General features: G+C 48.5%; 1 protein-coding gene and 1 pseudogene across 1 annotated transcript; one reads left to right on the forward strand and one right to left on the reverse strand.

The window, feature by feature from the left end:
* The first annotated feature begins 17,677 nt into the window (after positions 1-17,677).
* LOC147118420 (uncharacterized) lies at positions 17,678-43,636 on the forward strand. Its single transcript, XM_085984416.1, has 2 exons — positions 17,678-17,782; positions 40,293-43,636. The coding sequence occupies exon 2, from the start codon at positions 40,402-40,404 to the stop codon at positions 41,953-41,955; it is 1,554 nt and encodes a 517-aa protein (XP_085840542.1). The 5' UTR covers positions 17,678-17,782; positions 40,293-40,401; the 3' UTR covers positions 41,956-43,636.
* LOC147118421 (uncharacterized) lies at positions 31,976-33,511 on the reverse strand (annotated as a pseudogene).
* Positions 43,637-66,624: the final 22,988 nt, after the last annotated feature.

Below are 66,624 nucleotides of genomic sequence, written 5' to 3' on the forward strand. Positions count from 1 at the left end.
TCTACCCTTGCCTGGTGTTCCCGTTGCACCCCGAAGGCCCGGGCCTCCAGGCACTCTACCCTTGCCTGGTGTTCCCGTTGCACCTCGACGGCCCGGGCCTCCAGGCGCTCTACCCTTGCCTGGTGTTCCCGTTGCACCTCGACGGCCCGGGCCTCCAGGCGCTCTACCCTTGCCTGATGTTCCCGTTGCACCTCGAAGGCCCGGGCTTCCAGGCGCTCTACCCTTGCCTGGTGTTCCCGTTGCACCTCAACGGCCCGGTCCTCCAGGCACTCTACCCTTGCCTGGTGTTCCTGTTGCACCTCGACAGCCCGGGCCTCCAGGCACACTACCCTTGCCTGGTGTTCCCGTTGCACTCCAAGGGCCCGGGCCTCCAGGCGCTCTACCCTTGCCTGGTGTTCCCGTTGCACCTCGAAGGCCCGGGCTTCCAGGCGCTCTACCCTTGCCTGATGTTCCCGTTGCACCTCGAGGGCCTGGGCCTCCAGGTACTCTACCCTTGCCTGGTGTTCCCGTTGCACTCCGAGGGCCCGGGCCTCCAGGCACTCTACACTTGCCTGGTGTTCCCGTTGCACCTCGACGGCCCGGGCCTCCAGGCACTCTACACTTGCCTGGTGTTCCCGTTGCACTCTGAGGGCCTGGGCCTCCAGGCGCTCTACCCTTGCCTGGTGTTCACGTTGCACCTCAACGGCCCGGGCCTCCAGGCACTCTACCCTTGCCTGGTGTTCCCATTGCACCTCGAGGTTCCAGGCCTCCAGGCGCTCTGCCCTTGCCTGGTATTCCCGTTGCACCTTGACGGCCTGGGCCTCCAGGCGCTCTGCCCTTGCCTGGTGTTCCCGTTGCACCTCGACCGCCCAGGTCTCCAGGCACTCTACCCTTGCCTGGTGTTCCCGTTGCACTCCGAGGGCCCGGGCCTCCAGGCACTCTACCCATTCCTGGTGTTCCTGTTGCACTCCGAGGGCCCGGGCCTCCAGGCGCTCTGCCCTTGCCTGGTGTTCCCGTTTCACCTCAACGGCCCGGGCCTCCAGGCACTCTACCCTTGCCTGATGTTCCCGTTGCACTCCGACGGCCCGGGCCTCCAGGCACTCTCCCCTTGCCTGGTGTTCCCGTTACACCTCGACGGCCCGGGCCTCCAGGTGCTCTACCCTTGCCTGGTGTTCCCGTTGCACCTCGATGGCCCGGGCCTCCAGGCGCTCTACCCTTGCCTGGTGTTCCCGTTGCACCTCGACGGCCCGGGCCTCCAGGTGCTCTACCCTTGCCTGGTGTTCCCGTTGCACCTCGACGGCCCGGGCCTCCAGGCGCTCTACCCTTGCCTGGTGTTCCCGTTGCACCTCGACGGCCCGGGCCTCCAGCCACTCTACCCTTGCCTGATGTTCCCATTGCCCCTCGACAGCCTGGGCCTCCAGGCGCTCTACCCTTGCCTGATGTTCCCGTTGCACTCCGAGGGCCTGGGCCTCCAGGCACTCTACCTTTGCCTGGTGTTCCTTAGTCATCTGCTCTCTTTCTTGGCTTAACGCCTGAAGCGCCACTAGCACCTTCTCTTCCGCTAAAACCTTATCCTGCATTTCTAGGGCCAATTTCTTGAGCTTGGCAGCCTGTGCTGCTACAACCCTGTCCAGCACTAGGACCTGTTTCTTATAACACAGTAACCAGACTGCCTTTTCAATTGCCCTCTTATGCTGTTTACTTGCCGTCCACTGGGCGACGGCGTCTATGGGACGCTCGGCCTTTAACAAAGCGCCCTCCCATTTCTTGGCGATATTAACCTTTCTACACACTTAAGTGGACAACCTCTCTTCCATTGTGGTTTCTCCCCCCGCACCACTGTCTGTCATATTGCATACCGTCGCCGATGCTCCTACCTGGCTCGCCATTTCTGTAGGGGGTTTTGCTTTGGGGTTTTTGTCTGTCAGTCAGTCGTGTGCCTGAGCTGCCCCAGCCCCGTGCGGTTCGAATCGCTTCCCCCTTTTTAGTTCTGAGCACCGGACGTATTTACGAGTAGCAGCATAGACAAACGAGACCAGTGGTTCGGTGCAAAGAAAACCAATGTTTATTAAAATAGAGAAATGATTATTATACAGAGAAAATCACTATGGATGCAACACAATTACACTTAGCGGGGGAGGAGAAATGGACACATCGAGGGAAAATGACTAAAATGACACTTTAGCAATTCCCCTTAACTCTCACCCTTTACCCCTATCTAGGTTGTCTTGTGATGGGCCAGAAAATTGATGCTCACCAGTCTAGGGTGTTGAAATGCCTGCTCCGTGCCCTGTTGCCTGTCGATGTTTTTAGGTTTTCACCGCCCCAAAGCAGAGATACCCCAGTAATTCAAACGTAACTGCGGGTGTCCTACTTCCCTGGACGGGCTCTTCGTCGACGATCCTCTTGCTGGGTTGATGATATGGCAGGGCACTGGAGGCGAGGCGAGAGAGAGAGAGTGATGGCTTCCCAAGGGACTAGTTATACCCTTCCTGGTAGCCCTTATCTCTCGCCAGATCAGCTTACTTCTTTGTCTGACCTGGACGTGTTGAAGCTTATACAAAGGAAACCGATCTGGGCCCATCGACCTGGATGGCCGGTTAATCAGTTTTAAACGTCTCATAAGTGTTCCCCTTTGTCCAACTGGTTTCGTGATGGGGCCATTCCGGGCCGTCGAGGTGCAACAGGAACATCAGGCGAGGGTAGAGTGCCTGGAATACCAGACCGCTGAAAGTAAGGCCAGCGCTAGGCGCAAGATGGAACACTTAGAATACCAGGTCAGAGAGGCGAGGGGCAGTGAGATAAAGCTGCAGGACACGATTTGCGACCTCACCCAAAAATTAAAAGAGCAAGAGGAGAAAGTAAGGGAGGTAAAGGCAACATACAAGCTAGCCTGCGAACAGGGGTTTGAGGAAGCAGATCATGGCCCCTGTAGGGGAGAGATAGAAACCTTGAGTATGGCTTTAGCGAGGGCTAAGGGGATGATATGCCTTATCAGCCCAAAGGTGGGCCAGTTGGACTCTACCGGAAACCCAAACAGAACCGTCCCACAGGCAGCACCCAGAACAAAGTTGGCTAGGGAATCAGAGGTCCCACATCCGCCACCCATAGCTCCGACTTTTCAGGAGTGCTGGCATCAAAGGGGGGGGGGGGGGTGGAGGATGAAGTGGTAGGGGAAGCACAGCAGGCCCCGCTAGATAGGCCAGGACCAGGACCGGTGTACCCCCTCCGACAACAGAGGTATGGCCCGCCCGTTGATGACGAGGACCCAGGGGCCATCCAAAATCAGTTTGTGGTGCCGCATCGCACCCAACAGCTCAGGACCATGGTTAATCACATCCCCAAGCTCACCGAAAAGGGAGACCCCTCTCTGCACTTCAGGGAGATAGAACAGGCAGCGTGCATCAATGACTGCAATGACACAGAGCAAGCTAAGATGCTGCTGTTTTCTCTGGGGAGTGATCTCCTCCAGACCCTATCTGAGGAATGTAAAAAGGGGCAGAAAGATTATGAGGATTTGAGAAGTGAGATATTGGAGGCCATGGGACTCAATGACGGTAGACCGTTCGCCCGGGTGGAAAAAACGGTACAGCTCCCACGGGAGTCCCCGCAGGCATTTGCAGACAGGCTGTGGCCAGTCTACCGGAGCGCATGCCCGGGAATGCCAGTGCGGACATTACTGAACCAAGTCCAATTGACCCATTGGCTCCGTTGTCTAATGACAAACTGCCTGCCCCAAATCCGAGCCCAGGCTGCGGCCTGGTTTGGCCCCAGTAGCCCCCAGACCACCGAGGAAATGGTGATCTGCCAGCTCACGATAGCATTTAAAAATACAAGGGGTATCGAGACGCCCCAACCCAAGGGGAAAGTCCATGAGGTTAAACCCGGGGGCCAGAATAAGAAAGAGTGGCACCAGGAGGGGAACCATCCCTCCCAGGCTAAGTTAAATTGTTATGGCTGCAGGAAGGAGTGCTACTGGCGCAAAGATTGTAAGAATCCCTGGAAGGAGAATAAGGGGAAGAATTCATCAGCCCCAGCCCAAAAGGCAGAGTCAGGTATCCCTCCCGTTGCGATCGAGCCACTCTTGGAGTTGATACAATCTCTCCTCCTGACCAGCCAGGGGAAAATAGCAGCCACCACCAGTGCTTTGACCCCATCTGCCCCATCCCACTCCCAGCAATGACTAGAACCAGCGCCACCTGTCGACCTGTGTCCCCGCGAAAATGCTGAGGGGAGCAGGCCCTATGTTAATATGGGGGTGAAGACTGTGCAGGGGGGATATTCGGTGGACACTGGAGCTTCCAGCACGGTCGTCCATTCGGAAGACCTGACCAATTCACCCCAGTTTAACAAGGTCCCATTTAGCTTAATGGGATCCACAGGGAACGAGCAGGCTGGGGAAAGGTCAAAACCTTTGGCCATAGATTTAGGATCCCTCCATACCACGTGGGAGGGTAACCAAAAGACCGATGAGGTGGCCAAGCAGGGGGACAGGGAAGGAAAGTTCTGGGACCCCTGTAGAGCAGGCCTGGTAGCAGCAATCCGGGACAAGGGAGGCACACAGGGGGTAGCTTTGGCCCTGGACCAAAAGCAGGTCCAAGCCCAAGATTCCACCTTTAAGGCCGCCCTGGTAAGGAGAAAGAATTTAGAACAGGGTTACTGGCAGGCTGCTAGTTATATTAAACGATGTAAGTTGTTTAAACCCGAAAAGAAAGAGCAGCCAGTTGGGACAAGGTCTGAGGATAGAGATCCTCAGCCCGCAGTGGGTACAAGCTCATAGGCTGCGCAGGCAGGCACTGTGGCTTGTGTCAGGGGAGGAGCCATTCCGCTCACCATTCAGGACACTCCCCAATCCTCTGGGATTCAGATGGGGAGGAGTCCGAGTGCGAGAATCCCGCCCCCGACCCAGGTTTGGAAACTGGGGGCGGAGACTCACAGCCTGCTGCAACAGGCAGCGAAAGGTTACCTGCCCTCAGCCCAAGTTTGGGAGAGGTGAAACCTGAGGGAGAGGCCCCCCAGCCAGCGGTCGTGGAAAACCCACAGACCGCGCTAGCAAAGGCTGCGGTCCGAGCCAAAGGTCCACCCGCCAAGAAAGCCCCACAGATAGCCCTCCCTAGAAGGTCCCCTCGGACACCCCAGCCCAGAAAGGTATGGTCACCGACTCCCCAGCTTAAAACGACAACCTCCTGAGTTAAAGAGAAGTCGGAAGACAAAGGTCCCCAGCTAGCAGCTACAGACTGCAAGGGATCGGAAGTGCAGGTCAGTGCAGCCACGCCGCAGGGAGCAGCCTGCAGGAGCCCAAACGGGGATTAGGCTGGCCGCCCGGAGATGGGCGGCGGATGTATATAGTTTAGGTAGTATAACTTTTAAGTTTATATAGTGTTAAGTTTAGGGTGCTTAATTTAATTCTAATTAAGGTGATGGTTAGTTTTAAGTAATCTGCTCAGAGTGTGTACATTTGAGTCGAAGTCGCAAGACCCGACCATGCTTCACCCAAGCCAGCGAATCTCGAGGGAACCTGGCTGTGTGCTTCTATATCTGTTACAGGAAAATTTACAGAATGAAGGGGGGCGTAATCCTACTCGCCCTGATAGGACTGAGCTTCGGAAGGAGAGGTGACATGGAGGATTCCCACCTCTATGGGTGCTCTGGAGACACAGCGCTGATAGCGATCGATGGGAGCGGCGAACAGGATGCAGAGGACAATTTTACCAATTATGGGAATAGTAGTCAGAATGCCGGTTATGGGTAGGACAGCCCGACCCGCACCGGTATACAGGGTGGAGAACATTGGAATCATTCAAGGGGGTGCACACATTCGTTTCACAGCGGTCCTGCCCTATGTCATAAAGTGGGAGCACACAATGACAGATACTGACCTCTTGGGGTGCCGTAGCTGGGGAGCACACATCATCCTGTGTCCCCAGCACTTGAATGCCTATTCGAAACCACAATGCGGGTTCAGAGCTGCTGACGCGAAACCTATAAATTGTACCATGGAAGCCATGGCACAAGGCCATGTTCCCCCACAGGTAGCATATATAGGAGGTGGGACATATTGCGTCACCACAGGAGCATCTCACTACCAGCACGGACAGCACAGCTGGTGCGCGGTGAGTGACAGCAGCTTCTGTTTCAAACCCGAGGCAGAAGTTCAAGTGGCACAGACACGAATTGTCCCCATTCCTGAACCATCCACTGTTCACCTCACTGTGGAGAAGAATTTTACCCACCTCCAGAAATATGTCGCCCACTTCAGTTACCCAATTCCCCCTCTCCCAGAGCACCTTACCAAATTATTAAAAGCCGTTCTAGTATCACAAAAGCACTTCTACACTTTGGAACAGAAGACTGTACAGATAGGGGCCGACATTTTAGATATTATGACCCCGCCCTGGTGGGACATTTTTGAGAGTATTGAGGTCCCCTCCTGGATTCGAATGGCGTCCCATATCTTAGTAGTCTGTCAGCTAGGGATCGTCCTCTACCTGGTTTGTGTCCAGTGTAGGAGAAAGGGTCCCGGCATAGAATTTAAAGTAAAAGGGTTGTGGAAGGACCAGTATGCCCGGGTGGAAGAAGAAACACCCGTGTGAGTTTTGTGTCATATCACTGCCGAGTGATGGCAGATCTGTTTGCTATTTTTAATAAAGCTCGATCCTTCCGTTTGCTATTTTTGATAAAGCTCATTTCTTCCGTTTGTTATTTTTAATAAATATGTTTTTTTGGCATGATGTTTATTTTTATTAAAGGTTGTGTGTTGTAATGAAGTTTTATGATGTCCCAAGTAGTGCAGGGGTGTTGGACCCCCTCCGTGCTTGGACTATTGTAACAGATAGTAATTGTTTCTATCGATAGATGCCTGTCGTGCACAGCGGTTTTCTCTAAGTAAGGGGAAAGTATGTGTCGGGGATCGTGAATAGATAAATATAGGGGAAGGTTGTTTGTGGGGGGGTCAGAAATTTGCTCACCTTGATTGGACACTTCAAGCAAGTTTCAGTATCCTAGTGGGTGTAACGATCAATAACATGTCATTCTATAGTGGACACTAGGTGGAGCCGTAGAGCTGTATATAGCTGTATGTATAAGACTACACTACCCAGCTGTATATATATTAAGACTACATTACCCATGAGGCACTAGGCTACCCACAAGGCAACAGTCAAGATGGCAGCCTGCACACAGGAGCACACATGCTGCATCTCTACAGATACTGTACCTAGAGAACGTGTACTGAATAAATGACTAGCTAGAAGCTAGCTGTGTTCATAATAAGAATGTCTATTTATTAATGAACATAACATGGTACCAGGATGGTGAAGATCTGCTGAAAATTGTGAAAAGCGACATGGAGAATTTGAAGCCACCAGAGCATTTGAATCTCACAGAAAAAATCGACTACAACTGGCAGACTTTTAAACAGCAATTCGAACTCTACATTGCAGTCATCAGATTCGGTACGAAGCCAGACGCAAGGAAGATAGCATTGCTGCTTACGGTTGCAGGCCCACAGGCGATAGAGGTATTTAATACATTTGTATTTAATCCAGTGGAGAACAGAGAAAAATTACAAGATGTGCTAAAAAAATTTGATGCACATTGCTCTCCCAAAAAGAATGAGACCTATGAAAGGTACATCTTCTGTTCTTGGACACAGCAGCAAAATGAGACTTTTGATAGCTTTATAACTGAGCTGAAACTGAAAGCACAGACATGTAATTTCTCTGAGCTCAAAGCATCCATGATTCGTGACCAGATTGTGTTTAGTATTCATGATAAAAAAGTCAGGGAACGTCTGTTGAGAGAAACCGAACTAAATTTGGAAAATGCGGTGAAAATATGCCAAGCCAGCGAGCTAGCTCGAAAGCACGCGAAGATTTTCAGTGAAATAAATAATGATGCGATTGTAATGAGTGATAATGCTGCTGTCGGTGCTGTGTCCTATAAGGGGAAGAAACATGGGCAGAACAGAAATGAAAAGCAATCGGAGGATGAAATGTTTAATTGTAAATGCTGTGGTTACAAACACCAGTTAAGACAATGCCTAGCGTTTGGAAAAATGTGCACAAAGTGTAATGGAAAGAATCACTTTGCCAAACAATGCTTTTCAAAAGTACAAACTAAGAAAGGGCAACGAGTTAATGTAATTGAGGACACTGATTTAAGTGAGACATTTTTTGTAGGAATGGTGTCATGTGACAATATCAAAAAGGATACAGAAAATGTGCAGCTCTCAGAAATGGACAATGCTGAACATAAAGTTAATGCAGTAAAAGAGGACAAATGGATGATCCCACTGCAGGTAAATGGAGCATTAGTTACCTTGAAAATAGACACTGGGGCAAAAGCAAACTTAATCAGTATGAGTGACATTAACAATATGAAAGAAAAGCCCAAAATACAGAAAAAGTCAGTACTACTGAAGGACTATAATGGACAGAAAATAGATAGCTTAGGCGTATGGAGGCTTAAAGGGACAGTCAAAGACAAAGTGCATCATCTCATGTTTTCTGTTGTGGCTGAAAGGCTTGATTCACAACTGGGTGACAAAGCTTGTGAGGACTTAGAACTGGTCAAAAGAGTCTACCGTATAAACTGTGCCATAAGCAGACCAGATGACTCGGTGGATTCTGTAGTGAATAATTTCCAGGATGTGTTCAAAGGATTTGGAGTTCTCCCATTCACTTACAAGATCCAGCTAAAGCAGGATGCTCAGCCAGTGGTACATGCTCCATGAAGAGTTCCAGCACCCCTGCGTGACCGGCTCAAGAATGAACTGGACAGAAAGACCACACTAGGAGTCATCAGGAAAGTCGAAGAGCCAACAGACTGGGTTAACTCCATGGTATGTGTAAAGAAAAAGAACAATGATCTAAGAATATGCATGGATCCAAAGGACTTAAATGCAAACATAAAACGTGAACACTACCAGATTCCCAAGCGAGAAGAAATCACCAGTGAAATGTCAGGTGCCAGATATTTTACAAAGCTCGATGCCTCACAAGGATTTTGGCAACTAAAACTGGATGAAGAGAGCAACAAATACTGTACCTTCAACACACCATTTGGCAGGTATTGTTTCCTCAGAATGCCTTTCGGGATAATATCTGCATCTGAAATCTTTCATAGAGCGATGGAACACATAATTGAAGGTCTGGAAGGAGTTCGGGTCTATGTTGATGACATCTTCATCTGGGGCTCCACACTGAAAGAACACAATGAGAGACTGACTAAAGTGCTACAGAGCATATGCCGGAATGGACTGAAGCTCAACCAAGCCAAGTGTCAGTTTGGCGTCCAGGAAGTCACTTTCCTAGGAGATAATCTATCTGGTAAAGGAATAGAGCCAGATATGGAAAAAGTAAACACCATACTCAAAATGCCCTGACCCACTGACTAAAAAGGAGTCCTATGCATCATGGGGATAATAAACTTCATTGGAAAGTTCATTCCTAACTTGTCAGCCAAGACAGCCTGTCTGCGAGACCTGCTACATAAAACAAATGAGTTCGCATGGACAGAAAGACATGAACAAGTGTGAATAAACCTCAAAACAGTGCTGACAACCACACCTGTACTCATCTTCTTTGACCCGACAAAGAGAATCAAAGTGTCAACGGATGCATCAAAAGATGGCCTAGGTGCGGTCTTGCTACAAGCAGAGGGTGAAGATTGGAAGCCTGTTGCCTATGCCTCCAGGTCTATGACTGATACTGAGTGTCGATACGCCCAGATTGAAAAGGAATGTCTAGGCTTGGTAGTTGGACTAGAAAAGTTTCATGGCTACATATATGGACTTCCCACTTTCACAGTTGAGACAGACAACAGCCCTCTGGTTGCCATCATAAAAAAAAACCTGAATGAGATGTCTCCAAGGATTCAACGACTCATGATGAAGCTGCAAAGATATGACTTTGAACTGATCTACACACCAGGCAAATACATAGTGTTAGCAGATGCACTATCCCGAGCACCCACAATGAGTCATGTGAGCTCTACTGAAGAAGATGTGGATGTTCATGTGAGTATGGTCACTGCTGCGCTGCCCGTGTCAGACACAAAATCAAAGCAAATAGCAGAAGAAACAGTAAAAGATACAGTTACAAACAGTAATAGAGAACATTCATCATGGTTGGCCAAAAGGTTCCTGTCCAAAATATTTTCACATAAGGTCAGAATTGAGTGTCGCAAGTGGACTATTACTAAAACAGAACAGAATAGTCATTCCACAGGCTCTACTTCAAGACATGCTCAAAAGGATTCATGAGGGACACCTCGGAATTGAAAAATGCAAAAGGAGAGCAAGAGACACTGTTTATTGGCCTGGCATAAATAAGGACATTGAGAACATGATAGGCAAATGTGAGACATGTCAGAAACACCAAAACAAACAAGCAAAGGAACCAATGATAGTAGCTGACATACCAACAGCAGCATGGCAAAAGGTTGGTATGGACCTTTTTCATTTAAATGGTAAAGACTATCTAATAGTAATTGACTACTATTCTAACTATCCTGAGATGGCATTGCTCTCAAGCACCGCAGCAAGCAGTGTCATAATGCATGTGAAATCCATCTTCGCCAGACATGGAATTCCCAGGATTGCCATTAGCGACAATGGTCCGTGCTTCAACTGTAAGGAGTAGCAACAGTTTGCAGCACATTATGACTTTCAGCACATCACATCCAGTCCTTTGTATGCTCAGTCAAATGGTAAGGCAGAGAAAGGTGTTCAAGTTCTCAAGCAGCTACTGAAGAAAGCAACAGAAAGCAAGTCTGATCCTTATCTCGCACTGCTGAGCTACCGAGCTTCACCTTTAGACTGTGGTTCTTCACCTGCTGAACTACTAATGGGTCACAAGTTGCACACCACGCTACCCTGCTGTGCAAAAGAACAGCAAAGTGAGGAACTGAGACAGAGACTTCAACTGTTAAAGCTGAAACAGAAATCATACTATGACAAGTCATCTAAAACTCTAAAACCATTGACAAGGGATGATGTTGTCAGGATTGAGGATCCAGATGCATGGAACAGGAAAGCTACAGTTCTTGAGGAAGTAGGACCAAGGTCATACACTGTTAGAACTGAGGAAGGACAGATTCTCAGGAGGAACCGCCGTTCCCTCCTAAAAACACAAGCGACTATTCAAGACCAGATTGATGACAATGCCGCAACTGCATCTTGTCATTCACCGCCAGAACAATCTCATGAAGACACATCAGACTTACCCATGTTGAGAAGATCCACACGTGAAGTAAAAGAGCCTGATAGACTTAATCTTTGAGTACAATGTAAAGCATTGAAAATGTGTTGACTGTTTTGAAAATGTTTATGTTTATAGAGCACTAACAAAAGTGTTACTGATATTATCTTTATTGTTTTCTTGAATTTGATTGATATTGATTTTGTTAAACCTCAAAGAAAGGGGGATGTAACGATCAATAACATGTCATTCTATAGTGGACACTAGGTGGAGCCGTAGAGCTGTATATAGCTGTATGTATAAGACTACACTACCCAGCTGTATATATATTAAGACTACATTACCCATGAGGCACTAGGCTACCCACAAGGCAACAGTCAAGATGGCAGCCTGCACACAGGAGCACACATGCTGCATCTCTACAGATACTGTACCTAGAGAATGAGTACTGAATAAATGACTAGCTGGAAGCTAGCTGTGTTCATAATAAGAATGTCTATTTATTAATGAACATAACAGGGGGGACTGAAAGGATTCGCAAATTTCATGTCTCCCCGAAGATTGACTTTTGGCTTATTGGAGAAACCCTGGCTGGACTGAGTTTAAATTCCAGGGCTCCAGGGCTCAACAAGATGGCTACGGTCAACCTCATGGCCAAGGCCTGTAAGTTTAAGTTTGGGCTGACAAAGAAGGAACTTTCCAGAAATTAGAAGGCAGACAAACCTTCTGCATTTATGCATGAGAAGCAAACCAGTGGCATTCGGGCCTCTGATTAAAACCCATCAAGGCCGTTTGCACAGTCAATCAATATGTAATAGCTGCGTTCAGACCTTTGTTAGAGGACATCAGCACTGCTTGCAAACGATCAACGGGGCATTCAAGCTGGAATGGCCCCATCACGAAACCAGTGGGACAAAGGGAAACACTTATGAGACGTTCAAAAACCGATTAACCGGCCATCCAGGTCGATGGGCCCAGATCGGATTCCTTTGTATAAGCTTCAACACGTCCAGGTCAGACAAAGGAACAAGCTGATCTGGCGGGAGATAAGGACTCCCAGGAGGGGTATAACTAGTCCCTCGGGAAGCCATCTCTCTCTCTCCTCACCTCCAGTGCCCTGCCGTATCATCAACCCAGCGAGGGGATCGTCGACAAAGAGCCTGTCCAGGGAAGTAGGACACCCGCAGTTACATTTGAATTACTGGGGTATCTCTGCTTTGGGGCGGTGAAAACCTAAAAACATCGACAGGCAACAGGGCACGTAGCAGGTGTTTCAACATCCTAGACTGGTGAGCATCAATGTTCTGGCCCATCACAAGATAACCTAGATAGGTGTAAAGGGTGGGAGTTAAGGGGATTGTTAAATTGTCATTTTAGTCATTTTCCCTCGATGTGTCCGTTTCTCCTCCCCCGCAAAGTGTAATTGTGTTGCATCCATAGCGATTTTCTCTGTATAGTAATTATTTCTCTATTTTAATAAACATTGGTTTTCTTTGCACCAAACCACTGGTCTCGTTTGTCTATGTTGCTACTCGTAAATAAGTCTGGTGCTCAGAACTAAAAAGTGGGAAGCGGTTCGAACCGCACGGGGCTGGGGCAGCTCAGGCACACGATTGACTGACCAGACAAAAAAACCCAAACCAAAACCCCCTACAAATTACACAAACTAGGGTTGAATTCCCTGGAATTTAGAAGGCTAAGGGGTGATCTGATCGAAGTTTTCAGGATATTAAGGGGAACAGATAGGGTAGATAGAGAGAAACTATTTCCGCTGGTTGGGGATTCTAGGACTGGGGGGCATAGTCTAAAAATTAGAGCCAGACCTTTCAGGAGTGAAATTAGGAAACACTTCTACACACAAAGGGTGGTAGAAGTTTGGAACTCTATTCCACAAACGGCAATTGATGCGAGATCAATTGTTAATTATAAATCTGAGATTGATAGGTTTTTGTTACCCAAAGGTATTAAGGGATATGGGCCAAAGGCGGCTGTATGGAGTTAGGTCACAGATCAGCCATGATCTCGTTGAAAGGCGGAACAGGCTCGAGGGGCTGAATGGCCTCCTCCTGTCCTATGTTCCTAACTAGTGATTTGTAAAGGTTTAGTGTAACTTCCTTGTTTTTGTATTCAATGGCCCTATTTACAAAGCCAGGTATCCCATACGCTTTCTGAACTGCCTCACCAACTTGCCGTGGCACTTTAAAAGATTTGTGAATATGGACCCCCAGGTCCCTCTGCTCTTGCACCCCCTCAAAATAGTCCCATTTAGATTATACGGCCTCTCCCTGTTGTTTCTCCCAAACTGCATCGCTTCTCACTTATCCTTATTTGATTTCATCTGCCTTGTGTCTGCTCATTTCACAGTCTGTCTCTGTCCTTCTGAAGTATGCTACTGCTGTGCTTACTATTTACTACGTTGCCAAGTTTTGTATCATCCGTAAACTTTGAAATTGTAAAACAATACCCAAGTCCAGGTCAGTTATATATAACAAGAAAAGCAATGGTCCTAATCCCGACCCCTGGGGGAACGCAGTGCATACTTCCCTCCAGTTAGAAAAACATTCCTCAGCACTACTCACTGTCTCCTCTCCCTTAGCCTATTATATACCCAAATTACCATCAGCCCTTTAATTCCCTGTGCTTCTATTTTCTGAGTAAGTCTCTTATGTGGCATTTTATCAAATGCCTTTTGAAAGTCGATATATACAACATCTACTGCACTACCTTCATCAACCCTCTGTTACTTCATCAAAGAACTCTATCAGTTTAGTCAGACACGATTTACCTTTAACAAACCCATACTGACTGTCCCTTATTAACCCATGCTTCTTCAAGTGAGAATTAATTTTGTCCTTAACAATGGTCTCTAGCCGTTCACCCACCACTGACATTAGACTGATTGACCTGTAGTTACCAGATTTATCTCTCCCCTTTTTTAAACAGGGTGTAACTTTTGCAATCCTCCAGTTCTCTGGCACCCCTCCCATATAGAAACATAGAAACATAGAAGATAGGAGCAGGAGTAGGCCATTCAGCCCCTCGAGCCTGCCCCGCCATTCGACGAGATCATGGCTGATCATCCAAACTCAGTACCCCGTACCTGCCTTCTCCCCATATCCCTTGATACCTTTAGCTCTAAGAAATATATCTAACTCCTTCTTGAATATATTTAAAGACTTGGCCTCAACTGCCTTCTGTGGTAGAGAATTCCACAGGTTCACCACTCTCTGGGTGAAGAAATTCTTCCTCATCTCTGTCCTAAATGGCTTACCCCATATCCTTAGACTATGACCCCTGGTTCTGGACTCTCCGGCCATCGGGAACATTCTACCTGCATCTAGTTTGTCCAGACCTGTCAGAATTTTATAAGTTTCGATGAGATCCCCTCTCATTCTTCTAAACTCCAGTGAGTATAAGCCCAATCGACCCAATCTCTCCTCATACATCATTCCTGCCATCCCAGGGATCAGCCTTGTGAATCTTCGCTGAACTCCTTCCATGGCAAGAACATCCTTCCTCAGATAAGGCGACCAAAACTGCACACAGTACTCAAGGTGTGGTCTCACCAAGGCCCTGTACAACTGCAGCAGGACATCCTTGCTCCTGTACTCAAACCCTTTTGCTATGAAGGCCAACATACCATTTGCCTTCTTCACCGCCTGCTGCACCTGCATGCTTACCTTCAGCGGCTGGTGCACAAGGACACCCAGGTCTCGTTGCACTTCCCCTTCTCCCAATCTATTGCCATTCAGATAATAATCTGCCTTCCTGTTTTTACCACCAAAGTGGATAACCTCACATTTATCCACATTACATTGCATCTGCCATATTTCTGCCCAATCACCCAACCTGTCCAAATCATCCTGGAGTTTCTCTGTATCCTCCTCACAGCACACACGCCCACCCAGCTTTGTGTCATCTGCAAACTTGGAGATATTACATCTAGTTCCCTTATCTGGATCATTAATGTATATTGTGAATAGCTGGGGTCCAAGGACCAATCCCTGCGGTACCCCACTAGTCACTGCCTACCACTCAGAAAAAGACCCGTTAATTCCTACTCTCTGCTTTCTGTCCGCCAACCAGTTCTCTATCCAAGTCAATACCTTGCCCCCAATCCCATGTGCCTTAACTTTACACACTAATCTCTTATGCGGGACCTTATCGAAAGCCTTTTGAAAGTCCAAATACACCACATCTACTGGTTCTCCCTTATCTATTTTCCCAGTTACATCCTCAAAAAATTCCAGTAGATTAGTCAAACACGATTTACCTTTTGTAAATCCATGTTGACTTTGTCCGATCCTGTCACTGTTTTCCAAGTGCTCAGCTATTACATCCTTTATAATGGACTCTAGCATTTTCCCCACTACCGATGTCAGGCTCACCAGTCTGTAATTCCCCGCTTTCTCTCTACCACCCTTTTTGAATAGTGGGGTAACATTAGCTACCCTCCAATCCATGGTTACAGTTCCAGATTCCAGCGAATTTTGGAAGATGATCAGCAATGCATCTACTATTTCTGGGCCACTTCCTTAAGTACCCTAGACCCTCCTATATCTGAGGGAGATTGAAAGATTGTGGTCGGAGCTTCTGCTATCTCCACCCTAGCTTCCCTCAGCAATCTAGGATGCATCGCATCTGGACCGGATGACATGTTAACTTTGAGTGATGACAACCTATTTAGCACCTCCTTTCTATCCATTTTTATCCAATTTCTCTACTCCCCCCCTCCTCTACTGCGACATTAACTTCATCCTCTTCTTTTGTGAAGACAGATGCTAAGTACTCATTCAGTACCTCAGCCACATCCTCTGCCTCCATATGATGTGCTCCTATTTGGTCCCTAATCAGCCCCACCATTCCTTTAACTATCCTTTTACTTTTCGTATGTTCATAGAAGATTTTTGGGTTCTCTTTTATGTTACCTGCTAATCTTTTCTCATATTGTCTCTTTGCCCTTATATCCTGTTTCATTTCCCCCCGCACTCTCTGTATTCTCCTGGTTTTTGACTGTATTCAATACCTGACATTTGTCGTAAACCTCCTTTCTCTGTTTTATTCTAACCTCGATATCCTTTCTCATCCAGGGAGCTCTAGCTTTGGATGCCCCATCTTTCCTCTTTATGGGAATATGCTTGGTTTGTACCCAAACTATCTCAGCCTTGAAGGCCTGCCATTGGTCATTCACTGTTTTCCTGGACAATCTTTGTTTCCAGTCCACCTGTGCTCGATCCCTTCTCACATCACTGAAATTGGCTCTCTTCCAGCTGGGTATTTTCACCGTTGATTTTTCTTTGTCCCTTTCCATAACTACTTTAAACCTACTGATATTGTGATCACTGTTAACCAGATCCCTCCTGCCCCAGAACCGATGAGAGACCCTTTAAATGTTCTGACTGTGCAAAGAGGTTTCAGAGTTCATCCAACCTGCTGAGTCACCAGGGAGTTCACACAGATCTTCAAAGAAAGGAAGATGTTTTAGAAAGGCTGGCAGCACTAAAAGTTTGCAGCCATCTCAGAGTAGTGATCCTTTAATTACAATCTCGCAGAACAAGGAGAATCACTGTCCCTTTAACTACCACAAATCCCTGTGTGGAGGAGAGGGGGAGATACAGACTGTCGCAGAACAGAATTAGTGACCCTGTCCCATAAGGGCTTGACCCTCCCCCACTCCCTGCTTTTCCTCAAGTGTCTCATCCTTAAAATCTCATTCTTGTTTTCAAATCCCTCCGTGGCCTCGCCCCTCTCTATCCCTGTAATTTCTTTCAGCCCCTACAACCTTCCGAGATATTAGCGCCTCTATAATTCTGGCCTCTTTAGCATCCCCGATTTTAATTGCTCCAGCATTGGCGGCCGTGCCTTCAGTTGCCTTGGCCCGAAGCTCTGGAATTCCTTCCCTAAACCTCTCCATCTCTTAAGATGCTCCTTAAAACCTACTTCTTTGACCAAGCTTTTGGTCATCTGCCCGAATATCTTACGTGGATTGGTGTCAAATTTTGTTTTCTAACACTCCTGTGAAGAGCCTTGGGACGTTTCACTACATTAAAGGCGCTTTATAAAAACAAGTGGTTATTGTTGTTTCCTGAAACTAATAATAAATTCCCCAGAGGGAAAAAAACTTGTCCCTTTACTCCCAAATATTAAAAAGGTTGTTCCACAGAAGCACGAGGTTTATTTGCTCTTATTGATGAATTTCAAAAGTCTGTATTAAAACCTGAGCCAGTGTGTTGTGAGACAAAGAGCCTTGTGTCCAATAAGGGGAACAAAGGCCCACAGCCTCCCCTGGCCCCGGGCCCTGAACAGGGGACTGGAGAAACTCGCTGCCCTGCGGATCAGACAATCAGCCGGCGCTAGTCCCGCCCCTCTGGCTCACCGATTGGTTGGAGGACCCGCCGCCGGCTCGCTGCTCCAGCCCAGCCCCGCTCGTTTGCTATTGGTCAGAAGCTTCCGTCAATCAGGCCGTGGGCCCGGGGCACGTGTCCCTGATGCGATGACGTCACAGAGGCCGCGGGCCTTGGTCACGTGTCGCTGAGGAAGTCTGGCCTGCTCCGCGAGGCTGAATCCGCTCTGTTCGCTTCCTTTGATCCTCGGGCTCCCAGGTTTGTGTTTACCGTCATTTCTTTCCCCGTCTGTCTCCGCTCGTCCGTCCAGCTGAGAAAACTCGCTTTCCGCCGGTAATTCCGATTCTTCAACCGTTAACGACCGTTACCCAGTGTCGCCCTGAGCATGCGCACTAGCAGCTGGTTCTGCGACTCTGTCCCTGAGCATGCCCACTAGCAGCTGCTCCTGGGACTCTGCCCTTGAGCATGCCCACTTGCAGCTGGTCCTGGGTCTCCGCTGCCCTGAGCATGCGTACTAGCAGCTGGTCCTGGGACTCTGCCAATGAGCATGCGCACTAGCAGCTGGTCCTGGGACTCTGCTGCGCCTGAACATGCGCACTAGCATCTGGTCCTGGGACTCTGCCCCCGAGCATGTGCACTAGCAGCTGGTTCTGGGACTCTGCTGCCCCTGAGCATGCTCACTAGCAGCTGGTCCTGGGACTCTGCCCCCGAGCATGCGCACTAGCAGCTGGTTCTGGGACTCTGCTGCCCCCAAGCATGCGCACTAGCAGCTGGTTCTGGGACTCTGCTGCCCCTGAGCATGCGCACTAGCAGCTGGTCCTGGGACTCTGGGCCCCTGAGCATGCCCACTAGCAGCTGGTCCTGGGACTCTGCTGCCCCTGAGCATGCCCACTAGCAGCTGGTCCTGGGACTCTGCTTTCCCTGAGCATGCCCTCTAGCAGCTGGTCCTGGGACTCTGCTGCCCCTGAGCATGCCCACTAGCAGCTGGTCCTGGGACTCTGGGCCCCTGAGCATGCCCACTAGCAGCTGGTTCTGGGACTCTGGGCCCCTGAGCATGCCCACTAGCAGCTGGTCCTGGGACTCTGCTGCCCCTGAGCATAAGAACATAAGAAATAGGAGCAGGAGTAGGCCAATCGGCCCCTCGAGCCTGCTCCGCCATTCAATAAGATCGTGGCTGATCTGATCCTAACCTGAAATCTACTTTCACTCTCCATCCCACCCGAACCCATGTGATCTCCCGGGAGAGGCGAGAAACCAAATTAAAAAAAAAACAATGGCCAATTTGGGAGAAAAAATCTGGAAATTCCTCTCCGACCCATCTAGGCGATCGAAACTCGTCCAGGAGATCACTCTGTCCCTGTATTTCCTGCAGTACTTACCTTCTGTAAAAGGTGATCTCCACCCCAGCCAGGAACAGGCCCAATTTACTCTTGAAGGACTCCTAGCTGGCAGCCTGTTCCTGAGGTCTCCACTATCCCTGTGACTAGAACCATCTCCTGAAATCTAACACAGAATTAGAACACAAGAAGTAGGAGGAGGACCAGGCTACCTGGGCCCGCTCCGCCACCCACAGGGCCATGACCGACCCGAACCTAGACTCATGTCCAATTTCCTGCCCGCTCCCCGTAACCCCTAATTCCCTTTACTTCTAGGAAACTGTCTATTTCTGTTTTAAATTTATTTAATGATGTAGCTTCCACAGCTTTCTGGGGTAGCAAATTCCACAGACCTACTACCCTCTAAGTGAAGAAGTTTCTCCTCATCTCAGTTTTGAAAGAGCAGCCCCTTATTCTAAGATTATGCCCCCTAGTTCTAGTTTCACCCATCATTGGGAACATCCTCACCGCATCCACCCGATCAAGCCCCTTCACAATCTTACATGTTTCAATAAGATCGCCTCTCATTCTTCTGAACTCCAATGAGTAGAGTCCCAATCTACTCAACCTCTCCTCATATGACCACCCCCTCATCCCCGGGATTAACTGAGTGAAACTTCTGTTTACTGCCTCGAGAGCAAGTATGTCTTTTCTTAAGTATGGACACCAAAACTGTATGCAGTATTCCAGGTGCGGTCTCACCAATACCTTGTATAACTGCAGCAATACCTCCCTGTTTTTATATTCCATCCTCCTAGCAATAAAAGCCAACATTCCATTGGCCTTCTTGATCACCTGCTGCACCTGCATACTAACTTTTTGAGTTTTGTGCACCAGGACCCCCAGATCCCTTTGTACTGCAGTACTTTCCAGTTTCTTGCCATTAAGATAATACCTTGCTCTATGATTTTTCCTGCCAAAGTGCATAACCGCACACTTTCCAGTATTGTATTGCATCTGCCAAATCTCTGCCCACTTACTTAGCCTGTCTATGTCCCTTTGCAGGTTTTTTATGTCCTCCTCACTCACTACTTTCCCTCCCATCTTTGTATCATCTGCAAACTTTGATATGTTACACTCGGTCCCCTCCTCCAAATCGTTAATATAGATTGTAAAGAGTTGGGGACCCAGCACTGACCCCTGCGGAACACCACTAGTTACTGATTGCCAGTCTGACAATGAACCATTTATCCCAACTCTCTGCTTTCTGTTAGATAACTAATCCTCCACCCATGCCAGAATATTACCCCCAATCCTGTGATTTTTTATCTTGAGCAATAATCTTTTGTGTGGCACCTTGTCAAATGCCTTTTGGAAGTCTAAATACACTACGTCCACTGGTTCCCCTTTATCCACCCTGTATGTTACGTCCTCAAAGAACTCAAGCAAATTTATCAAACATAAATTCCCCTTCATAAAACCATGCTGACTTTGTCCTATTAAATTATGTTTATCCAAATGTCCTGTTACTGTCTCCTTAATAATGGACTCTAACATTTTACCTACCACAGATGTTAGGCTAACCGGTCTATACTTTCCAGCCTTCTGCCTACTACCCTTTTTAAATAAGGGTGTTACATTAGCAGTTTTCCAATCTGCCAGGACCTTTGCTGAGTCCAGGGAGTTTTGGAAAATTATTACCAATGCATCCACAATCCCTATCGCCACTTCCCTCAAGACCCTAGGATGTAAGCCATCAGGTCCAGGGGATTTATCCGCCTTGAGTCCCATTATTTTACCGAGTACCACCTCCTTAGTGATTTTAATCGTGTTTAGCTCCTCCCCCCCCCCCCCCCCCCGAGCCCCCTGTTTGTCCAGTGTTGGGATATTCTTAGTGTCCTCTACCGTAAAGACTGAAACAGAATATTTGTTCAGCGTTTTTGCCATCTCCATGTTTCCCACCATTAATTTCCCGGTCTCATCCTCTAAGGGACCAACATTTACTTTAGCCACCCTTTTTCTTTTTATATAACTATAGAAACTCTTGCTATCTGTTTTTATAGTTTTTGCTAATTTACTTTCATAATCTATCTTCCCTTTCTTAATCAATCTTTCAGTTATTTTTTGCTGTCTTTTGAAGACTTCCCAATCTTCTATCCTCCCACTAGATTTGGCTACCTTATATGCCCTTGTTTTTAGTCAGATACTATCCTTAATCACTTTACTTAGCCACGGATGGCTGTCATTTCTTTTACACCCTTTTTTCCTCAGTGGAATATATATTTTTTTGAAAGTTGTAAAATAACTCCTTAAATGTACACCACTGCTCATGTACCGTCTTACCCTTTAATCTATTTTCCCAGTCCACTCTAATCAATTCCGCTCTCATACCTTCATAGTCTCCTTTATTCAAGCTCAGTACGCTTGTTTGAGATCCAACCTTCTCACCCTCTAATTGAATATGGAATTCAACCATGTTATGGTCACTCATTCCAAGGGGATCCTTTACTAGGACATTTTTAATTAATCCTGACTCATTACACAGGACCAAATCTAAGGTTGCTTGCCCCCTGGTCGGTTCAGTTACATACTGCTCAAGAAACCCATCCCTAATACACTCAATGAACTCATCCTCAAGGCTGCATGCCCAATTTGATTTGTCCCGTTAATATGATAGTTAAAATCCTCCATAATTATAGCTGTTCCTTTATTACAAGCCCCAACTATTTCCTGATTAATACTCCGTCTAACAGAGTTGCAACTGTTAGGAGGCCTGTAGACTACGCCCACTAGTGTTTTTTTCCCCTTATTATTCCTTATCTCCACCCAAACTGTTTCGCTATCCTGATCCTTTGACCCAATATCATTTCTGTGTATTACAGTGATTCCTTCCTTTATTAACATAGCCACCCCACCTCCCCTTCCTTCCTGCTTGTCCTTCCTGATTGTTAAATACCCTGGTATGTTTAATTCCCAGTCATGGTCACCCTGCAGCCATGTTTCTGTAATGGCCACAAGATCATACCCATATGTAGTTATTTGTGCCGTTAACTCGTCCATTTTGTTACGAATGCTACGTGTATTCAGATAGAGAACTTTCAAATATGTTTTGTGACACTTAGTTCCTGCTTTTTCCCCTTTTACTACTTTACCTTTTACTCCATACCTTCTGTCCCTTCCTGACACGCTGTGGTTTTTAATTCCCCTACTGCCACCTAGGTCTATGACCTCAGTTGTAATTTTTATTATTTGCTCTCTAGAAACCGCCCCCCCACTAATTAGTTTAAAGCCCTCTCTACAGCCCTAGTTATTCGATTCGCCAGGATTCTAGTCCCAGCACTGGCCAAGTGAAGTCCGTCCCAACAGAACAGCTCTCTCCTGTCCCAGTACTGATGCCAGTATCCCTAGAAGCAAAACCCATGTCTCCCACACCAGTCTTTGAGCCACGCATTTAACTCTTCAATTTTATTTATCCTAGCCAAATTTGCTTGTGGCTCAGGTAGTAATCCAGAGATTATTACCCTTGTGGTTCTGCTTTTTAATTTGACCCCTAGCTGCTCATACTCCTTTAACAGAACCTTCTTCCTTGTCCTATCTACGTCGTTTGTACCAACATGGACCACGACAACTGGATCCTCCCCCTCCAAGTTTCTTTCCAGCCCAGAAGAGATGTCATTAACCCTGGCACCGGGCAGGCAACACAGCCTTCGGGACTCCCGCTCTCGATTGCAGAGAACCCTATCTATCCCCCTAATGATACTATCCCCTACCACTACAACATTTCTTTGAACTCCCCCCTCTTGAATGGCCCCCCGTTCCACGGTGCTGTGGCCAGGTTGCTCATCCCCCCTGCAGTCTCCGCTCCCGTCCCCACAGGGAGTAAGAGCCTCGAACCTGTTTGACAAGAGCAAGGGCTGCGGCTCCTCCAACACTACCTCCTGGATCCCTGTACCTGCCTCACTCATAGTCACACCGTCCTGTCCCTGACCACGGACAACATCTGAATTAATTAATTTCATAGGTGTGACTACCTTCTGAAACAGAGTCCAGGTACTTCTCCCCCACCATTCACACCTTTGATCGCTCTGATTATCTCTCTGCCGAGGTGTGATAAATGGCAGTTAGAAAGATTACCTGTAATCATCTGGCATTATTCTCTGACTATATAAGCTGTGTCTTTATGCATCTCTCCACTTGACTCAGAGACTAGGGTCCTCAATTTAAATAAAGGAAACTATGATGGTCTGAGGAGCGAGTTGGGTAGGATTGATTGGGGAGTGGCACTCAAAGGGTTGACGGTGGATAGGCAATGGCAAACATTCAAAGACTGCATGGATGAGCTACAGAATTTGTTCATCCCAGTTTGGCATAAAAATAAAACAAAAAAGGTGACTCAACCGTGGCTAACAAGGGAAATTAGGGATAGCATAAGATCTAAGGAGACGACATATAAATTGGCCAGAAAAAGCAATAATCCTGAGGATTGGGAGCAGTTCAGGATTCAACAAAGGAGGACAAAGGGATTAATTAAGAAAGGGAAAATAGAATATGAGAGTAAGCTAGCAGGGAACATAAAAACTGACTGTAAAAGCTTTTATAGATATGTGAAGAGAAAAAGATTGGTGAAGTCAAGCGTAGGTCCCTTACAGTCAGAATCAGGGGAATTTATAATGGGAAACAAAGAAATGGCAGACCAACTAAATTCATACTTTGGTTCTGTCTTCACAAAGGAGGACACAAATAACCTCCCAGAGATGCCGGGGAACATAGGGCCTGATGAAAGGGTGGAACTGAAAGAAATCAGTATTTGTAGGGAAATGGTGTTAGGAAAATTGATGGGACTGAAGGCCGATTAATCCCCAGGGCCTGATAATCTACATCCCAGGGTACCTAAGGAAGTGGCCCTAGAAATAGTAGATGCCTTGCTGGTCACCTTCCAGAACTCGATAGACTCTGGAACAGTACCCATGGATTGGAGGGTAGCTAATGTTACCCCACTATTCAAAAAAGGTGGTAGAGAAAAAGTGGGGAATTATAGACCGGTAAGCCTGACATCGGTAGTGGGGAAAATGCTAGAATCTATTATAAAAGATGTAATAGCAGAGCACTTGCTAAGCAGTGACAGGATCGGACAAAGTCAACATGGATTTACAAAAGGTAAATCATGCTTGACTAATCTACTGGAATTTTTTGAGGATGTAACTGGTAAAATAGATAAGGGAGAACCAGTGGATGTGGTGTATTTGGACTTTGAGAAGGCTTTCGATAAGGTCCCACATAAGAGATTAGCGTGCAAAATTAAGGCACATGGGATTGGGGGCAAGGTATTGACTTGGATAGAGAACTGGTTGACGGACAGATAGCAAAGAGTTGGAATAAACGGGTCGTTTTCTGAGTGGCAGGCAGTGACTAGTGGGGTACCGCAAGGATCGGTCCTAGGACGCCAGCTGTTCACAATATATATTAATGATCTGGACGAGGGAATTGGATGCAATATCTCCAAATTTGCAGACGACACAAAGCTGGGTGGGAGGGTAAGCTGTGAGGAGGATGTCGTGAAACTCCAGTACAATTTGGACAGATTGGGTGATTGGGCAGAAACATGGCAAATGCACTATAATGTGGATAAATGTGAGGTTATCCACTTTGGTGGCAAAAACAGGAAGGCAGATTATTATTTGAATGGCAATAGATTGGGAGAAGGGGAAGTGCAAAGAGACCTGGGTGGTGTTGTGCACCAGTCGCTGAAGGTAAGCATGCAGGTGCAGCAGGCGGTTAAGAAGGCAAATGGTATGTTGGCCTTCGTAGCAAGAGGGTTCGAGTACAGGAACAAGGATGTCTTGCTACAGTTGTCCAGGGCCTTGGTGAGACCGCACCTTGAGTATTGTGTGCAGTTTTGGTCGCCTTACCTGAGGAAGGACGTTCTTGCCATGGAAGGAGTGCAGCGAAGATTCACCAGGCTGATACCTGGGATGGCAGGAATGACGTATGAGGAGAGATTGTGTCGATTGGGCTTATACTCACTGGAGTTTAGAAGATTGAGAGGGGATCTCATCGAAACCTATAAAATTCTGTCAGGCCTGGGCAGACTAGATGCAGGAAGGATGTTTATGATGGCTGGGGAGTCCAGAACCAGGGGTCATAGTCTAAGGATAAGGGGTAAGCTATTTGGGACTGAAATGAGGAGGAATTTCTTCACTCAGAGAGTGGTGAACCTGTGGAATTCTCTGCCACAGAGGGCGGTGGAGGCCAGTTCATTAAATATATTCAAAAAGGAGTTGGATATATTTCTTAAGGCTAAAGGGATCAAGGGATATGGGGAGAAGGCAGGGACAGGGTACTGAACTTGGATGATCAGCCATGATCACTTTGGTGTTGTGTGACTTCTTACACTTGTCCACCCCAGTCCAACTCCGGCATCCCCACACCATTTAGGACAGAGATGAGGAGGAATTTCTTCACCCAGAGAGTGGTGAACCTCTGGAATTCTCTACCACAGAAGGCAGTAGAGGCCAATTCATTAAATATATTCAAGAAGGAGTTAGATATATTCCTTAAGGCTAAAGGGATCAAGGGAAATGGGGAGAAGGCAGGGACAGGGTACTGAATTTGGATGATCAGCCATGATCTCATTTGAATGGCGAAGCAGGCTCAAGGGGCTGAATGGCCTACGCCTGCTCCTATCTTCTATGTTTCTATGGCCTACTCTTATTTCTTATGTTCTTCTCTGCTGGGCTTTGGCAGGAATTGAGGAAGAAACAGTTCGAAATTCCCTGATCTGTAATTTACAAGGACGCTTTCCCTGGTGCATAAGAACATAAGAAATAGGAGCTGGCATCGGCCATTCAGCCCCTTGAGCCTGCTCCACCATTCGATAAGATCATGGCTGATCATCGACCTCAACTCCACTTTCTCACCCGATCTCCATATCCCTTGATTCCCCTGTTTTTCAAAAATCTTGTCAACTCCTTGACTATATTCAATGACTCCGCCTCCACAGCTCTCTGGGGTAGAGAATTCCAAAGATTCACGACCCTCAGAGAAGGAATTCCTCCTCATCTCCGTTTTAAATGGGCGACCCCTTATTTTGAAACTATGCCCCCTAGTTCTAGATTCCCCCCACGAGTGGAAACATCCTCTCTGTATCTACCCTGTCGAGCCCCCTCAGAATCTTATATGTTTCAAATGCGGAAACATAAGCCTGACATTGGTAGTGGGGAAAATGCTAGAGTCCATTATAAAAGATGTAATAGCAGAGCACTTGGAAAACAGTGACCGGATCGGACAAAGTCAGCATGGATTTACAAAAGGTAAATCATGCTTGACTAATCTGGAATTTTTTGAGGATGTAACTGGTAAAATAGACAAGGGAGAACCAGTGGATGTGGTGTATTTGGACTTTTAAAAGGCTTTCGATAAAGTCCCGCATAAGAGATTAGCGTGTAAAGTTAAGGCACATGGGCTTGGGGGCAAGGTATTGACTTGGATAGAGAACTGGTTGGCAGACAGGAAGCAAAGAGTTGGAATAAACGGGTCTTTTTCCGAGTCGCAGGCAGTGACTAGTGGGGTACTGCAGGGATCGGTCCTTGGACCCCAGCTATTCACAACATATATTAATGATCTAGACGAGGGAACTAGATGTAATATCTCCAAGTTTGCAGACGACACAAAGCTGGGTGGGCGTGTGTGCTGTGAGGAGGATGCCGAGAAACTCCAGTATGATTTGGACAGGTTGGGTGATTGGGCAGAAGCATGGCAGATGCAATATAATGTGGATAAATGCGAGGTTATCCACTTTGGTGTCAAAAACAGGAAGGCAGATTATTATCTGAACGGCAATAGATTGGGAGAAGGGGAAGTGCAACGAGACCTGGGTGTTCTTGTGCACCAGTCGCTGAAGGTAAGCATGCAGGTGCAGCAGGCGGTTAAGAAGGCAAATGGTATGTTGGCCTTCGTAGCAAGAGGGTTCGAGTACAGGAACAAGGATGTCTTGCTACAGTTGTCCAGGGCCTTGGTGAGACCGCACCTTGAGTATTGTGTGCAGTTTTGGTCCCCTTATCTGAGGAAGGGTGTTCTTGCCATGGAGGGAGTGCAGCGAAGATTAACCAGACTGATACCTGGGATGGCAGGAATGACGTATGAGGAGAGATTGGGTCGATTGGGCTTATACTCGCTGGAGTTTAGAAGAATGAGAGGGGATCTCATTGAAACTTATAAAATTCTAACAAGACTAGACAGACTAGATGCAGGAAGGATGTTCCCGATGGTCGGGGAGTTCAGAACCAGGGCTCATAGTCTAAGGATAAGGGGTAAGCCATTTAGGACTGAGATGAGGAGGAATTTCTTCACCCAGAGAGTGGTGAACCTGTGGAATTCTCTACCACAGAAGGAAGTAGAGGCCAATTCATTAAATATATTCAAGAAGGAGTTGGATATATTTCTTAAGGCGAAAGGGATCAAGGGATATGGAGAGAAGGCAGGAACGGGGTACTGAATTTGGATGATCAGCCATGATCTCATTGAATGGCGGAGCAGGCTCGAGGGGCCGAATGGCCTACTCCTGCTCCTATCTTCTATGTTTAAGACCAGCTCTCATACTTCTAAACTCCAATGAGTATCGGCCCAACCTTTTCTCATAAGACAACCCCTTCGTCCCAGGAATCAACCCAGTGAAGCATCTCTGAACTGCATCCAATGCAAGTATATCGTTCCTTAAATAAGCAGAGCAAAACTGTACGCAGTACTCCAGCTGTGGTCTCACCACGCCCTGTACAGTTCTTCCCAGCAGTTACTTTTCTTCAGTAATGTTCTCATTATCACTGAACTACCTTGCCTGCTGTTAATTATGTTATTTCTTATAGTTTCACAGTCATAGGTATAAACATCACACATTATAATATAATCTATTACTCACTCTGCTTTAAGCTTATATTGTGGTTAATAACAGACAAACTGTTCTTTCCGCTGATCTGATTACAGATTCCAACCAGTCGATTCAGTGAATGGAATGTCTTATCAGTGTTGCCATGGCGACCTGTCTGCAGTGAAATGCCTGTTTGAGTTTCTAACTCAGACTAAACTTCTCTTTCCCATAATGCACGTTATATCAGACATATTTGGTGTCAATGTATTTTAGCCATGTTATCTTTTAAATCTACAGGGAGATCAGATACACAAATCTTTAAAAGTTGGAGGGCAAGTTTATAAAGTGGTTTAAAAATAACCGAGGTTTTTTATAAACGGGGCGTAGAAAACAAAATCATCGGTTCGGCTGCAGTTAGAATAAGTTTTGGGCATCTTACAGCAGGAAGGACGTCGGGGCCACAGAGAGGCTGCAGAATAAATTCACTGAGGTTATACCACGGATGAGAGGCTTTAGTTATCAGAGAATCCTAGAATGAAACAGCACAAAAGGTGGCCATTCGGCCCATCATGCTTGTGCCAGCTCTTTGGGAGAGCTATCCAATTAGTCCCACTCCCTTGCTCTTTCCCCATATCCCGGTAAATGTTTTCCCTTCAAATATTTATCCAATTCCCTTTTGAAAGTTACTCTTGAATCTGCTTCCTCCACCCTTTCAGGCAGTGCATTTCAGATCATAATAACTCGCTGGGTAAAGAAATGTTTCCTCATGATGGCCTGTCTGCAGTGAAGTGCCTGTTTGAGTTTCTAACTGAGGTGAACTTCTCTTTCCCAGGAGGAGAGACGAGAGAAACTGGGGCACTTCTCATTAGGACAAAGCAGGGTGAGAGGAGATGTGAGCGAGGTGTTTAAACTTGATCAACGACACCGACCAAAATATCAGAGAGACTCCCTGTCCCTCAGGACCTGTGTCCAGGGGAGAAGCTGATGGGTTTATCAGATCATCTTTGGGTTAAATGTTGTGCTCGTGGAGCTGAGCCCCTAGTGTCAGCATCAAACACTCTCCAGTCGGGTACAGCACGGGTTAGATACAGAGTAAACCTATCAGCCGCTCCCCGACACAGATACCGAGGGACAGGGAGTGTCCGGGACAATGACATTTCTCACTCAAGGTATAAATTGATCCTGTACCTCTCCCCATTAATCCTGGGCTCCACACGGGGCGAATCCTGCTCCTGTTTCCCTCCCTGTAACAGAACTGAGCTAAACCCAGCCCATAATGAGCAGGGCTCAGGGAGGTTGGTTGCTAGGCACTGCAGTGATGTCATAAAGCAGGGCCATTCATCCCAGCTGGTCGTCTCCTTGTCCCTTTAAAGGTGGAGAGCCGGGACACCCTGTCTCCAAACACATCCCACCTGTTCATACTGAGAATCCCCGGGGAAGGCCCAAGGCCCAGAGTGTGGAACACAACCAAGGGGGAAAGAGGAGGAGAGAAGGGGAGGTAAATCAAGGAGTCGGGACTGAGGGACACCAAGCTTCAGTTGTAGAGCCTGTAGACTTCAGGAGGGGAAGAGTGAGTTCAGTAGTTTTAGGATCCAGGGAGAGAACAAGGAGCAGATGGGGAGACTGGTGTGGATTCCAGCACAGTGAGGATGTAGGGGGAGGGAGATTGTGTCAGGCCGTGTGTTAGGGGTGTAGGAGGGACAAGAGAGGAAAGGTCAGAGGAGCAATTACTGCAGCAGTGCCCATAAATAGTGAGAGAGAGAGAAGGTGGGGGTTCGAGTGGACCAGGGACAGTCTTGCTGTGACCAGTTTTCCTTCGGTTAAAAATGGCCTCCTGTAGCCCAGTGACACAAACAGCCCATTAAACTCCACCAATGGCCTTTGATCTGGTGAGGTCTCCCTTTGTGAAACATCGGCTGTTGTTAAAGCTTTTCATTCTGACACGCTCACACTGAGAAATGAGCTGCAGAACTGCCGACACCGTCAGCTTTAAGGAGACGTTTCCCTTTGGAGATCGGATTGTCCATTGAGTTTGATTAAATTGATGTTAAAGTAACAAGGCTGCTTTGCCCCGTGACAGTAACAAATTATCAGAATATTTCCCATAGGTTAAAATCCAATATTACAGGGGCTCACTGCCCTGGATGGTTGAAGTGGACCCTGTGATATAATAGAATTTTCTGTCCTGTCAGACTTGGACATCTTGTAGATCCATCTTTTAACAAGTTGTGGCAACTCAGTTCTCAGATGGATTCCACTCAGTTTGTAACAAGTCCTCAATCAGCTCGTCTTATCGTTGAGATATCAAGGACTCGACACACTGCGTGTGTGTGAAACAAAGCTCATTTATTTGACATTGATACAGATTAAACTCCAGCCAGTTATAGGGGTTACTAACTGTTGTGTTGGTACCTTTCTACCTAGACACAATTTAGGACTCAGAACTCAGATTCAAACATGAAGTGCTTTATTGGAAGGAAAGGAAGTTCTGGCAAGTTCCGAACAAAGAGAGCTAAACTTAACAAAGAACACCCAACCATTTATCTCCTGTGACAGCGCCACCACAGGTGGGAGGAGAACACACAATAGAACACACAATACATAACACTAACATCAGCTGAAGCAAACCCCAACTGTCAGAATGAACATGGTTCAGTCCTGGATGTGATTAACAGCAGCAATAACAACAGAATCCAAACCCTGCAGCCACATGTGAACTCGCTGGTGTCTCAGCAGGTTGGATGATAGACTGAATCCCTTCCCACACACGAAGCAGGTGAACGGTCTCTCCCCAGTGTGTGTGTGTTGGTGTGTCAGCAGGTTGGATGATAGACTGAATCCCTTCCCGCACACTGAGCAGGTGAACGGCCTCTCCCCAGTGTGAGTGTGTTGGTGTGTCAGCAGGTTGGATGATAGACTGAATCCCTTCACACACATGGAGCAGGTGAATGGCCTCTCCCCAGTGTGAGTGTGTTGGTCTGTCAGCAGATACTTTGCGCTTCCAAGTAGTCAAACAGGCGCTTCACTGCAGACAGGTCGCCATGGCAACACTGATAGAACATTCCACTGAATCGACTGGTTGGAAACTGTAATCAGATCGGGAGAAACAACAGAGTTTGCCGTTATTAACCACAATGTAAGCTTAAACCAGAGTGAGTAATACATTAGATTATAATGTGTGATGAAAGGTTCTGACGGAAGGTCAGTGACCTGAACCGTTAACTCTGTTTCTCTCTCCACAGACGCTGCCTGACCTGCTGAGGATTTCCAGCATTTTCTCTCTTTATTTCAGATTTCCAGTATCCGCAGTATTTTGCTTTTGTAATTGGATGGATCTTTCAGAGAGCCACATAGGCACGATGGGCCGAATGGCCTCCTGTGTAGTATCATTCTAGGATTCTGTGAAGTGTTGGTTAATGCAATTTAAGAAGCATCAACGGGTTTGTGTCAGAATTTAACTGAGTATCGAGCCAACATGTCCAGGTTATGTAAACTGGGCCTGTTCACACTGGAAGGAGAAGGTCGAGAGGGAAGGTCGAGAGGTGATAGGATTGCTGTTTTTAGGATTCTAAAGGGACTGGATAATGTAGAGTACGACAAGTTATTTTACCCTGTCCAGAACAGTAGAACCAGAGGACACGGCCTGCGCTTGAAGGGGGTAAATTCCAAATCCAATCTGTGGAAACAATATTTCAGTGAGTGAGTGAGTGGTCAATCGATGGGACAGGCTCCCTCGGGAGATGGTGAAAGCAGTTAGTGTTGATTCATTCAAATGTAAATTGGACCGATTTCATTCATAGAGTAAGATTTTGGGACACAGTGTGTGAGTAATTTGAGACATGACGTGGTCAGTGTAGAATGCTCGGGAGGAAGAGGTGACTGGTCCGATGGCTCCTAAAGCTCTCCACCACTGAGGTTTTCCTCACCTCATGTCTGGGTCTGTTGTAGACTCATTGATAGAGATTGATCGCTGTGATTAGTCAACAACTCCATTATCGTTGTATCATGGGACTCCCAGGATGGTAGAAGGCCAATTAGATCAGAACCGAAATAATCCAGAGTAAGAAAGGAGAAACGGCCCAAAAATGGAGCAGTCAGCAACAGGACATCAATTAGTCTCCTCTTATCATGGAGTCAGCACAGACTCAACACAAAGTGTGTTTGAAACAAAGCTGATTTATTTGACATTTATACAGAATATTAATCTCCAGCCCAGTTATAGGGTTATAAACATCAGCAGAAACAAACCCCAACTGATAGAATGAACATGGTTCAGTCCTGGATGTGATTAACAGCAGCAATAACAGCAGAATCCAACCTCTGCAGTCGGTTGTGAACTCGCTGGTGTCTCAGTAAGGAGGATGACTGAGTGAATCCCTTCCCACACACAGAGCAGGTGAACGGTCTCTCCCCGGTGTGAACTCGCTGGTGTGTCAGCAGGTTGGATGAATCAGTGAATCCCTTCCCACACATGGAGCAGGTGAATGGCCACTCCCCAGTGTGAACAGGTTGGTGTGCCAGCAGGTTGTAGGAATCCGTGAATCCCTTCCCACACGTGGAGCAGGTGAACGAACTTTCTCCAGTGTGAACTCGCTGGTGTGTCAGCAGGTAGAATGAATCAGTAAATCTTTTCCCACATACAGAGCAGGTGAACGGCCTCTCCCCAGTGTGAGTGCGTTGGTGTTTCAGCAGACCACTTGCGCTTTTAAAGCTCTTCTCACAGTCAGAACATTCAAAAGGTCTCATCAGTGTGAACATGTCGGTGTTCGGTGAGGTGGGATGACTGAGTGAATCCCTTCCCACACACACAGCAGATGAACGGTCTCTCCCCGGTGTGAACTCGCTGGTGTGTCAGAAGGTCGGATAAATCAGTGAATCCCTTCCCACACTCAGTGCACATGAATGGCCTCTCCCCAGTGTGAAATCGCTGGTGTCTCAACAGGTGGGATGATCGGGTGAATCCCTTCCCACACACGGAGCAGATGAACGGCCTCTCCCCAGTGTGAGTGTGTTGGTGTTTCAGCAGGTGCTGTTTGCTTTTAAAGCTCTTCTCACAGTCAGAACATTGAAACGGTCTCTTATCAGAGTGAACAAGTTGGTGTGTCAGAAGGTGGGATGAACAAGTGAATCCCTTCCCACACACGGAGCAAGTGAACGGCCTCTCCCCAGTGTGGGTGCGTCGGTGTATCAATAAATCCTTTTTACTTTTAAAGCACTTCTCACAGTCAGAACAATTAAAAGGTTTGTTATCAGTGAACAAGTTGATGTCAGAGGTGGGATGACTGAGTGAATCCCTTCCCACACATGGAGCAGGTGAACGGCCTCTCCCCAGTGTGAACTCGTTGGTGTGTCAACAGATCCTTTGTGCTTTTAAAGCTCTTCTCACAGTCAACATTTAAAAGGTCTCTTATCAGTGTGACCTCGCTGGTGTGTCAGGAGAGTTGATAAAGCAGTAAATCCCTTCCCACATTCAATGCAGGTGAACGGTCGCTCTCCAGTATGAACTCGGTGTGTATAGAGGCTGGATGACTGAGTGAATCCCTTCCCACACACGGTGCAGGTAAACGGCCTCTCCCCAGTGTGAGTGCGTCAATGAGTTTCCAGCTTAGATGGGTAATTGAATCCCTTCCCACAGTCCGCACATTTCCACGGTTTCTCCATGGTGCGGGTGTCCTTGTGTCTCTCCAGGTCGGATGATCAGTTGAAGCCTCGTCCACACACACAACACGTGTACAGTTTCTCCCCGCTGTGAATGGGGTGATATTTTTCAGGCTGTGTAACTGGTTAAAGCTCTTTCCACAGTCAGTGCACTGGTACACTCTCACTCGGGTGTGTGTGTCTCGGTGCCTTTCCAGTCACGCTGATGTTTGAGATCTTTTCCCACAGACAAACATTTCTCCTTCCACATTGAGGCCGATGATATTCGGGTCCTGATGAATGGAGTGACTCTGTCAGATCTCGATGTGATGTTTGGTTTGAGTTTGCGGAGTGTAAATGCTGCCCTTCTCACAGCCTGTAAAAGGAGATTACAAAAGCCATCACTGTGAGTCCAGGATAGAAATTGACAAGATTCTCTCCTCCTGGTTCCTGGCCAAGGGGGCCGCGCATTCGCCCTGCTGCCCCCCTGAGGCTCTCAAAATGGCGGCCGTTACCCCGGGCCTGTCACCGGGAGAAAGCCCCGCAGCTGCCGCCCCGTTCGGGGCAAACGCCCGGCCCGGAGGCTCTTGTTCGGGGCCTGAGGCCCACCCCGGGTGTTTATAAAGTCTCCCCGCCGGTTCTATTGCTCCCCTGCACTCCGCCGCCTCCTCCCCGCTCCAGAATCTTCTCTCCACCTTCCGCCACCATCACCCGACTGGCGGCACTGTGCACGCGTGGGACCCGCCCCGCACTGAGCCCTCCCCCTGCCTGCGCACACCGGGCCCTGCAGCATTGATGGGGCCTATTCTGGCGCGCGGAGTGTTCTGGGCAACATCCGCTGCCATTTTAGTCAAAGAATGTGGAGGAAAAGTGAGTGGTATAGCTGAGGTCAGAGATACCTTTGGAGTAGGGAACAGGAGGAGGATGAGCGGTGTGGCACAGAGCTCGAGAATCTACTTAACGGAGTGGCTTGCTAAACAGAGTGGTAAGGGGAATTTGGTGAGGATGGGAATTGGATGCTGAGGGGGAAGGAGGTGCTCAGTAATTTAAACCAAGGAGCAACAGTAAATAATAAATAATCGCACCGGAGGACACAGAAAAAAGTGACGTTATAATGAACACACAGCAGAGCAAATTAACATAAGTATATCGGTAAGAATATCGATATCCCTTTGTGTGTTTAGTCTCTTTAGTGTTTAGTGTTATGCTTGACTTAGTAAGAATTTATTAGTGCAAGTAACTAAGTCAAAGGAAAACGAGGTAATTGATTAAATTCTAACTGCTTTTAAAGATGCTCATAACTGATAAATAGCGAAGTAATTAATCACAGTTCAAGAAGTAAACTACAGATAACAAAAAATAAATTCATTCATTCATTAATAAAGACCAGGCAGTGTGTGGGGATTGCAGTATGTGGGAGTTTGTGAACAACGAGACTGTCCCAGACTGCCACATCTGCAGCAAATGTCTCTGCCTCATGACATTTCAGCTCAGAGTCAGTGAGCTGGAGTCCGAGCTAGAGACACTCTGACATATAAGGGAGGAGCAGGAATTACTGGATAATTTACTCGAGTACAGTCACACACCAGAAGAAAGCACAGGTGCAGGAAGGGGCGAGTGTGACTGTCAGTCAGCCGGGTAAGGGGAATGTAGGAGAAGTAGTGAAGGAAGTCCAGCAGACACTGCTCCTGTCCAACAGGTACAAAGTACGCAATACCTGTGAGGATAAGGAGAAAGACTGGGAAGGACAGCTAGAATGCTGCCCAAGGCACCATGGAACAGGAGGCTGTCCAAGGGGTGGAGGAGCAGAGTGGAAACATTGTCGTATAGGGGATTCTATAATTAGAAGGATAGATAGTAGTCTTTACAGTCAGGATCGAGAGTCCCGGAGGGTGTGTTGTCTTTCTGTTGTCAGGGTAAGGGACATCTCAAAATGGCTGGAAATGAATCTGGACACCCAATCCAGGGACCACTTACATTGTGACACCAAATCCAGGGACCACTTACATTGTGACACCAAATCCAGGGACCACTTACATTGTGACACTAAATCCAGGGACCACTTACATTGTGACACCAAATCGAGGGACCACTTTCACTGAGATTACAAATGGAAATCAGAGAGCCTCAGTATGGAGAATGGTCATGGTGGTGAAAACTGCTCTAGTGAGGGCGAAAGGCGGGTAATGGATGAAGATATGACGGTGGAATCAGATGGTGACAGGTTATTTTCAGAAGCCCTTTTCAGGCAGGCTGATGATTGGATGTAACCAGCCCAACACCTGGATCTGCCTGTTCTTGTCCCCAAATCCCAAAGTGTATGTATTTTTCTGTGAGAACAGTAGAGGTGTGAAAGAAGGGAAAAAATCAGGCTCCAGCCAGAAAGAATGTTCCTTGAATGAACAATTCATGAGGCTGTTTTGTGACTCGTCTGTGTGAGGTTAAAAAACATGAAATGAAAAAAGATGCATCCAGTGACACCTGTGTTGTTAATAATGGTTTCTAACCCTAATCACTAACTCCTAAGTCTAACCTCCAATTCATTACCCCCAACCACTAACCCCAATCCTAACCAATAACCACGAGCCCCAACCACTAGTCCCAATCCTAACCAATAACTACTAGCCCCAACCACTAACCCCAATCCTAACCACTAACCAATAACCACTGGCCCCAACCACTAACCCCAATCCTAACCAATAACCACTAGCCCCAACCACTAACCCCAATCCTAACCAATAACCACTGGCCCCAACCACTAACCCCAATCCTAACCAATAACCACTAGCCCCAACCACTAACCCCAATCCTAACCAATAACCACTGGCCCAACCACTAACCCCAATCCTAACCAATAACCACTGGCCCAACCACTAACCCCAATCCTAACCAATAACCACTGGCCCCAACCACTAACCCCAATCCTAACCAATAACCACTGGCCCCAACCACTAACCCCAATCCTAACCAATAACCACTGGCCCCAACCACTAACAACAATCCTAACCAATAACCACTGGCCCCAACCACTAACCCCTAAGCCCACACCCTAACCCCAGCCCCTAACAAAGGATCATTGACAGGGATCAATGGAGCAGCTAAAGACCTGATAAAGGAAGTATTTGAAACAATTATCTCGGTTAAAGAAATAGTGCAAGGTATTTTAGTAACAAGAAATTAAATCAACTAGACCATCAAGCTCAGAAATTACTACCTGTATTACAAAGATTAGAACATTTCAAAGGTTATCACTTGCAGTACATGTGGAGGAGTTTTACTAACTCAAATCCACAAAGGGTAATACAGATAATAACAGATTTCAAAACTTATGCAAGATATTTCTATAAAGCTGTGGTTCAAAGGAATTGCAGCTGAGTGTACTCTTCAGTGCTAACAAATAAACTGTCGCTTAACTTAAAACATTAAAGGAAACTTAATTAAATTAACATTTCATTACCTGTGGTGATAAGCACTCCAGTCCCTGCGGTGTGCAGATGAGTGTACTCTTTTGTAGGGACCATAAACAAATAAACTGTAACTTAAAAAACCATTAAATGAAACTTAAGAAATTAAATTAAAATTGTGTTGGCTGGGGTGATGATGCACTCTGGTCCCCGCAGCGCCCACCGGTCACGGAAGGCCTCAAGCCTGCCGGCGGACTCCGCGTGCTCCATCTCCAGGGCCACCAGGAGAGAGGCAGGCAGTCGGGCCGAACGACCCCCTCGACCGCCCGCTGCCTGGACCAGTTGATGGCAGATGAGTGTAAGTGAGACACTACAGTTCATTCTATGACACCCACAAGTTGTGTACTCAAACGGAGCAAGCTTGGGGTTTGATGTGGTGGAAGGCGAACGAGATGAGAACGGAAATAATCTAGAGTAAGAAAAGGACCAAAAATTAAACAGTCTGGAACAGAACATCAATTCGTCTTCTCTTATCATGGAGTAATCAAATATTTGACACACTGTGTGTTTGAAATATACTGATTTATTCACTGAAATAACAACAGAAAATGCTGGAAATACTCAGCAGGCCAGGCAGCATCCATGGAGAGAGAAACAGAATTAACGTTTCAGGTCTGGGACCCTACATCAGAACAGGAAAAAGCTGGAGATGTAACAGATATTACTAAGGTAAGAGGCAGGAAAGTTATCCTGGGTGGATCTGAAACACGAAGTGTGGATAAGTCGGAACCGGAGACAGTTGCTGAGGAAAGAGATGTGACTGTGAAACCGAGTCTTGGAAAATGTTGCAAATGGGGATGGCAAAATCATACAGCATGAAAAATGGGAGCAGAGGTTAAAGTTTGAAATTGTTGAACTCAATGTTGAGTCTAGAAGGCTGTAAAGTGCCTATTCGAAAGATGAAGTGCTGTTCCTGGAGCTTTATTTATTCACTATTTATACAGAATATTAATCTCCAGCACAGGTACAGGGGTTATTAAGATCAGCAGAAACAAAGCATAACTACTAGAATGAACATGGTTCAGTCCTCAACCTGATCACAGTAAATCATGTTCCATTCACTAATCTGGTCTTTCAATGGGGGCTTTTACCCAGCATTCCCCGCGGTGGAGCACGTGCCATACCCAGACTACAAGAGCCCAGCGCACAGGTGCGGGAGGGTCCGGTATATTGAGCATGCGCAGTGCGTTACTGGAGCTGGATGGAGTGGAACAGAAGCCGGGAGGGCGATGGTGTAGCGGGTAAGAATCGCGATGGAGGGGAGTAATGGACCGGTAGGTGGGTGGGGAGACTTGATAAACAACTCGTGCAGGAGGCAAGCCACGAATAATAACCTGAAGATCCCGTGTTTGCAGTTGCAGGGATTTCTTCCCCTTACAGGCCCAGGATAACGGCAGCCATCTTTGTAAAGGAGGGCGGAAAGTTTCAGTATGACGTCACCCTATGCGTGAGACAAAGAGCCTTGTGTCCAATAAGGGGAATAAAGGCCCACAGCCTCCACTGGCCCCGGGCCTTGAACAAGGGACTGGAGAAACTCGCTGCCCTGCGGATCAGACAATCAGCCGGTGCTAGTCCCGCCCCTCGGGCTCCCCGATTGGTTGGAGGACGCGCCGCCGGCTCGCTCCGCCAGCCCCACCCTGCTCGCTCCCTATTGGTCAGAAGCTCCCGTCAATCAGGTTGTGGGCCTGGGTCACGTGTCCCCGAGGAGCTCACGTGCTCTGTCCAACTGACTCCGCTCGGTCCGGGGCCTCGTGGACTCTCAGGTTTTTCTATTTCACTTTATTCTCTCCCGATCCACCCCTACCCCGCGCGATTCTCCACCCAATCGGGAGTGGAGAAAACTCACTTTGCGTCACCGATCGCGACTCCGAGTGCGCAGGCGCAGCTCCGAGTGGGGGAGGGGGGGGTTGGTGTCCTCTGGGCATGCGCGGTTATTACCCTTGGTGACTGGGAGGGGTCGCTGTGCCGGACTCGGCCCAAACTGCCGCTCCGTGTGCGCATGTGCGGACTATCGTCTGTCAATCAACCAACCGCCAGAAGAGGTCGCTGGTGAGACCAGTGAAGAAAGCAAGACTTGCATTTATATAGCGCCTTTCACCACCACCAGACGTCCCAAACCGCTTTACAGTCAATGAAGTGTCGTCGCTGTTATAATGTAAACATAGAAGATAGGAGTAGGCCATTCGGCCCCTCGAGCCTGTGCCGCCATTCAATGAGATCATGGCTGATCATCCAAATTCAGTACCCTGTCCCTGCTTTCTCCCCATATCCCTTGATCCCTTTAGCCTTAAGAAATATATCCAACTCCTTCTTGAATATATTTAATGAATTGGCCTCTACAGCCTTCTGTGGTAGAGAATTCCACAGGTTCACCACTCTATGGGTGAAGAAATTCCTCCTCATTTCTGTCCTAAATGGCTTACCCCTTATCCTTAGACTGTGACCCCTGGTGCTGGTGTAGGAACCGCGGAAGTCAATAAGCGCACAGCAAGCTCCCACAAACAGCAATGTGATAATGACCAGATAATCTATCTTTTTGTTATGTTAATTGAGGGATAAACATTGACTAGGACTCCAGGGATAATTCCCCTGCTCTTTCCCACATTACAACAGTGACTAACTCCAAAAGTACCTCATTGGCTGTAAAGCACTTCAAGACATCTGCTGGTCATGAAAGGCACGATATAAATGCAAGCCTGTCTTTCTCGAAATAGTGCCATGGGATCTTTTATATGCACCTGAGAGAGCAGACAGGGCCTCAGTTTAACGTCTCATCCAAAAAACGACACTTCCGACAGTGCAGCACTCCCTCAGCACTGCACTGGAGTGTCAGCCTGGATTTTTGTGCTCAGGTCTCTGGAGTGGGACTATGAACCCACAATCTTATGCCTCAGAGGCGAGAGTGCTACCCACTGAGCCACAGCTGACACTAAAGAACAAGCAGTTCTGATGAAAGGTCATCGACCTGAAACATTAACTCTGTTTCTCTCTCCACAGCTGCTGCCTGACCTGCTGAGTATTTCCAGCAGTTTCTGTTTTTATTAAAGAAACGAGGGAGTGATTGCTGACAGGAAGAATGTTGGGTCGTCCTGCGCATGCGCACCTCCCTCCGGCTGAGGCGAAACACTGACTCGCCCCCACCTGAGCAGCGCACGCGTACCAGATGTTGCGGCTCCGCATGCGTGTCCGGTGTTCCAACCGCGGGGTTTTGTGTGCTGAGCATGCGCATTGTGGACTGATCGGGATGGGTGATTGTGGAGCAGGAGGGAGGGCGCGGGGGCCATGAGCACATGCGCGGGACTCAGAGTCAACAGAGCGCTCTCTGGAGCGCTGGGGCTTGTGGGTATTACAGCCGCCATTATTGCTGATCCTTTCAACCAACCTGTGCAGCAGCTGGGGCCGAAAATCAGCTTCACTGCCCCTAGGGTCGGAAAGGGGAAAATTAAACAACAGTTTGCCTTTGATCCTTTTCTGAACTCAATTTACAGGGTTATAGAAGTGGAGCAGTTACAGGCAGGAAGCTCAGACCAAACATCACGTCAAGATCTGACAGAGTCGCTCGATTCATCCGGACCTGAATATCATCGGCCTTTGCACATGGAAGGAGAAAGCAGCGATCGCAGTGACGACAAACCGCACACGTGTTCGGTGTGTGGACGCGGATTCAGCCGATCGCCTGACCTGGTGAGACACGTGCACCGTCACACCGGGGAGAAACCGGGTAAAGGTGGGGACGGCAGGAAGGGATTCAGTTCCCCGTCTGCATTGGAAGTTCAACAGCGCAGTCACACCAGGGACAGTCTGTTCACCTGCTCTGTGTGTGGAAAGGGATTTGTTCGTTCATCCCACCTGCAAACACACCAGCGAGTTCACACTGATGAGAGATCATTTCAATGTTCTGACTGTGGGAAGAGCTTTAAAAGCCCCAGGGAGCTGAAGGTACACCAGCTTGTGCACACTGATGAAAGACCATTTCAGTGTTCTGACTGTGGGCAGAGCTTTAAAAGCCCCGGGGAACTGAAGAAACACCAGCGAGTTCACACTGATGTGAGACCCTTTAACTGTCCTGACTGTGGGAAGAGCTTTAAAAGCACCCAGTATCTGAAGAAACACCAGCGAGCGCACACTGATGAGAGACCATTCACCTGCTCCATGTGTGGGAAGGGATTTGCTCGGCCCTCCAACCTGCTGGCACACCAGCGAGCTCACACTGACGAGAGACCATTTCAGTGTTCTGACTGTGGGAAGAGCTTTAAAAGCCCCCAGGAGCTGAAGGGACACTGGCTCCTCCACACCGGGGAGAGACCGTTCACCTGCTCCGTGTGTGGGAAGGGATTCGCTCAGTCCTCCAACCTGCTGAAACACCAGCGAGTTCACACTGATGAGAGACCATTCACCTGCTCCATGTGTGGGAAAGGATTCAGTGAGTCATCCCACTTGCTGGCACATCAGCGAGCTCACACTGATGAGAGGCCATTCCCCTGCTCCGTGTGTGGGAAGGGATTCGCTCGGCCCTCCAACCTGCTGGCACACCAGCGAGTTCACACTGATGAGAGACCATTTCAGTGTTCTGACTGTGGGAAGAGCTTTAAAAGCCCCCAGGAGCTGAAGGGACACTGGCTCCTACACACTGGGGAGAGACCGTTCACCTGCTCCGTGTGTGGGAAGGGATTCGCTCAGTCCTCCAACCTGCTGAAACACCAGCGAGTTCACACTGATGAGAGACCATTTAACTGTTCTGACTGTGGGAAGAGCTTTAAAAGCCCCCAGGAGCTGAAGGGACACTGGCTCCTACACACTGGGGAGACACCGTTCACCTGCTCCGTGTGTGGGAAGGGATTTGCTCAGTCCTCCAACCTGCTGAAACACAAGCGAGTTCACACTGATGAGAGACCATTTAACTGTTCTGACTGTGGGAAGAGCTTTAAAAGCCCCAGGGAGCTGAAGAGACACCAGCGAGTTCACACTGGGGAGAAGGCGTTCACCTGCTCTGAATGTGGGAAGGGATTCACTCAGTCATCCACCCTCCTGTCACACCAGCTTGTTCACACTGACGAGAGACCCTTTAAATGTTCTGACTGTGGGAAGAGCTTTAAAAGCTCTAAGAGCCTTAAGGGACACCAGCGTCTTCACACTGATCATCAAATCTAACAGCACAGAAGGAGGTGATTCGGCCCATCGTGTCTGTGCCGGCTCTTTGAAAGCTGTCCAATTTAGTCCCAAACCCCAGCTTTATCCCCAGAACCCTGCAAACTAGTCCTCTTCAAGTACATGTCCAATTACCGTTTGAAAGTTCCTGTGGAACCTGATTCCAGCATCCTTTCAGATGGTGCGTTCCAGATCTTAACAACCCTCTGTGTGAAAACAATTCTCCTCATTCCCCTCTAGTTCTTTTAGCAACTATTTTAAATCTGTGACCTTTGGTTACGGACCCACTTGCCAGAGTGAACAGTTTCTCCCTACTTGCTTGATCAAAACTCCCTCATCATTTTGAACACCTCTATTAGGTCTCCTCTTAACCTTCTCTGCTCTAAGGGGAACAATCCCAGCTTCTCTAATCTCTCCACATAACTGAAGTCCCTCATCCCTGGTACCATCCTGGTCAACCTCCTCTGTACCCTCTCCAAGGCCTTGACATCCTTCCTAAAGTGTGGTGCCCAGAACTGTACACAAGACTCCAGCTGAGGCCAAAACCCTGCAGCTGAACAAAACCCTGGTTTGACCACACCTGGAGTACTGTGAGCAGTTCTGGGCATCACACTGTAGGAAGGTTATATTGGCCTTGGAGGGAGTGCAGCGTAGGTTTATCAGAATGATACCCGGACTTCAAGGGTTAAGTTACGAGGAGAGATTTGAAAGGATTCGCAAATTTCATGTCTTCCCCGAAGATTTACTTTTGGCTTATTGGAGAAACCCTGGCTGGACTGAGTTTAAAATCCAGGGCTCAACAAGATGGCTACGGTCAACCTCATGGCCAAGGCCTGTAAGTTTCAGTTTGGGCTGACGAAGAAGGAACTTTCTAGAAATTAGTAGGCAGACAAACCTTCTGCATTTATGCATGAGAAGCAAACCAGTGGCATTCGGGCCTCTGATTAAAACCCATCAAGGCTGTTTGCACAGTCAATCAATATGTAATAGCTGCGTTCAGACCTTTGTTAGAGGACATCAGCACTGCTTGCAAATGATCAACGGGGCATTCAAGCTGGAATGGCCCCATCACGAAACCAGTGGGTCAAAGGGAAACACTTATGAGACGTTCAAAAACCGATTAACCGGCCATCCAGGTCGATGGGCCCAGATCGGATTCCTTTGTATAAGCTTCAACACGTCCAGGTCAGACAAAGGAACAAGCTGATCTGGCGGGAGATAAGGACTCCCAGGAGGGGTATAACGAGTCCCTCGGGAAGCCATCTCTCTCTCTCTCTCTCGCCTCGCCTCCAGTGCCCTGCCGTATCATCAACCCAGCGAGGGGATCGCCGACGAAGAGCCCATCCAGGGAATTAGGACACCCGCAGTTATGTTTGAATTACTGGGGTATCTCTGCTTTGGGGTGGTGAAAACCTAAAAACATCGACAGGCAACAGGGCACGGAGCAGGCGTTTCAACATCCTAGACTGGTGAGCATAAGTTTTCTGGCCCATCACAAGATAACCTAGATAGGTGTGAAGGGTGGGAGTTAAGGGGATTGCTAAAATTGTCATTTTCGTAATTTTCCCTCGATGTGTCCGTTTCTCCTCCCCCGCTAAGTGTAATTGTGTTGCATCCATAGTGATTTTCTCTGTATAGTAATTATTTCTCTATTTTAATAAACATTGGTTTTCTTTGCACCAAACCACTGGTCTCGTTTGTCTATATCGCTGCTCGTAAATAAGTCCGGTGCTCAGAACTAAAAAGGGGGAAGCGGTTCGAACCGCAAGGGGTTGGGGCAGCTCAGGCACACGACTGACTGACCAGACAAAAAACCCCAAACCAAAACCCCCGACAGATTACACAAACTAGGGTTGAATTCACTGGAATTTAGAAGGTTAAGGGGTGATCTGATCGAAGTTTTCAGGATATTAAGGGGAACAGATAGGGTAGATAGAGAGAAACTATTTCCGCTGGTTGGGGATTCTAGGACTGGGGGCATAGTCTAAAAATTAGAGCCAGACCTTTCAGGAGTGAAATTAGGAAACACTTCTACACACAAAGGGTAGTAGAAGTTTGGAACTCTCTTCCGCAAACGGCAATTGATGCGAGATCAATTGTTAATTTTAAATCCGAGATTGATAGGTTTTTGTTAACCAAAGGTATTAAGGGATATGGGCCAAAGGCGGGTGTATGGAGTTCGATCACAGATCAGCCATGATCTCAATCTCGTTGAAAGGCGGAACAGGCTCGAGGGGCTGAATGGCCTCCTCCTGTCCTATGTTCCTAGTGATTTGTAAAGGTTTAGTGTAACTTCCTTGTTTTTGTATTCAATGGCCCTATTTACAAAGCCAAGTATCCCATACGCTTTCTGAACTGCCTCATCTACTTGCCGTGGCACTTTCAAAGATTTGTGAATATGGACCCCCAGGTCCCTCTGCTCTTGCACCCCCTCAAAATAGTCCCATTTAGATTATACGGCCTCTCCCTGTTGTTTCTCCCAAACTGCATCACTTCACACTTATCCTCATTTAATTTCATCTGCTCATTTCACAGTCTGTCTCTGTCCTTCTGAAGTCTGCTACTACTATGCTCACTATTTACTACGTTGCCAAGTTTTGTATCATCCGTAAACTTTGAAATTGTCCACCTATACCCAAGTCCAGGTCAGTTATATATAACAAGAAAAGCAATGGTCCTAATACTGACCCCTGGGGGAATCCACTGCATACTTCCCTCCAGTCAGAAAAACATCTCTCAGCACTACTCACTGTCTCCTCTCCCTTTGCCAATTATATACCCAAATTATCATCATCCCTTTAATTCCCTGTGCTTATGTTTTCCGAGTAAGTCTCTTATGTGGTATTTTATCAAATGCCTTTTGAAAGTCCATGTATACAACATCTACTGCACTACCTTCATCAACCCTCTGTTACTTCATCAAAGAACTCAATCAGGTTAGTCAGACACGATTTACCTTTAACAAATCCATACTGGCTGCCCCTTATTAACCCATGCTTCTCCAAGTGAGAATTAATTTTGTCCTTGACAATGGCCTCTAGTCGTTCACCCACACTGACATTAGACTGATTGGCCTGTAGTTACCAGGTTTATCTCTCCCCTTTTTTAAACAGGGTGTAACATTTGCAATCCTCCAGTCCTCTGGCACCCCTCCCATATATCTGAGGGAGATTGAAAGATTGTGGTCGGAGCTTCTGCTATCTCCACCCTAGCTTCCCTCAGCAATCTAGGATGCATCGCATCTGGACCGGATGACATGTTAACTTTGAGTGATGACAACCTATTTAGCACCTCTTTTCTATCCATTTTTATCTAATTTCTCTACTCCCCGCCTCCTCTACTGCGACATTAACTTCATCCTCTTGTGAAGACAGATGCTACGTACTCCTTCAGTACCTCAGCCACACCCTCTGCCTCTGTATGATGAGTTCCTATTTGGTCCCTAATCAGCCCCACCATTCCTTTAACTATCATTTTACTTTTCATATGTTTATAGAAGATTTTTGGGTTCTCTTTTATGTTACCTGCTAATCTTTTCTCATATTGTCTCTGCCCTTATATCCTGTTTCATTTTCCCCCGCACTCTCTGTATTCTCCTGGTTTTTGACTGTATTCTGTATCTGACATTTGTCGTAAACCTCCTTTCTCTGTTTTATCCTAACCTCGATATCCTTTCTCATCCAGGGAGCTCTAGCTTTGGATGCCCCATCTTTCCTCCTTATGGGAATATGCTTGGTTTGTCCCCGAACTATCTCAGCCTTTAAGGTCTGCCATTGGTCATTCACTGTTTTCCTGGACAATCTTTGCTTCCAGTCCACCTGTGCTCGATCCCTTCGCAAATCACTGAAATTGGCTCTCTTCCAGCTGGGTATTTTCACCGTTGATTTTTCTTTGTCCCTTTCCATAACTACTTTAAACCTACTGATATTGTGATCACTGTTAACCAGATCCCTCCTGCCCCAGAACCGATGAGAGACCCTTTAAATGTTCTGACTGTGTAAAGAGGTTTCAGAGTTCATCCAACCTGCTGAGTCACCAGCGAGTTCACACAGATCTTCAAAAAAAGGAAGATGTTTTAGAGAGGCTGGCCGCACTAAAAGTTTGCAGCCATCTCAGAGTAGTGACCCTTTAATTACAATCTCACAGAACAAGGAGAATCACTGTCCCTTTAACTACCACAAATCCCTGTGTGGAGGAGAGGGGGAGATACAGACTGTCGCAGAACAGAATTAGTGACCCTGTCCCATAAGGGCTTGACCCTCCCCCACTCCCTGCTTTTCCTCAACTGTCTCATCCTTAAAATTCTCATCCTTGTTTTCAAATCCCTCCGTGGCCTCGCCCCTCCCTATCCCTGTAATTTCTTTCAGCCCCTACAACCTTCCGAGATATTAGTGCTTCTCTAATTCTGGCCTCTTGAGCATCCCCGATTTTAATCGCTCCACCATTGGTGGCCGTGCCTTCAGTTGCCTGGGCCCTAAGGTCTGGAATTCCTTCCCTAAACCTCTCCATCTCTCTACCTCTCTCTCCTTCTTCAAGATGCTCCTTAAAACCTACCTCTTTGTCATGTGCCCGAATATCTTCTTACGTGGCTTGGTGTCAATTTTTCGTTTTCTAACGATCCTGTGAAGAGCCTTGGGACGTTTTACTATATTAAAGGCGCTTTATAAATACAAGTGTCTGCTGTTTCCTGAAACTAATAACAAATTCCCCAGAGGGAAAAAAACTTGTCCCTTTACTCCCAAATATTAAAAAGTTTGTTCCACAGAAGCACGGGGTTTATCTGCTTTTATTGATGAATTTAAAAAGTCTCTATTAAAACATGCGCCAGTGTGTTGTGAGACAAAGAGCCTTGTGTCCAATAAGGGGAATAAAGGCCCACAGCCTCCCCTGGCCCTGAACAAGGGACTGGAGAAACTCGCTGCCCTGCGGATCAGACAATCAGCCGGCGCTAGTCCCGCCCCTCGGGCTCCCCGATTGGTTGGAGGACCCGCCGCCGGCTCGCTGCTCCAGCCCCACCCCGCTCGCTCCTTATTGGCCGGAAGCTCCCGTCAATCAGACCGTGGGCCTGGGCCACGTGTCCATGAGGCGATGACATCACTGAGGCCCCGGTCACGTGTTGCTGAGGAAGTCTGAATCAGGTCCGTTCGCTTCCCGGGACCTCGCACTCCCAGGTTTGTGTTTACCGTCATTTATTTCCCTGTCTCTCTCCGCTCGTCCGTCTAGCTGAGCAAACTCGCTTTCCGCCAGTAATTGCGACTCTTCAACCGTTAAGGACCGTTACCCAGTGTGTCGCCCCTAAGCATGCCCACTAGCAGCTGGTCCTGGGACTCCGCCCCTAAGTATGCGCACTTGCAGCTGGTCCTGGGATTCCGCCGCCCCTGAGCATGCCCACTCGCAGCTGGTCCTGGGATTCCGCCGCCCCTGAGCATGCCCACTCGCAGCTGGTCCTGGGACTCTGCTGCCCCTGAGCATGCCCACTAGCAGCTGGTCCTGGGACTCCACTGCCCCTGAGCATGCCCACTAGCAGCTGGTCCTGGGACTCCGCTGCCCCCTGAGCATGCCCAATAGCAGCTGGTTCTGGGACTCTGGGCCCCTGAGCATGCACACTAGCAGCTGGTCCTGGGACTCTGCTTCCCCTGAGAATGCCCACTAGCAGCTGGTCCTGGGACTTTGGGCCCCTGAGCATGCCCACTAGCAGCTGGTCCTGGGACTCTGCTTCCCCTGAGCATGCCCACTAGCAGCTGGTCCTGGGACTCTGGGCCCCTGAGCATGCCCACCAGCAGCTGGTGCTGGGACTCTGCCCCTGAGCATGCGCGTTCTAAACCCCAACAAGAGCAACGCATGTGGACGTTGAGGTGCCTGGAGAGGAATCTGTCATTTGCTTTTGATCAATAACACTTATGGTCTTGAGGACCTCCATCAGGCTGGCCCTCATCCTTCGCTGCTTCAGTGCAAAAAAAAAAAAAAAGCCCCAAACTTCTCCAATCTCTGTTACTAACTGCTCTTTGGAACAGAGGAGACTGAGGGAGACTTGATTGAGGTGTATAAAATTATGAGGGTCCTGGATAGAGCGGGTAGGAAGGACCTATTTTCCTTAGCAGCGAGGTCAATAACCAGGGACCATATATTTAAAGTAATTGGTAGAAGGATTACAGGGGAGGGGAGGAGAACTTTTTTCACTCGGAGGGTGGTCGGGGTCTGGAACTTTCTGCCTGAAAGGGTGGTAGAGGCAGAAACCCTCCTCCCAGTTGAAAAGTACTTGGATATGCAGATGAAGTGCGGTAACCTGCAGGGCTATGGACCAAGAGCTGGAAAGTGAGATTAGGCTGGAAAGCTGTTTTTCGGACGGCTCAGGCACGATGGGCCGAATGGCCTCCTTCTGTGTCCTAAATTTCTGTGATTCTATGATAACCCCTCCATTGCGAGACAGTCTGGGTCAAAATGGAGTGAAAAAGAGAAACAAAGAACTTAAAGAAAGACTTGCATTTATATAGCGCCTTTCACGACCATCGCACGTCCCAAAGCACTTTACAGCCAATGAAGTGGAGTCACTGCTGTAATGTAGGAAAACCGGCAGCCAATTTGTGCTCAGCAAGCTCCCACAAACAGCAATTCCAAAATTCTATAGATTATGGAACAGTTCCTGCAGATTGGAGGGTGGCAAATGTAACCCCGCTATTAGCCTAACATCAGTAGTAGGGAAAATGCTAGACTCGATTATAAAGAATGTGATAACAGGATACAAATCGTGTTTGACAAACCTACTGGAGTTTTTTGAGGATGTAACTGGTAGAATAGATAAGGAAGAACCAGTGGATGTGGTGTATTTGGATTTTCAGAAGGCCTTTGATTAAAGTCCCACATAAGAGGTTAGTGTGCAAAATTAAAGCACATGGGATTGGGGGTAATATACTGGTATGGATTAAAAATTGGTTAACACAGGAAACAGAGAGTAGGAATAAATGGTTCTTTTTCGGGGTGGCAGGCGGTGACTAGCGGGATACCGCAGGGATCAGTGCTTGGGCCCCAGCTATTCACAATATATATCAATGATTTGGATGAGGGAACCAAATGTAATATTTCCAAGTTTGCTGACGACACGAAACTAGGTGGGATTGTGAGTTGTGAGGAGGATGCAAAGAGGCTTCAAGACAATTTAGACAAGTTGTGAGTGGGCAAATACATGACAGATGCAGTATAACGTGGATAAATGAGAAGTTATCCATTTCGATAGAAAAAACAGAAAGGCAGAGTATTATTTAAATGGTGATAGATTGGGAAATGTTGATGTACAAAGGGACCTGGGTGTACTTGAACACCAGTCACTGAAAGCAAACATGCAGGTGCAGCAAGCAGTTAGTAAGGCAAATGGTATGTTGGCCTTCATTGCAAGAGGATTTGAGTACAGGAGCAAGGATGTCTTACTACAGTTATACAGGGCCTTGGTGAGACCACACCTGGAGTACTGTGTGCAGTTTTGGTCTCCTTACCTAAGAAAGGATGTACTTGCCATAGAGGGAGTGCAGCAAAGGTTCACCAGACTGATTCCTGGGATGGCAGGACTGTCGTATGAGGAGAGATTGGGTCGACTAGGTCTGTATTCACGAGAGTTTAGAAGAATGAGAGGGGATCTCATTGAAACGTATAAAATTCTGACAGGGCTAGACAGACTGGAGGATGTTTCCCCTGGCTGGGGGTCTAGAATGAGGGGTCACAGTCTCAGGATATTTAGGACATTTAGGACTGAGATGAGGAGAAATTTCTTCACTCAGAGGGTGGTGAACCTGTGGAATTCTCTACCACAGAAAGAGATAGACAGATTTCTTGACACAAAAGGCATCAAGGGGTATGGGGAGAGAGCGGGAATATGGTATTGAGATAGAGGATCAGCCATGATCATATTGAATGGCGGAGCAGGCTCAAAGGGCTGAATGGCCTACTCCTGCTCCTATTTTTCTATGTTTTCTATGTTTCTATGCAATGTGATGATGACTAGATAATCTGTTTTTTTTAGTGATGTTGATTGAGGGATAGATATTGGTTAGGACACCGGGGATAATTCCCCTAATCATCTTCGAAATAGTGCCCTGGGATCATTTTTTTATTCATTGATGGGATGTGGGCGGCGCTGGCTGGCTAGGCCTGCATTCATCCCTAATTGCCCTCGAGAAGATGGTGGTGAGCCGCCGCCTTGAACTGCTGCAGTCCATATGGTGTAGGTACACCCACAATGCTGTTAGGAAGGGAGTTCCAGGATTTTGGCCCAGCGACAGTGAAGGAACGGCGATACAGGTCCAAGTCAGGGTGGTGTGTGGCTTGGAGGGGAACTTGTAGGTGGTGATGTTCCCATGCGTCTGCTGCCCTTGTCCTTCTAAGTGGTAGAGGTCGCGGGTTTGGAAGGTGCTGTTGAAGGAGCTTTGGCGAGTTGCTGCAGTGCATCTTGTAGATGGTACACACTGCAGCCACAGTGCGCCGGTGGTGGAGGGAGTGAATGTTGAAGGTGGTGGATGGAGTGCCAATCAAGCGGGCTGCTTTATCCTGAATAGTGTCGAGCTTCTTGAGTGTTGTTGGAGCTGCACTCATCCAGGCAAGTGGAGAGTATTCCATCACACTCCTGACTTGTGCCTTGTAGATGGTGGAAAGGCTTTGGGGAGTCAGGAGGTGAGAGACTCGCCGCAGAATTCCCAGCCTCTGGCCTGCTCTTGTAGCCACAGTATTTATATGGCTGGTCCAGTTCAGTTTCTGATCAATGGTAACCCCCAGGATGTTGATAGTGGGGGATTCAGCGATGGTAATGCCATTGAATGTCAAGGGGAGATGGTTAGAGTCTTGCTTGTTGGAGATGGTCATTGCCTGGCACTTGTGTGGTGCGAATGTTACTTGCCACTTGTCAGCCCAAGTCTGAATGTTGTCCAGGTCTTGCTGCATATGGACACGGACTGCGTCAGTATCTGACGAGTCTCGAATGGTGCTGAACAGTGTGCAATCATCAGCGAACATCCCCACTTCTGACCTTATGATGGAGGGAAGGTAATTGATGAAACAGCTGAAGATGGTTGGGCCTAGGACACTGCCCTGAGGAACTCCTGCAGTGATGTCATGTAATTGAGATGCATGACCTCCAACAACCACAGCCAACTTCCTTTGTGCTAGGTATGATTCCAACCAATGGAGAGTTTTCCCCTTGATTCCCATTGACTTCAGTTTTGCTAGGGCTCCTTGATGCCACACTCGATCAAATGCTGCCTTGATGTCAAGGGCAGTCACTCTCACCTCACCTCTTGAGTTCAGCTCTTTTGTCCATGTTTGGACCAAGGCTGTAATGAGGTCAGGAGCTGAGTGGCCCTGGCGGAACCCAAACTGGGCGTCAGTTAGCAGGTTATTGCTGAGTAAGTGCCGCTTGATAGCACTCTCGACGTCACCTTCCATCACTTTGCTGATGATTGAGAGTAGACTGATGGGACGGTAATTGGCCGGGTAGGATTTGTCCTGCTTTTTGTAGACAGGACATACTTGGGCAATTTTCCACATTGCCGGGTAGATGCCAGTGTTGTAGCTGTGCTGGTGAGGCGGTGGCGTCGTGGTTATGTCACTAGACCAGTAAGCCAGAGGCTCAGTCAAATACTCTGAGGATATGGGTTCAAATCCCACCACGGCAGCTGGTGGAATTTAAATTCAATTCAATTTAATTCTGGAATTAAATGTTAGTCTTAGTAATGGCGACCATGATACCATTGTCGATTGTTGCAAAAACCCATCTGGTTCACTAATGTCCTTTAGGGAAGGAAATCTGCCGTCCTTACCTGGCCTGGCCTACATGTGACTCCAGACCCACAGCAATGTGGTTGACTCTTAATGCCCCCTGAAATGGCCTAGCAAGCTACTCAGTTGTAAACAACCGCTACGAAAAACAATAAGAATAAAACCGGACCGACCACCCGGCATCGACCTCGGCACCAGAAACGACAACGACAAAGGCAAACCCAGCCCTGTCGACCCTGCAATGTCCTCCTTACCAACATCTGGGGGCTTGTGCCAAAATACATCCACCCGAGAGAGCAGACGAGGCGTCGGTTTAACGTCTCATCTGAAAGACGGCACCTCCGACAGTGCAGCACTCCTTCAGCACTGCACTGGAGCGTCAGCCTGGATTTCTGCTCTCATGTCTCTGGAGTGGGACTTGAACCCACAACCTCTGACTCAGAAGCGAGAGTACATTTATTCGCCGCCCTTCACGACCCCAGGATGCCCAAAGGGCTTCACAGCCAATTCATTGATTTTGAATTGCTGTCGCTGTTGTAATGTAGGGAAAGGTGCCAGCCAATTTATACTCGGGGACCCTTTTGTTTGTTCCACATTTACTGTGTACTGTTTACTGTTTAAAATCTAAATTTCCCAGCTTTAAGCAGGGTTAAAAAGGGATAAACAAGTCCTACAACTCAAAGCAGCTGAAGGCAGTTAACAAGGGAAACTGGAGTAATCTGGTTAACCTGGTTCTCCTGTAGCTGGGCTCAGCTCAGCAAGTCTTTGTTTCAGGGCCTATAAAAACAGGCTTTGAAGTGCGATTTTCAACAGAGTGCTGAGAGTTGGGTGAGTCAGGGAGCTAGGTGAGGCAAGGCCTCAGAGCTTCGGCGGGTGCTTCAGCGGCAGAGCGGGCCTACAAAGGGCTCCAGAGACCAGGTAAGGCTTACTTTACTGGTGGTATTGAACTAAGTTAATTTAAATTGATTAAAGGGGTAGGTCATGCCAGGAGAGCCCAGCCCCGTGATGTGCTCCTCTTGCTCTATGTGGGAATTCAGGGACGCTGCCAGTGTCCCTGACCAACACGTGTGCCAGAAATGCATCCAGCTGCAGCTACTAACGGGCCGTCTTGCGGCGCTGGAGCTGTGGGTGGATGGGTTGTGGAGCATTCACGATGCTGAGAGGGTCGCGAATTACTCGTACAGTGAGTTGGTCACACCGCAGGGTAGGGCTGCACAGGCAGAAGGGAAATGGGTGACCACCAGGCGGAACAATAGAAGCAGGCAGGTAGTGCAGGAGACCCCTGTGGCCATCCCCCTTTCAACCAGGTATACCGCTTTGGATACTGTTGAGGGGGATGACTTACCAGAGGAAGGCAGCAGCAGCCAACTTCCTGGCACTGGGGGTGCTCCTGCTGCCCAGGAAGGGAGGAAAAAGAGTGGGAGAGCAATAGTGGTAGGGGATTCTATAGTAAGGGGAACAGATACGTTTCTGTGGCCGTAGACGTGAATCCATGATGGTTTGTTGCCTCCCTGGTGCCAGGGTCAAGGATGTCACTGAGCGGCTGCAGGGCATTCTGGAGGGGGAGGGCGAACAGCCAGAGGTCGTGGTCCACATTGGTACCAACGACCTAGGTAAAAAGAGGGATGAGGTCCTGCAGCAAGAATTTAGGGAGCTAGGTGGAAGATTAAAGAGCAGGACCTCAAAGGTTGTAATCTCTGGATTACTCCCGGTGCCACGTGCCAGTGAGTATAGGAATAGGAAGATAGAACAGATGAATGTGTGGCTAAAGAGTTGGTGCAGGAGGGAGGGCTTTAGTTTCCTGGATCACTGGGTCTGCTTCTGGGAAAGGTGGGACTTGTACAAGTCGGGCGGTTTACACCTGAACCAGAGGGGGACCAATATCCTTGCGGGGAGGTTTGCTAGCACTGTTGGGGGGGGTTTAAACTAACTTGGCAGGGGGATGGGATACAGAGTGGAGCTATAGCAGGGGGTGAATTACAGCCAAATACGGAGGAAAAAACAAGTCAGCTGGGAAGGCAGAGCAAATATGTGAAGGCAAAAGGGAATATGGCAAGGCTGGAAGGCATTTATTTTAATGCAAGGAGTCTTGCAAATAAGATGGATGAACTGAAGTTGTTGTTGAACACATGGGAGTACGATATTGTTGCTATCACGGAGACATGGTTGAGGGAGGGTCAGGACTGGCAGCTCAATATTCCGGGGTATAGAATCTTCAGGCGAGACAGAGGGGGGTGTAAAAGGGGAGGGGGTGTTGCAATATTAATTAAGGAGTCAATTACTGCTGTAAGGAGGGATGATATATTAGCGGGTTCCTCTAATGAGGCCATATGGGTAGAACTTAAAAACAAAAAGGGGGCAAGCACTTTGCTGGGAGTGTACTATAGGCCCCCAAACAGTCAGGGGGAGATAGAGGAACAGATATGTAGGCAAATCTCAGAAGTGCGAAAATAATAGGGTAATAATAGTGGGGGATTTCAACTTCCCCAATATTAATTGGGATAGTCAGAGTGTGAAAGGCTTAGAGGGTGCAGAATTCTTAAAGTGCATCCAGGAGAGCTTTTTGAGCCAGCGTGTAGAAAGTCCTACAAGAGAGGGGGCGGTACTGGACCTAATTCTAGGGAATGTAGCCGGGCAAGTGGTGGAAGTGTCAGTAGAAGAGCATTTTGGCGACAGTGACCATAATTCGGTGAGATTTAAGGTGGTCATGGAAAAAGACAAAGACGGCCCGGAAATAAGGGTTCTAAATTGGGGGAAGGCCGATTTTAATATGATAAGGCAGGATCTGGCCAAAGTGGACTGGGAGCAGCTACTTATAGGAAAATCCACATCAAAGCAGTGGGAGACTTTCAGAAGGGAAATAGAGAGAGTACAACGCCAACATGTTCCCGTAAAGGTCAAGGGTGGTACCAACAAGCAAAGGGAACCTTGGATGACAAGGGATATACAAAAATGCATTAGGAAAAAAAGGGGGGCTTTTGGCAGTTACAAAAGACTAAAGACGGAGGAAGCCCGAGAGGAGTATAAAAAGTGCAGGGGCATACTTAAAAAAGAAATTAGGAGAGCGAGGAGGGGCCATGAAATAACACTGGCGAGCAAAATAAAGGAAAATCCTAAGATGTTTTATAAGTATATTAAGGGCAAGAGGATAACCAGGGAAAGGGTAGGGCCCATTAGGGACCAAAGTGGCAATCTGTGTGTAGAGCCAGATGATGTAGGCGGGGTTTTAAATGAATTTTTTGCATCTGTGTTCACTATGGAGGAAGACGATGTAGACATAGAAATCGGGCAAGGGGACTGTGACATACTTGAACATATTAGCATCGAGAGGGAGGAGGTACTAGCGGTTTTAGCAGGCCAAAAAGTGGATAAATCCCCAGGCCCGGATGAGATGTATCCCAGGCTGCTGTGTGAGGCAAAGGAGGAGATTGCAGGGGCTCTGACACAAATTTTCAGAAGCTCTCTGGCCACAGGGGATGTACCAGAGGACTGGAGAACAGCTAACGTAGTACCATTATTCAAGAAGGGTAGCAGGGATAAACCAGGGAATTACAGGCCAGTGAGCCTAATATCTGTGGTAGGGAAATTATTGGAAAAAATTCTGAGGGACAAAATTAGTCTCCACTTAGAGAGGCAAGGATTAATCGGGGATAGTCAGCATGGCTTTGTCAAGGGTAAATTATGTCTGACCAATCTGATTGAATTTTTCGAGGGGGTGACAAGGTGTGTGGATGAGGGAAATGCTGTGGATGTGGTATACATGGACTTCAGTAAGGCTTTTGACAAAGTCCCGCATAGGAGACTGGTCAAGAAGGTAAGAGCCCATGGGATCCAGGGTGCCTTGGCACGTTGGATCCTAAACTGGCTGAGTGGCAGGAGGCAGAGGGTGATGATCGAAGGTTGCTTTTGTGACTGGAAGCCTGTGTCCAGTGGGGTACCTCTGGGATCGGTGCTGGGTCCCTTGCTGTTTGTGATCTACATAAATGATTTGGATGAGAATGTAAAAGGTATGATCAGTAAGTTCGCAGATGACACGAAAATTGGTGGGGTGGTAAATTGCGAGGAGGAAAGCCTCAGGCTACAAGACGATATAAATGGGTTGGTCAGATGGGCGGAAAAGTGGCAAATGGAATTTAACCCTGAAAAGTGCGAGGTGATGCATTTTGGACGGACAAATAAGGCAAGGGAATACACAATGAGTGGAAGGACCCTAGGAAGGACAGAGGGTCAGAGGGACCTTGGTGTACATGTACATAGTGTGGTAAACCACTGTTTGTATTCCTGTTTGTCCTGTTTGTATTCCACTGTGTACATGCCTGGACATGCCTCGGCTGACTCCTCCCACAGGTCCTAGTATAAAGGTGATTGCTCCCCAGCCCTTTGTATCCTGGACCGGTCGACCACTCGAGGCAGACCTCCATTCTTTTGTTAATAAAAGCCTTTAGTTACTCTTCTAACTCTCAGTCTTTTATGAGTAATTGATAGCGCATCAATTTTATTAACAAAATTTTTATAATGGAGAAGATCCTCACACCAGCATGCCTGGACTTAGATCATCGGGAGGCGGACTCATCCACCAAGTTTACTCACTGGCTTAAGTGTTTCGAAAAATTCCTGACCGCCTCCGAAGCAATCAAATCGGAAGAGGACAAACTGGCTGTCCTGACCTCCAAAGTGAACCACCGAGTGTACTCGGTCATCCAAGACGCGACCTCGTATGCGGATGCTATCAAGCTCCTCAAGGACCAGTATACGCGCCCAGTGAACGAAGTGTACGCCAGGCACCTTCTGGGGAGTCGTAAACAACAACCTGGGGAATCGACCGTGGAATACCTTCAGGCACTGTCTGTGCTTGGCCGGGCCTGTGGGTGTAAGGATGTAAAGGCCGCCGTGTACACAGAGGAACTTATCCGGGACGCTTTTGTAGCAGGCCACAGATCCAATTACACCCGACAGCGACTGTTGGAGCAGAGTAACCTCGACCTCAACAAGGCCTCTGAACTCGCACTATCGTTGGATGCAGCCTACCAGGGCATGGATGCCTACTCCTCTGCACCGTGGACGCCGCGGGGAATGAAAGCCTGGGACACGGTAGGACCGCCTCATAGCGCCGTGCCACCCCAGCCACACCCCAACAACGGCCCAACTACCGCAGCAGTGTCCCAAGGCCAGACAGCAGTGCCCCAAGGCCAGAAATGCTACTTCTGTGGCCAGGCAAAACACCCCAGAGCGCGCTGCCCGGCGAAAAACGCGATCTGCTCGGGCTGCGGGAAGAAGGGACACTACGCTAGCGTCTGCAGGGCCAAAGCCACCCCGAACCCCAGCAGCGCCGCGTGTGGGCCATGCGGGCTGCCATCTTGGACCTCCCCGGCCATGTGCGAATCACCGGTACAGCAGCCATTTTGGACGCCTCCAGCCACATGGGGATCATGGACGCCGCCACCTTGGACGACAGCCGGGACGCAGAAGGCCCCCGACACCGCCTCATCTGATACCCGCAGCGACACACCGACCCCTACGCTGGCATCCGTTACACTGGACCAAGCGAGACCGCACCAACTGGCCAGTTCCACAATGGACATTAAGGTAAATGGTCACAATACAATCTGCCTTTTTGACTCTGGGAGCACGGAGAGCTTCATCCACCCCGACACGGTGCGGCGTTGCTCTCTCCCAGTCCTGCCTGCGCAACAGCGGATTTCTATGGCCTCCGAGTCCCAGTCGGCGGACATCGGCGGCTACTGCGTGGTGACACTCGTAGTAGACGGGACCGTGTACGATCATTTTAAACTTCTGGTCCTGCCTGACCTCTGCGCTGCCGTCCTGCTGGGGTTAGATTTTCAGTGCCACCTTAAAAGTGTTACGATGGCGTACGGTGGACCCCTACCCCCACTCACAGTCCGCAGCCAGCAGCTTCCAAATTGCCCGCCGCGCACCAGGTGCAACCTCTCCACACTCAGAGTCACCCCCCCACCACTGTTTGCTAACCTCACCCCCGACTGTAAGCCCATCGCCACAAAGAGCAGGCGATACAGTGCCGGGGACAGGGTTTTCATTAAAACCGAAGTGGAGCGGCTCCTGAAGGAGGGGATTATTGAGGGCAGCACCAGCCCCTGGCGAGCCCAGGTTGTGGTCGTTAAGACCGGCGAGAAGCAGCGCCTGGTCATCGACTACAGCCAGACAATAAATCGCTACACCCTGCTGGACGCCTACCCACTCCCCCATATAGCTGATATGGTCAACCAGATCGCGCAGTACCGCGTCTTCTCGACCATTGACCTGAAATCAGCGTACCACCAGCTCCCCATCCGCCCTGAGGACCGCCAGTACACTGCCTTTGAGGCAAACGGCCGCCTCTACCACTTCCTTAGGGTTCCCTTTGGCGTCACCAACGGGGTCTCCGTCTTCCAAAGGGAGATGGACCGGATGGTAGATCGAAATGCGTTGCAGGCCACTTTCCCATATCTGGACAATGTGACCATCTGCGGCCGTGACTTGCAGGACCATGACTCAAACCTCGAAAAATTCCTCCGCACCGCCCAACTCCTAAACCTGACATATAACAAGGAGAAGTGCATATTCCGCACAAACCGCCTCGCCATCCTTGGCTGTGTTGTGGAACACGGAGTCATCGGCCCCGGCCCCGACCCCGACCGGATGCGTCCCCTTATGGAACTCCCACTGCCCCACTGCCTCAAGGCCCTGAAGAGGTGCCTAGGGTTTTTCTCCTATTACGCCCAGTGGGTCCCCTACTATGCGGACAAGGCCCGTCCGCTGATCAAGTCCACCTCTTTTCCCTTGAAGGCAGAGGCCCGCTTAGCCTTCCACCGTATCAAGGAGGACATTGCCAAAGCCACCATGCACGCAGTGGACGAATCCATCCCCTTCCAGGTGGAAAGCGACGCGTCCGACTTTGCCCTGGCCGCTACCCTCAATCAGGCGGGGAGACCCGTGGCCTTCTTTTCACGAACCCTCCAAGGCCCGGAGACCAGACACTCCGCTGTTGAGAAGGAGGCCCAGGCGATTGTGGAGGCTGTGCGTCATTGGAGGCACTACCTGGCCGGAAAACGACTTACCCTGCTCACTGACCAGCGTTCAGTTGCTTTTATGTTTAACAACAAGGAGAGGGGCAAAATCAAAAATGACAAGATCTTGAGGTGGAGAATCAAACTTTCCACCTACAACTACGAGATCTTGTACCGGCCCGGGAAGCTAAATGAACCCCCGGATGCGCTATCGCGTGGCACCTGCGCCAGCGCGCAGATTGATAGACTGCGGGCCCTCCACAATGACCTCTGCCACCCGGGGGTCACCAGGTTCTTCCACCTCATCAAGGCCCGCAACCTGCCTTACTCTATTGAGGAGGTCAGGACCATGACCAGGAACTGCCAAGTCTGCGCTGAGTGCAAACCGCACTTTTATAGACCAGACAGGGCGCACCTGATGAAAGCCACTCGCCCCTTCGAGCGCCTGAGCGTTGATTTTATAGGGCCTCTCCCCTCCTCCGACCGCAATGTGTACTTCCTCAATATTATTGATGAGTACTCCCGTTTCCCGTTCGCCTTCCCCTGCCCGGACATGACCAGTGCCACGGTCATTAAATGTCTGAACAACCTCTTCACCCTGTTCGGCTTCCCCAGCTATATCCACAGTGACCGGGGCTCATTGTTTATGAGCGACGAACTCCATCAGTACCTGCTAACTAGGGGTATTGCCACAAGCAGGACCACCAGTTACAACCCCCGGGGGAACGGACAGGTGGAAAGAGAAAATGCGACAGTTTGGAAGGCCGTCCTGCTAGCCTTAAAGTCTAGGGGCCTTCCAACCTCCCGCTGGCAGGATGTGCTCCCCGATGCGCTCCACTCTATTCGGTCACTGCTCTGCACTGCCACTAACGCCACCCCTCATGAGAAAATGTTTGTCTTCCCAAGGAAGTCCACATCGGGGACATCGCTACCCGCCATGGCTGACGTCCCCAGGGCCGGTCCTACTGAGAAGACACGTGAGGACCCATAAAACGGACCCCCTGGTCGAGAGGGTCGACCTCCTCCACGCCAACCCCCAGTATGCTTACATCGCATACCCGGACGGGCGGGAGGACACAGTCTCCATAAGAGACCTTGCACCCTCGGGGGCCGCAGTAACCCACTACTCACTACCACCACCCCCCCCCCCCCCCACGATCCGATATCCAGCCCCAGCAGACGGCAGGCCTGGGCCCCGCGACCCGCTCGACATCTACGAGGACGACACGCCTGTGCCACAGCCTACGCTGGACTTGACGCCGGAAGCTTCACTACCCCTGCTGTCGCCACGCCGATCACAGTGGCAGACAAGACCTCCGGAGAGACTCCAATACACTAACTTTTAATACACTTCACCCCGCCGGACTCAATTTTAAACAAGGGGTGAATGTGGTAAACCACTGTTTGTATTCCTGTTTGTCCTGTTTGTATTCCACTGTGTACATGCCTGGACATGCCTCGGCTGACTCCTCCCACAGGTCCTAGTATAAAGGTGATTGCTCCCCAGCCCTTTGTTTCCTGGACCGGTCGACCACTCGAGGCAGACCTCCATTCTTTTGTTAATAAAAGCCTTTAGTTACTCTTCTAACTCTCAGTCTTTTATGAGTAATTGATAGCGCATCACAAAGATCCCTGAAGGCAGCGGAACAGGTAGATAAGGTGGTTAAAAAGGCATATGGGATACTTGCCTTCATTAGCCGAGGCATAGAATATAAGAGCGGGGAGGTTATGATGGAGCTGTACAAAACGCTAGTGAGGCCACAGCTGGAGTACTGTGTGCAGTTCTGGTCGCCTCACTATAGGAAGGATGTGATTGCTTTGGAGAGGGTGCAGAGAAGATTCACCAGGATGTTACCTGGGATGGAGCGCCTCAGCTATGAAGAAAGACTAAACAGGCTGGGGTTGTTTTCCTTGGAGCAAAGAAGGCTGAGGGGGGACCTGATTGAGGTGTACAAAATGATGAGGGGCATAGATAGGGTAGATAAAGAGGAACTTTTCCCCTTAGTAGGGGGGTCAATAACAAGGAGGCATAGATTCAAGGTAAGGGGCAGGAGGTTTAGAGGGGATTTGAGGAGGAACTTTTTCACCCAGAGGGTGGTTGGAGTCTGGAACTCTCTGCCTGAAAGGGTGGTAGAGGCAGGAACCCTCACAACATTCAAGAAGCATTTGGATGAGCACTTGAAATGCCATTGCATACAAGGCTATGGACCAAATGCTGGAAAATGGGATTAGATTGGACAGGGCTTGATGGACGGCGCAGACACGATGGGCCGAAGGGCCTCTTTCTGTGCTGTATGACTCTATGACCCTCTGTTATTCCTTCCCCTGGCTTCCCTCAGAATCCTCGGATGGCAACCATCATGTCCCTGGGATTTGTTCCCCTCCGTTTGAGGAACGTCTTCAGTCCCGTATCTTGTAGCTTTTAAAAGCTCTTTAGAATAATTTGTCCGTGACTACACTGTTGTGGAGTATTTTAAACCAACACTCGACACAAGGTTTTAGATCGATAGTCAAGTTGTCTTTATTGCACCGGTGGGGAAACAGTCTGCTCTGTCTTAGCCAGACCTTTCCAAATTGGTACAGCAAACACTTCATTTTTATACATTACAACACACGTCAAAATTCATTCCTGCCACCCGATTGGACCTTGGCCCGCATGCATCGTCACTGATTGGTTGCCTATGCCGCGTTACATTGAAATACCGCCTTTATTATCGGCCGTTATCCCACAAGCTGTTGTTGCGCCTCTGACCTTTGTTTATGCCAGATGGGTCTCATCAACATTGTACTTCTGACTCATTGCCCTCCTTTCCTGCCTCTCTAGGCTTCTTTCATTGTTTTACTTTCCTGCCGGAACAGAACTTACATCCTCTTAGGTCTCTTATGTTTTCCACATCCGACTATGTTATCCACTTAGAAAAAGCTTACTACTGCAAAAGGCCCATTAGATTATTGTCTTTATTACACCATTCATTGAAACTGCCAGCGATGCCTGTTTAACACTTTCCTCATTGCATCCCCCCTTTTGGTACTTGACCCTTGCCCAAGTTAAACCACATGTATAAGCATCGCTGTGCCTCCTGCCCCATGCGGTGATCAGGCGCTGGTTCGGGAGGCCCTGCATACCCATCATGTTTAGAGCATACTTGTGTTTTCCGTCTCGCTTTAGCTCTTTGTTTGGTCCGTTTCTTTTTACAAGCGGAGCATGCTGCTATTCCCCATCCTATAGCCATGACTAACTGTACTATCACAAATATGAGAAATGATGCGGATCCATGGGTGTATGTTGACATTCACTCCCCAATCCCACAGCTTCTCATACCACGGGACTTCCTGTAGCTCTACCTCTATGTCCCTTTCTAATTCCCCAAGATTCCTTTGCAACACTATGCATTGTTTCACCATCTTACTTAAATCCTCTTTCATTTCTTGCAGGCGGGGTATTGGGGCCCCGACCGGATCTTCATAATTAACCAACTCGTCCTTTAGACTCTCTGGCACATTTAGTTTTATCTCGTCCCTTGAATGTACATACACCAATCTGGTGTGTCCAATTGTCACAGGGATCTTTGGCATAAAGCAAAAGTTAGGCATTGTGATTGCACATACAAGGTTACTATATTGGTACTCAGTCTCTGTGGTGGCTATACAATACTCCCCTTCGCCTGTATATCCCGAGCGGGTGTGATGGTGATCAACATGTGATAATTCCAACACACACCCCCTCTGTCTTATTATAGCCGCACTCATCCTTAGGGCCTTCTCCTACCGGATGTGGGCATATCGTAAGCGTGCCTTTCCCGTGGCATCCGTTTAGGGAGATTCCTCTCATAGTACCATTCTTCCTGATGGCATAGGTATCAATTGGATAGTATTGGAGGTATGTCTCACCCCTCACTATGCCTATGTGTGTTACCTGGTACTGTGGGTATGGCGTCATGTCTAGTCCCACCACTGGTACCAGGAGTACCATGCCTATCATTGCTGCCACTTCTGCTTTACATTTTTGTATCATTGGATATACTCTGGTCATCCCCTTGAGGGTACAAGCACTCGGAGGGCCTGGATTCTGGCTCAGGCCATAGAGCTGTGTGCTGTTAATCCAGCCTGGTACCTCGCCTCGCTGTATCTGTGCCAGATTGTGTTTTAACTGTCCGGTGATCATTTGGACACAGGCATGACACAATCCTCTTCCTACCCCGTCTTTTGCCTGTTCCTCATCTCTATGGTTTAGCTTGTTGATAATGCTGGCATGGTCCTCTATAACATTGATTCCCTCGAGTAATTTCCTTATCCTATGTCCTCCCAACTCTGATCCTTGTCGAACCAAACCAGTTTCCTTCTCTAAGATCTGTTGTATTACCCTTTGTGGTCGTTCCACATGACTCTGGACTCCTTGTATATCTAGGGCATTAATGAATGATGTCCCCATGTTTATTCCCGTGAGTATATCGATTCCTAAGCTCCTCTTAATCCTTTGGTGGAATGCAGCATGTCCCCTAAAATTAGTCGCCCCTGTCACATCAGCAGCTTGGTTAATTACATTCTTCATCATATATGCATACAGTTCTCTAGTTTTAGTAAACCTTTCACAATATCCTGGCCATTGTAACATGGTTAAGTTCATTAGCACCGGTACAATTTCGTGTCTCATGTTACCATACAGTTGTTCTCCCTCGGTAAATAATACTAGTCCATTCATGGGTCCAGGTTTCATATCTGGAGATTGTAGCATCCTCGGTTCGCTTGTCTCCTCTTTCTGTGTATTGGGAGCCGTGAATGAGACTCCGAATGTGACTGTTCCATTAAAACATGGTGCTTCTTCATCTTGTACTTGTCGTGTAATGTGGGATGTCCCTTTGCTTATTTCATGTCCCAGCAGTAATCCCACCTTCATGGTGAAGTTTCCCTGTAAATTAAGCAGAAGCCTGGTCGTCACTAGAGGTTAGTTTATCTCCGGTGTTTATTCCATTGTTCCTGTGGGATTTAAGATCAGATGGGTTATTGTTGTACCGATTTAATTGTGTCCAATGTTTCTATCTACCCTTTCCCCTCATATCTATACATGCGCACGTATCGCTGGTCATGATAACCTCAAATGGTCCGGTCCATCTAGGTGAGAATCCCGATCTCTGGCAATATTTTAACAAATACCTGCTCGCCCACCTTGGGTAGGGGCTCCAAGACCCCCTGCTTTTGTGTATTTTTATCTCTGATGTCTTGTTGTTCTTTAACTTCTTGTTTGAGCTCCTTCAATTGATTATCCAATGTTTGTACGTATTTCCTAATTTTATCTTTTAAGGGTCCTAGTCCCTCGCTACCAGATGCTACTCCTTCCGGCAGACACATTGCTCGTCCAGTCCTGAGTTCATATGGTGTCAGTCCGGTCACCCCGTGATCCTTTTTCCATATTCCATCTCTACCTTTGGCTGCGCCTCTCTTTGTCCACTGCTCCTGCTCCTCCATTTCGGTCTCCCCTTGGATTCTTTTAATGTTCACTTCTTCTGCTGTTATTCTACCTGCTGCTCTTGCTGCCTGATCAGCTAGCATATTTCCTTTTTGTTGCTCGCTCACTATCTTGTGGTGTGCCTTTATTTTAATCACTGCTCCCTCTTCTCCTTTTAACCGCTTCTACTAGGTCTCTCACTACCTCCTCATGCTGTATTTGTCCTCCTCCAGAGGTTACATATCCTCTCCTATTCCATGCTATCATATAATCATGTACTACCCCAAACGCATACCCACTATCTGTGTATATATTTACTCGTTTTCCCTTTGCCAATTTTAATGCTTCCGTGAGAACCACTGGTTCTGCTACCTGCGCTGAGGTTCCTCCTTCAAGCCCTCCCTTTGTGACTGTTTCTCCGTTCTCGGATACTACTGCCCAACTGTGTGTGGCTCCCCATTTATATATCGGCGAGATCCGTCTACATAAAAGGTGTTTTGGGGATTTTCAAGGGGCGATTCTGATACGGTTCCTCTGACCTCTTCTTTGATTACTAACTGACACTCGTGTGCCTCACCCTCTGATAGCATTCCCTCTGCGGGGTTGACTCTAGTTCCCTTATAATCTGGACTGATCTGTCCTTGGGTATCAATACTGCTTCCCAAGCTGCCCTCCTTCTGTCTGATACAGCCTTCATTTTGCCTGTGTTTAGCAGGTCCACACTGTGTTGTGTGTGTAATATCAGCTGTCCTGACATAGTGATGGCTCGCATATCCGCACCGCCCATGCGGCACAGTCGAGGGCCGCCACGCATCTCGCCATTCCTTTAGCCACGGGGGTTTGTTGGGTGGAGTAATAGGCAATTGGCCTCATATCTCCCCCGTACTCTTGGGTGACTACAGCATTATAGAAGTTCCTGTCTATACTATATCTATCTATCTTATCTTATCTATCTATATATATATATATATATAAACGGATACATCTATATATAAATGGATCGATCTGTCTGTCTGTCTATCTGTCTGTCTGTCCTCCGGTGTGCGTCTGTCCGGCTATGCGCTCGAAAGTTATAGAGCGTACACTACGCGTGCGTTACGTCAAAAGAAAGCTTACGGTTCCAAAACGGTCGTAAGCGTATTTACGTTTCGGCCGGACAAAAATTGCGCCCGTGGTATCCAAAAAATGTTCAAAATTCCGCTCATTAGCATCTCATTATCCGCTCATCAGTGACAGAGTGACCTCGAGGTCGACCAATCGTACGCCGGGTTCCTGGCATGTGCGGCGGGCCCTCCTACAGTCGAGTGACGGGACGATTGACCAATCCTATGCTTCGGTGACCTGACGGTCGACCAATCGTTGCGTGTGTGGGCGGGCCTTATCGTTCTGAACCGAGGTGAGTCGCCACCATCTTGCTTCCATTCTTTTTCCCGCTTTCTGCGCCTTTCTTTCAAATATACATTTCCAGCAAAAAAAAAGTTGCTTTTAAAAGACAAATTGTTTTTTAAAAAAGTTAATTAATTTGTCAACCTTTTGTCTAACCTCTATAATTAAACTACCTTTCACCGTTTTTGTAGGCCTCGAAGCCTCGGCCTCTCCTCCGCACCCACGCCCGAGCTAGGCACCTCCCGGCCCCAGTCAACAAGCGGCACCCGATCGCCGCCATCTTTGTGAAGGCTGGAGGGGCGGGACTCAGCCGAGCGTCGCTACCGCCGCCATCTTAGTAAAGGCGGGTGGGGCAGGAGTCAGCGTGCTGCGACTTGAGTCCGGCCCGGCCTCACGCGCTAGGTTGCGCGGCGGCGTTTCTCTCTCTGCTCTTGAAGCCGACTCGGGTGGGGGGCGGGGTCTCTCTCTCTGCTCTTGAAGCCGGCTCGGGCGGGGGGGGCGGGGTCTCTCTCTGCTCTTGAAGCCGGCTCAGGTGGGGCTCGGCAGATCGGGCCTCCGGAGATCGGTTTGGGGGGAGCCTCGGGAGATCGGGGGGGGGCGAGCCTCGGGAGATCGGGGGGGGTGCGGGGCGAGCCTCGGGAGATAGGGAGGGGTGGCGGGGCTCGGGGGGGGCGGGGCTCGGGAGATCGGGGGGGCGGAGCTCAGGAGATCGGGGGGAGTCTCGGGGGGGGAGCCTCGTGAGTTCGGGGGGGGTGGGCGGGGCTCGGGGACTCCCCCCTCCCCCTCCCCTCCCCCATCCCCCCACCCCTCCCCTCCCCCATCCCCCCCTCACCTCCCCCCCGCTACCTCTCCCCTCCCTTCCCCCCCGCTCCCTCTCCCCTCCCCCCCCGCCTCCCCTCCTCCCCTCCCCACCTCCCCTCCCCTCCTCCTCCCCCTCCCCTCCTCCTCCCCCTCCCCTCCCCTCCCCTTCCCTCCCCTCCCCTTCCCCCCTCCCTCCCCTCTTCCCCCCCCTTCCCCTCCCCTCTTCCCCCCACCTTCCCCCCTCTTCCCGCA

This window comes from Somniosus microcephalus, chromosome 4, assembly GCF_052327205.1.
Source record: "Somniosus microcephalus isolate GS21.2 chromosome 4, FLI_Smic_1.0, whole genome shotgun sequence".
NCBI lineage: Eukaryota > Metazoa > Chordata > Chondrichthyes > Squaliformes > Somniosidae > Somniosus > Somniosus microcephalus.

Excerpts from the sequence above, each read along its gene's own strand:
- LOC147118420 (XM_085984416.1), top strand. The coding sequence starts at position 40,402 with ATGGAAGGAGAAAGCAGCGATCGCAGTGACGACAAACCGCACACGTGT.